Here is a 70,100-nt window from a genome sequence, read left to right on the forward strand (position 1 = left end):
CCCAAGCCCTCCGCTGTCTCATTCCCTCATGCCCTCGCCATCCTCACCTCCGATGTATGTTCCCTTGCATCAGTGTCATTATCTGAATTAGAGTCTCTCTCTCTCTTTTTTCCCCTCTTTGTCCTCACTTCTAGAAAGTACCCGTGTAGCTTGAGAAGGGAGAACTGCTAGTTCTCCTCTTGTAAGACGTCTGCTTTTCTCCAGCTGAGTGCACATTTATGTCATTGCCCCAGATATTGTCTTAGAAGATTGCCCACTTTCTGAAATTCTTAAAGTTGATGATAGGGATTTATTCCACACATAGCGGTAATTTATCTCCAGCACGCCTGACGTTGTGTCATTAATCTTTATGAATTCCTTGCCCTCCCATAGCTTAGCATCATCTGTAATAACAGCTTGACCTTTTGGGATGTAACCAGCAGAATATGCAAAGAATCCCCACTACTTGGTTTTTGTAGATACTTCCTGGGTAATGTGATCTGACCGCTGGTGCTTGCACCTACCGCTCTCCCACTGTTTCTGTCTGAGTTGATGTATGGATACCAACAAGACATGTGCTTGTTCTTTTATCTATCCTTAACAAAAATTTGCATTACAAAGCTGTCTCCTCATATTGTTTTTACACCGGATGACAAAAGCACAGTGTACTGAACAAAGTCTGATTTGCATTCTCCAGAGTTCAAGACGTGGCTTCCGGAAGACGAAGCAACAGATGGAGACGTTCGTGAATCACCTGAAGGGGATTAAAATGAATGCTTCATGTGTGAGTTAGGGGTCTTGTGCGCCATTACAACCTTGGTGATGATGTCAGAATAACAAAGAGATTCAGTCAGCGTTCCGGGGGACTGTCTGCGTCTCAATCTCTACCTACGTCTGTCTGCTGCCGGGGTTTGCATTCATTCCATTTCATTTACTTCATTTGTTTGAAATTGCTGTTTACAGCTGTTTCCCTGCCTGACGGTTCCTCCGAGTTCGTCCTCCGCCGGATCAATTTACATGTTTTATTGTTTGTGGGTTCAGTTTGATTTTTGCCTGTTACCAAACGTCAATCTTCTGTGGATGTTTATGCATTTGAGGTTGCTTTTGGTATTTTTGGCGACTTCTCAGGTCCATTTAGCGTCGGACCGGATCGCTCAAACTAAACAATGGAAGCATTGTACTTCTGGCTGCTTGATTACAGTCGTCATCCAGCTTGAAAGTGAAAATCAGCCAAATCTAAAGACTTTTGCAGCGTCTAATTCATCTTCATTCACTATTATCTTGGTTTTAGCTTCATTAATATTTTATCTAATTTGATAACAAGATTTCCTAAAGTCTTGTTATCATCTTTTTAGGGTGGAGATGGTGTGTAGATGATGGGCAGTTGTATTTTTGAAAAAAATAAAAATAAAACTTTTTTTTTTTCACTGTTACCTTTTTGTCTTCATTGATTGTTTGGTGCTTTTTTTTAGGCATTTGTACAGAATACCAGTTTCACATTCTCTGCTGGAACTACATCAAAATAAACCAGAAATGTTAAAAATCTTTTACATTGTATTTTATATAAGCAATTTATTTTTATGTGTTTTGCTCAATTTTATATGTGGTTTAATACAACAGGAATAGCTTGCAGCAAATGTATGTTTTATCTTCTGCAGGGTCATTTTTTGCACCAAAAATAAATAACATATTTCAGACATAAACTGCTTGTTGCACAAAGACCATGATCATAGTTGCTGCCGTTTTTTGGAATTTATCCGTCCTCTTGTGTTTTATGAATTCAAGTGAATTTGGAGACGTCAGTATAAGAACATGTAGCATTAAACATAATTTGAAAATGAGCTAAATAATGGCATGTGTGTGTGTGTTTGATTAATTTGATCTTTAATACACTGGTATTCATCTTTTACCTCCGTCTGGTGCAAACAATCCACATCTTTTATTTTCCTCCACTAAAACGGGGAGCTCATGTTTTTCTGCAAGAAGAGAATCAACAAAATGATGTGAAACAAATCAAAGGTAGCCTCCGCTCTGTGGCTCTGTGATGAACAATCAGTGGCAGACAAAATAAATCAATGGAGCGCTGCAGCACAGGACCATGAGCAGACCACGTTTGCTCTGGGTAAAATGAAGAGTTCTGATTTTATAAACCACTGAATTAACTATGCGTTTGATCAATTATTCATGACTTTATTAATTAAAAATGAACAGGAACAATTAAGCAATGTGTCGATTCATTAGAATTTGTAACTCTGGGCTCTTTATTGTCAAATAAATAGCTGTGGTACAGTAAATTGGTCTCCTGTTCATTGTTGATCAATGCCGACGGTTCAGCTTCACTAATCACAGATCCATTTACTTTATGTAACAGCTGGGACCAACAATAAAAGGTAGTATTAATTCCTTGTTTTGCTTTTTATGTTCATGTATATTAAATATCATCCCCAGAGTTTTCTGATGCCATGCTTTAGATAAATGGGTTGAATTTATTTTGTTTTCTAGCCACATTTGACAAACGGAACATGAAGTCGAACCTGCGACTTTCACGTCTAAAGACCCCTGCTCTTCCCACTAAACTTCTGTCTCTTCAAAAGCTTCACTTTTCCTAAGTGAAGGTAAAACCCTTTCACTTAGGAAAGCAAATGCTTTCATGTGACGAATGAAAATGTCACAGGATTGCCCATGAGAGGGGCAGGAATGTATCTGCCATAACTGACTGTGATGGCTGCCATGTCTAGAAGGAACATATGAATTAATACGGCGAAGGATGCTTCCTCTCCTGAGCCGTCTACCGTCCCTCCCTGTGACCGCTCTGTCTTCTTGTGGGGCAGGTAAAGTGTTTTCTGCTCTCTCGCATCAGATCCTAACGGGTAGAAAGCTTTGACTTGAAACTCTTGATGGATTTTGTTAGTCACTTTGGTTGCTGTATGAATTTTATGTTTGGACATTAAGAAAATGGCACTGTGCATTTATGATACTGGTTCATATTAGAGTATCAACTATATGTGCTCTGCTTAGGAGTAAAATCAGTACCTTTATGAAGGCACTAATGATATATATCACATTTCTGTATTGTTTTTTTGTTGTTGTTGTGATGTGATAATATTACCTTAAGTTTTGTGCGTTGGCTGTTAGTAATTAACAACCATCAGTTTGTACTTAATCTATATTATAGATAATATTTGTGAATTGATTTAGTAAAATACATTCATTTTCAATATTCTCAGTGTACAGTTTTCTTAAAAAGCTTAAGCTGATCTTAAACACATCCCTCTGAAGCTTTGCCTACCTGTTGAAGCTTTTGAAGATGTTTGTCACTCGCTGTGTTACTTGGTACTTGTGTTAGGATAGTTTTTGAGTCTCCAAAGAACATTAAATTCACAAAAGTATAATTAAAATCCATCTCATAGAGCATGAGACAACATTCTGTTTGGGACCAGAGCGGAAACTGACTTTAAGATAAACTAACCATGACAATGGTGCATCAGGGATGCAAACATTCTTGCTAAAAGAAACTCTCAGGAATAAAACCACAGTGGAAAACCAAAAGTAGTGACTCCAACAGCCCCAAAAGCATTGTTGATTCATTAAAGTTCATATTGTTCATCTTTAATTGTTAAAAAGTTTTGCTTGATTGTTTTTAAATATATTGCAAACAACTTAGTAATATTTCTTCAGGTTTCTATTCAGAGGAAACTCTGTTCTACTCTCTGGTCTACTTTGCATGATTCTTTTTTTCAGATGCACCACTCTGTGTAACTCCAAATAAAAAAAAAAATGGTTTTGTGAATGTGTGTGTACGCACCTCTTATGGATTAATTGCAAACCAAACAAGTGAAACTAAAAGAGCAGCTCCTGATTGAGGGGAAACCCCATTTCAAGCTGTATTATTAACATGTCATATCAAAACAGAGAGCAATAAAACTAGTGACTTGGTGTGGGCACTGTTTGAGGCTTTTGGGAACTGGAATTATGTCCAGATTTGAGATACAAACTATTTTAGTGTGAAATGAGATGGCTTTATAAATTTATTCTTCTGCTTCTTCAGTTTTATGCATCTTGAATAGTTGAACGTTCATGTAAACATCAGAGATGTAGATGTTAAATCTCCGAGACGGTTGGAGTCAAAATGGTAATATTGCAATTATGAAATTATCATATATTATTACAGCCAGTGAAAGTGATATTATTTCTGGGAGAGGTTAACTAACGTGGCAATTTATTGTAAACACAATTTTCTTTTTTTCAAAACTGAGTTTATAGATGCTTTGATCCTCATTGTGCATGACGAGCATTGCTGCCCGCCTGGATCTTCCTCAAATTGACTTCAAGCTTTGACAGTGATGCAACGGTGTGTTGATACATTAATAGTATCGAATTTACCATCTGAGTCCGTGAGTGTTTGTTTGATGAAAACCCACAACTCCTTCTCTCCTGCCCATCCTGCTCTGTCAAAAGGTCACACTGGGGCAGTTATTAAACCTGTCAGTGGGAGGAAAAACCTCAAAGCTCATCTTTATGGGCAGGATGGATCCACAGGGGGTTAGAAGTCTTCCTATCATAGGAATATGTCAAAGTTTATCCTTCCCACACACAGCTGTGGGACTTGACTGTTTTCCCTAAGCCATCAAACAAGCCATCCACCTGGGAGTCTACAGCTCTGGTCTTCAAATCAATCTTTTCCGCTGTTGTGCAAGTCCATCGTAATTTCATTGTGAATAAAAACACTCTAAAGAACAAATCTGAATTGCGACACTTCAGGACAAAGTACAGTGCTAGACTTTCATATACTTTGTAAGAATCTGGGGTACCATAGCATTTGATGGGGATTTTATGTAACTGGACATTTTGTGTGAATTGGAAACAAATTTATAGATAGTTTTCAAAAGCTATCCATGTACATCAGCCTCACAACACTACCCCCACTGTAAATAAGCATCATGCACTTGGAATCTATTTCTTTGAGCAGAGATGGGAAAATTGACTGGGTTTGGTAGGTTAAACTAAAGGATTTATCAAATTGGACAATTAAGGAAGGAAATCTAATTCCTTCCAATATTTAATAATACCTGAGGAGGCTTGAAATCAAACTCGCTTTGTCTTCAAGCTACTTAATTTCTACGTGGCACAGATTCAACAAAGTGTGAGAAAAATTCCCCAACATTTCTGGTCCACGCCAACATGACTGCATCATTCAATTGCTGCAGGTTTGTCTGTTCTGTTGTTCCAGCACAACCCAAAGGTGAAATCTAGTGACCATGGAGGCTACCGGTGAACTCACTGTCATGCTGAAGACAGTGAGTTCAAGCAACTTGACATGATATGAGCATCGTGCGATGGCGCATTATCTTGCTGGAAGTAGCCGTCAGAAGATCAGTACACTGTGACAATAATGGGGTGGACATGCTAATATGCTAAAATGGTTGTAAGGGGTTCAAAGTGTTGCAAGAAGCACTTCCACGACCACAGTCCTAAACTGCTGATAGAAGGCAGGATGCATCTATGCTTCATGTTGCTTAGAACGTATTCCTCAAACATTGATTGAAACAAGCGGACATTTCAGCTATTGCTGCTTTTATGTTGAGCAGTTTAATTTTTTTCAGACCTGTTACATTAATAAAGTATTTTAACTACACCAACTGTAAAGCTGAGAGATGTTGACGTGGAAAATTCCAGTGGATCACAAGCCAGTCGGACAAACACAATAAACTCTCTAAAATATTTTTTCTTCTTCAATCTAAATGCAGTTTGCACTCCAGCAAGTAGTCTTAACCACATCTACTAAATGCACTTAGTTGCGATCATGTGACTGCAAATTACAATTTTGATTGGCAAGCAACTGGTGGGATGTACTTAATAAAAGGGTTGATAAATGTCGTTTAAAAATATATTGATCTACACCCTGTTTTCTAAGTTTTCTGTCAATTTTCTTATTATCTTTGCCATTGTGGCTTAGAAACCATCGTTTTCTTGTTTATTTCAGCAACACTCCTGTGTAGTGGTCTATCTACTGATAACCGTCAGGCGTAATTAAGACTATTGATGTTCTGGGACAAAAATGCTCATTTGCTTTCCTGCTGGAAAAGAATGAGCAGCAAATTGTTCTCTTCAATCCTCTTCAATTAGCCATGCTTCATGCTTCTTTCTCCTTTCAGTCCTCAACAGCAACAGCAAATTTGCTAGATGTTCTCGCAAGATGGAGCAATTTTCTGGTTTGTGTTTTAAACATAGAATTACCAGGTGGGCACATAGAAATGAGAGAGCAAAACCTCATTTTCAACAAATAACCAAAGGCTTTTCCAGCCAATCTCTGAAAAAAAAGAACATGTTCACTGAAGCAAAGGCCAACCATGTCTGGTTTAAATCCATCTATATCTAGCAATCTGTTGCACCTTTCATTTCATCTCCGGTCATTCGAGTGAAACACTTTGGCCTCCTCCACTTCACTCTGAGGACTCTCATCTGTTTTGATCAACTAAGTGAAGTGTGAACCCATCAAGTCGCCCGGTATATCTCTGGGGAGATCTTGTGGATTTGTGACATTTCCTGCATTTTGATGCAAGAAATGACACAAACAGACATGTAAAGACATTAAATACTTTTAATTTGTGCAGTAAAGTATGATCATGACAGCCGTTCCCAGTCACTATAATGCAGCCTCTGTTGATTTCTTCATGTTTTGAACATTCGTAGGTTTTCCTATCTTTAAAGACCTGCTGTGCAGCATCTCTCCAGTGTGGCAATACTGGAATCAGTCTACTGACACGTTTGCTTCCATCCAGTGTCATCAAGCCCTCCCCGGTCCTTTCAGAGCAAACCTTGTCTTCCTTGTGATTCTACTTGAAATTCAGATGAGTAAGACGTCAGAAGCGGTTACCATCTGGACCAGAGCGGCAGCTTATTGAATTCCCATGGAGGGAGAATGAGTGATTCATTTCACTTCCATCACCTTCGTCCAATTGCAGTTTTGAGACACTTTCTCCTTCAGTCCGCTTTAGACTTATCAGTTGTTTGTTGCAAAACTCAACGTGCAACATTAATGTAAAAAGAAAAAAAATGTACGTCTGGCAAACCTTTTAGACCAAACTTGATTTATCTGATCAGCTGTCGAATGAATTGTGACAGTGGTGCATTACTCCAGGACTTCCTATTTGAGTTATTTTGTGGAGGGTCCTTGGGGCGCGTGGGTGAGAACTAAATGTTCTTTTAATGATAAAAATTCATAACAGGACAAAATACATGCTGTGATGTTTCTCAATGGGAATAATTGGTGCTGGCCCTCTTCTTGTGGGGTTACATGAGAGCCAGAAAATGAGCTAACTCAGTCAACTAGAACAGTGAGTTGCTCTCATAAAACTCCCTTTCCACTGATGTTTCCCTTTAACCTCTTTTTCTGAGTTTCAGCATTTTCTGCTTTGCAGCTGTCCTCATCGCTACAAACTGCTTAATTGAGCGCAATGACGGTTGTGCACCACCATTAAGAGGCTACACTTAAGGAGATTAGGGCCGTTGTAGAAGGCTTTCGGTTTTAAATTCATTGGGAGGGATGTTGATGAGAGATCAGTTCACATAACCTCACAAAAAAAACATCACAGCCAAAGCAGCTTTAACTTTCTAGAACTGCATGCAAAGGTGGGGGAGCCACTGCTCTCATTGAGGGTCCCTCCGGTGTGGGTGGGGGGTGTTCTGAAACACCTCCTCCAGCTCCAATTTTAATTTGCATTTGTACACCCACATATATAACTCCAGAGAGGGTTGGATTGCCAGCTTTTGTTCCTGCCGTTGTTCCTACTATCCATTTGTTTGCAATTTAGACATTCCTTATTTAGAAAAGGCAGGACTGTAGGTAGGCCAGTATTTTTTTCAGCAGCAATACTTTTTCTGACTGCATGATGTGCCTTTGTATTAAATTGCTGGAAACTGCATGGATGTGGCCCGAAAAGATGTCACCTCTGAGGAACTTCACGTTGCCCTAAAATCTTGATGTAATTTTCTGTATTATGCCTGCCAAAAGTCATGAGTCAAGCGTCGTACTGTAGTTTCCCAAGGCTCCGTGTTTGGACTTGAAGCAAATAAGAACTATTTGTATTGCAAAAAAAGTCTACATTACGGATTTTTCTCACAAGAATAAATACTTTTTATTTTTCACCCCTGGTGCCCGACTCCTAAAAAATGGGTGCCGTTGTACATATTTTTATGCAATTTCTTTTCGCTTCATATGTGTAACTAACCAGTTGAACTCTGCATTTGTGGCGATTCTTACAAAACACTTTTTAAAGTCTCCATGAAAAACATCCTGGGTTGTCCAAAAAAAAGCTTCGTAATTCTGGAAAACGTATTGAAATGTATTCACCTTCATGGGGAGTTTCTGTGTGTGTCTGAGCACACATCAGGAAACAGTGTCCAAATGGATCTACCGCGCTGACATGAGGTCTCCCAGGGAGGATTTACCCAGCAGCAGCGGGATCCAACTCGTCTGCATGGTCCAGTTGGCTCCTCCGCCCACACACGTACACTCACGCTCGCATGCACACGTACGTGGACGCGCACACCTTCCCCTCTTGCCACGGGGATTGAGACACACAAATTTGCATGCACCAGTTGATTTACTCCAGACTAGCCGAGAAGCCCAGTGGGGAAATAAAGGTTCATAAGGCGAGAGCCGCCTGCGTGCAACAAGAATAATTAGGCAATGCAGTACTTTCCTCAGATGTACTCAAAGGAAATATTAGCTAAACAGCCAATTACAGCATAATAGACTTTAAAACTAGAGTTACTTTTTCTTTTAACCAATATGTCTTTTTCTAACTTTATGATTTTAATACTAATTATTCACCTTCTGTGTTATGTGGGTTACGGTCGTCCAGTTCCTCTATTCTGTGGTGAAGATGCAAGTTTTCAGGAACCAGGAGACCAAAGGCAATTGCAGCCTCTTATTCAGCGCTAATCGAAGTTGTTATTGGAGTTCTCAGAGGTCTAACCAGCATTTCCAAAGTTCTTTAATTAGAAACCTGAGAACAATTCAAGGGTCTAAGCAGCAATTATAATCTCATTTACTTTTTGTGCTGTTTTTGTTTTAGAAAACATGGGATCCGAATGCAAAACATTAAGATGAATATTTACTGCACTACTCACTGCTCAGTCAACATATGCAAATATTGTAAAGTTTAGATACTGAAAAAAATATATCTCCAATTTATATGGAATTTTATATATATTGAATGTTCAGTGGAACAAAATTACACTTCTGTTTTCTAGGAAGAATTTGAAAAAGAGGTTTGTTCCTTCAACTATCCGGAGATCAGATAGGACTTGGTGAGCAGGACCTTTCAGGTCTGCAATGCGTCTCATCCAGCCACTGTTTGCCCTTCATGGTAACTTGCAGTGGCTGTCTTTGACCATTTTGTAGAGGCACAGCAAAAGTACTGCAGTTCCTATTTCAAACATCAGATGGCGCAGTAGATAAACTCTGCCTGCGTCCAATAACAGGTTGTAGAAGAAGCGTGAACACAGACAGTGTACAGTATTCCTAACACACCTCCAGTAACTACAGAGTTTTCTTTTCTTCTCAGAAGTGTTTCATACCCTATAAAGTCAAAGAAACATTTTGCAATATTTATCCATTTTGTTTTTATATTCAACCACGTGCTTGTAAAAACATGCTGGTTGCTGTGACTTAATTCTCCTACGACCAAAATTAGACCGAGGTTCGACTGCATGGCTATAGAGTTATCAAAAAGCATTCGGAGATAATAATAACTTACAAGAAAATATATCTGATATTAATGATGTGCTTTTATTTATTTTTATTTATTTTTTTCTTTCTGATAAGGGACTTTCCTTTGTTGTTTTGTGAAACAAACTTTATATTTAGACTGTGAACCTTTTAAATTAGAAATTAGAATTTTGACTTAGCATGCTTGTTTTAGCAACCTTCCGGTTACATAAGTGATAATAATCCGGCAGAAAATATATTTGTTATATGCAGGTCAGCTTCAAGCTGTGGTCTGCCAGTGGTGGGCTTCCCCACTTCACTCAACCACTTCATCGTACTGGGAGCCATGTCCGCCATGCAGTGTTCTCTCCTCAGCCAGCAATTGGCTGGTTTGAACTAAAAATTTCTTTTATAAAATATTCCTGAAAAAATAATTAATGAATATATGTCACCCCGTTTTCATGTAACAGACATTTGGAAATTGTCTGTTATAATTATGGGATTTTAATTATGCTTTGGGGATCTCTTTTGTTGGATGTCAGCATCCTGTCTAAACAACACATTGTTCTTTTGAGCCCTTACTGGATTAATGCCCTGAGAAAATGTATTCTATCTTAACAACACTTCTAGGTGAGTACATTCATTTATTCAACATTTAACAACTACGTGTTTTACCTGGTGTTTTCCCCTGGTAACACTTCAGTGAGTTTTGTGGGTGAATTTAAATGAACCCTTCTCTTCTTTATGTCCTGCTCCAGATTTACTTTCTGCTTTGCATCTCATTATAAATCTTCTACCTCAGGTCCAAATTTGTTCATCTTCAATGCTTAAATTTGCTTCTCATTCGTTGTTTTGTTTTCTTCCTCCTCTGCCGACAAACAACCACAGTCAAGAAGAAGAGTTTCAGGTATTAATCTTTGGGACTCAGCAGGACATCTGAGATGTGTTTTGTTGATCTTCCCAGAGCTACATTTACAGCAGTTGTGAATTCAAAGAAATTGTTATTTAAATTATTATTATTCCATTTTTTTTTGTTTACAATTGGCATTTTATTGTTCCTGTTGCTTTGTATTTTTCATGTATTTATTGCCTTCAGTTTATTTGTTTGTTTAATTTCCTTTTTAAATTACCTCATGCCATAATGTCTTTTTGCAGTTGCCTTGCCTTGAATGACTAATTGTATTGCAGGATTCTGTGCTGCAGTAAAATACATAAAAACGAACAACTGTTCTTTGGTGTTTAAAATGAAAACCTGTGAAAAAACTGACCACTAGAGGGCATCTCTCCATACCAGATGCCTGTTTTCACACCTGTCCTCATTGCTTCACCCTCATGTGGGTTGTCTGTTTAAAAACAGGGTCACTATATTCAGAGGGTGTAATATTTCCTTCTTATAAATGAGCCATGCGTTCTGAGAAACAACAGTTCCGAATACTCATTGGGAGTTTTTTTTTTTCACCCTGCTGGCAGCACCTCAACAGCTCTGTCTGGTTCTGTCTGGGACAATGGTTTCAGATGTTTACCTTTATTTACTTTTTCTTGCATTTTTGTCAGCACCCAAACAGTACAAAACTGCTTTCCTGTCATTCAAATAGTTAAGAGCCGTCGAAGTCACACAGGAGACTCCTTGAAACTCATGGTTTTCTTTGGTTCTTTTTGGCTTTTGTTCTGAACTTTGAAAGAAAGTCGTTCCCTCACAAATACTTCTTGAAAAACAGTCTCTTTTTCAAAAAAATCCATCACTTTCACCTGTCAGTTCTCATGTGGGCCCCTAAAATTCTGTCGATCAGCAAAAAATGATGTGTGCCAATCCTCTGCAAATTTACAGACAGACTTGTATTTAGCATGTAACTTTAGTGAGGAAAGGGTTAGAAAGTTGTGTAACTATTTTAAATGTCGTGTTTCTGACCGGGTCGGAAATATGCTCCGCTAGGAAAGCCCCTAACAACAGTGTCTAACACACACCTTGTTGTTCTTTCTCTGAAGTCATTGAACAGTACATCATACTACAATTATTATGAGGGTTTGAAAGATGTTAACATCTGCTGGGCACACAAGAGCAATTTGAAGAAGTTTCCTGTGTTTCACACTGTAAGAGGTGACGTGTCATCCATCACTGGCAACCTGAAGGCCAATGTCAATGACAAAATGCTTTCACATTTAAAGCTTCACGTTGGCAATTCACAAATATTGTGACTGACCTTTACTCTAAGAAGCTTTGTGGTATAAGAATCCAAGTGCTGAAACAGCGACTCACTGTGTGTGTGCATGTATTTGTATATTTGTCGGTTAAGTCAGGCTCATTTATTATTACTGTGAATTTTTTGATTCCTTGTGATGTGTGCTTGAGTTCTAGACTGCACCATTAAATGTTCATTATATATGAGTCAGAACAGCAGTGACAAAGAAGATATAAAAGATGTAGTCTCCACAAAGAAAAATTGGATTTGAATTAAAAAATTTAATTAATCAGTGTTTACATTAACAAATCTGTGAAATGTGCATCACCAAATTACTATGATGTAGGCACTACTGAGGAAAAATTAAAGTATATCTATGCAAAAATAATAATAAAAACTGCAGCCTCTTCACAGAGGTTATTTGAGTGACAGTTTTTGATTTTCACCCTGCGGAGATATTTTTTTTAATGAAAAATTACTTTCTCTTAGTTTGTTTACACAAAACCTAATGAGTGTAGAAACTCTCCTTATATTTTTCACCTTCTGCTATTACTGAAAGTAAAATAAGAGTTTTAAGACTTACCCAAAGCGTTTTCTGTCTGGATGTATTTAATATATCATCAAAAATAAGTTCAGATGCTCACATGGCTAAAGCTAATTGCTAAGGTTATCAATGTAAGCGACTTTAAACTCAGTGGGGTGTTTTAATGCAGTGCCAGCTTACTGAACAGGTAGAGACCAGTCACTGCATGCTAATGTGAAACTTCTCACAGTTCAAGGATTCAGAAGACATCCTTTAGGATTGTACAAAGCAGTTTTAAGATTTATTCAAACTGAATACAATTAGGTACACTGTCCAATTTACAATGAATAATGTGTAAAAGCAAATCTATTGATTTTATCTTCTAGATTCTAGTTTTTGTTAGGTGTGCCTTCTCGTCTGACCTTGCCCTTTGTTTGGTTGTGTTCCATATCTTGGCTAATTTAATGTCCTATGTGTCAGAGCTAAACAAAGCACATTATTGTGTAGTGGAAAGAAGTACTGAACATAGTTTTCTTCCTTTTTTTTAATGAATGGAAACCTGAAAAATGTACCCCCATTTTCTTGAGTGCTATGAACATGAACATACCAGTCTGAAACACAGGGGTGGCAGCATTATGCTCTTAGGTGCCTTTCTTCAGTGGAAAAATATAAGCTAGTCAACTTTGATTGTAAGACTGCTTGTTGAGAGGCTGGAGAAGAAATGAAACTGGGGAGGAAGGAACAGCTACATCACTGAGAGGACAGTATGACCTCACTTACAGCTATGTTGCAGTGAGGCAACGGCAACTTATCAGATCGGACTTTCCAAAACCAACGTTTCCTGCGAAACATACTAACTTCCAGACATGCGAGATGTCATTCACATACACTTGATTCATCCCCGGGTTCTCTCCCTCCCTCGCTGAAAAGCCCTCTCCATAACTCCATGTTTACTGCATGTTGACATGGAAAATATTTTAGGGTGAAATAGCAATGATTCAAATATACACAGTGTCTCGCAGTGCGCTGTGTTTGTCTTCAAACTTCTCATTTTCCCAAATCGTGTATATAAACCATGTTTAGTAAGGGAAGATCTCATACTGCCTTATTCTTTGGACTTCAACACACTGGGACAAGACTGCACAGGTCCACAGAGAAGGAGCTGCCTCGCTTTTATGGACTACTATCAAACCGGGACTTTATCGTTGGTTTAATGCTGTCGGACGCTGTGCTTCTAAGTATTCTAGATCTTGTGCAGATTTGTATTTCAAGCAGTATCACAATGACCAGAAGTGTAGGGATATTAGTAAGTAAATATTAGTAACTATTACTAATATTAGTAAGAAATATTAGTTCGATATGGTGTTCAGTGCTTGCTAATCCCTTACTTGAACGTTTCTCACATAGAGACAGCACAGAGTCTGGCAGTTTCCTCTGACCTCTGCATAAGGAGGCAAACCGAAAGGTTGTTGAGTGACTTCCAAAACGGTAGAAAACCTCTTTTGCTCCTTTCATCACCTGCATTCGTGTGTCAGGAGTGTGTGTCGGTGTTTACACATAACACCGAGCTGGTGATGCCTTGCTGTGGCGAAGAGGGGGGGAAGGCACGATGACACATCTTCCGAGGCTTGACGTTCTCCCCTACCGTTTACTAAACAGCCTTGATAGGGCTCCAGTGTTTTAGTAGAAACACAGAGCATACGTGCAAGCGTGTCCTTGTGTGTTTTGGGTTAAGTCGGTACCAAGAATATTGGCCTTCAGACCAGGAAACAGTTACTGAAGGTGACACTGTGGACGTCTTCTAACTAAGGGCAGAAAGAACTTGCGCGTTCTTGCAATCCTTTTGTGCAAATTCAGAATCAGGACAGGTCTTACTCAAATCTGACATGCGTATCAGTTGTAGGTTATCATTCTTTGCCTGAGTTTGTATTATAAACATCACACTGCTGCATGCACTTCACACAGAGAATGGTCCAGACATGCATATGCGTGCGTTCCGTTACTTCGACAGGTGTGGGGAAGACTGCCACGAGCCAAGCAGCAGGTGGAGAGGAGGAGGATTTTAATAGATTTAATCGTATCACTGTGTTTAGCAATCATCTTCCTGCCTTAGGCAAGGAGCAAAGCAAACGGGAGTGATGGACTATGAGCTAGGGTATCCGTCAAACACTGAGAGGTCGGTTCATCCTTCATGTGGATTAACCTCAACCACAACTGACTCACATTTCATGATTTGTGCCAGAAGCACTATAATTTTCTGCCACTTAAGTAAAACGTATGTAAACTCTGACAGGTGATGGCAGTTGTAAAGAAGGTAAAGTGCTGCTCGGCTGAGAGACAAGCCCAAAAAAGGGGGGGGGGGAAAATTCCAGGAGATAAAAACGCAAACATGTCAAACGTTACTTTTCAGTCAAAAAAGTGGGAGAGGTGGGACCATTCAGTGCAAACTGAACAACAGGAAAAACGATAAGGGAAGTCCCGAGGTACGGAGGTAAACCGACATGTGGGTTTGAGTAAAAATCAAAGTGACTTTGGTTTCGGGGAGTCAAGTCTCTTCTGTTTTACCGTTTATCTACAAACCCTCATCTACGACATCAGCCCGTCTCTGAACTTTTCATCCTCTTCCAAGATGTGATTAGCAGTTGGAAAATTTGCATCAGTTTTAAACTGCCTGAATAAGACGCCTCCGAGGGATTTCTGCTGTTAATCAGGTCACTGAGACTAAAGCTCTTAAAATGTTTCAGTTGGCACAAAGAGAGAGATCCCACTGGATAGGTAGGGAGCCCAGCTGTTCTTCATGCACCTATTGGCATTTGTCAGCACAAAGTCTGAACGTGATATGGGGAGAAACAGCAAAACATAACAGAAGGTGGTACATGTTCATTTTAAGAAACTGACTGACACACAATATATATGAGAGAGAGCAAGAAAGAGGGAGAGAGAGGGATTTGTTTTCTGAGCAGAAATTTTCTTTTCCATAGTGAATATTTTGCCCGTCTCACTAATCACAGAAAAAAATCTTCATTGGAATTACACAATGAAAACGTTGTTTTTCTTTGTTCCCACTGATAATTATTATTATTATTTTTTTTCTTTCTTTCTGTTTTTTAGCGATGAACTCCATGTTTTTGAGAATGGAAGGTCGGTTCACTTCCCTCAACAGATTCTCTATGAGACTGGTAAAATAATAATTTAAAAAAATCATTTTTATCTAATGCTGCTTGGGGTTAGATCTGCGTTATATCAGCTTTTGATTAAACCCCCTTGCGGATCTGTTTGTATTTGTAATTTGAGAAAAAACCTCTTAAAAACCGACCCCTTTCAAAAAAAAAAGAAAAGAAAAGAAAATCACCCCTAGAGATATCAGAACATTTCTACTGGGCTCTATTACTAAACTGTCATTGGGGCAACATTAGGTCTTTCAGCAGGATCTAAAATATGTGACTCATATTTTCAAAATTGTTAGTGTTGGAATATTTCCTTTAAAATTCCTCCAATAACAGATGATATGTTTATTTTAAGATTTGTTTCTTTTTCTTTCTTTATCCTTTATTACATTTGATCTAGGGGATGTTGTATTTCAACATTCAGATATTTCTTATCTCCCTCCTTTCTATCATTTTGGTATGAACAACTCCACTAGACTGGCTTCCTTATAAGTTTAGACTTGAGAGAAAGATGATCCTTAAACAAAGACCCCCTACCCATCCATCAATCTATTAGCTTTTATACCTGTTGATCCCTGAGGCGTAACTGAGGGGGTATGCCACCTACCTTCAGTTATTGCTCAGTAAAAACAACTGTAAACCCAGGACAGGTCTTATCACAACCCCCTCCAGCCCTACAGACTACATTTAGTTAAAAACACTGGGGGGGAAAAAAGACTTTCTCTTCTCTCTAAACAGAATGTAAATCTGGTTGCAAAGAGAAAGAAAAAAAATACAGAATCACATGGCAAATATTTCCATTTTGCTAAAGGTTGGATAAAGCCAAAAATGCTCGTAGGCTGCTGGTAAAAGTTTTTTTTATTTTAAGTCCCATACGTTTATTAGTGGTACATCAAGTAAAAAGGCTTGACTCATTAGGCTGAGCTACATGAATTCATGATTTTAAATTTCATGTGGATTTTATTATCTGTTTGACTGAAACTTTGCCGGAACATCTCTTTCTGTTTTTGGTGGAAATGTGGGTGTTATCGAGAAATGGATTGATTTTAAATGGTCATCTTTTTTCCTTTTTTTCCCCCATGGCACAGTTTGACTCATGACATTTCATACAGTTAAATCTGATATGGGCAAAAACCCAACACCAGGAGAAAGCAGGAATCTATGATCCATGCAAGCGAAACCTTGTCTCCGTTTTTGTTATTGTTTTGAAATCAGTTATGCAAATTTTAACAGGCTGACCTCTTTCCCCTGAGACGTTTTGTCATTAGTGCCAAGATGGTAAATTCCACTTGCTTCACCTGAAAGACAAAATTTTCTTTTTTTTCTTTCTTCTTCTTCTTCTTCCTTCTCTTCTTTTTGTCCTTCTGTCTATCCTTCTTTTTTTCTTTCTTTCTTCTGCTCTGCCTTTCTTTCATTGTCTCTTCATTTCTTGCGTTTAATGTAAATGTCGGTCTTGCTGCCTGTGTTTCAGGGTAAATAAAGGCCTAAGGGAGACATCAGTAAAATGACTTTTGTTCTTATTTATGTACCACACATAGAGACGAGTCTCTGACCAAAATAAAACCAGATAAGATTATCTGATTTTGTTTTTTCCTCTTCTTCAGCTCAGTGTAATTGCTGTTACAGCTGGCTGTGGCAGACAGGGCTATTTATGACATAATTTTAAACATCGTAATGTGACCCTAGATATTTTATCTGGATTAATTAGGTTTTCTGTTTCTGAAGTCTATAAAGGAGCCATAGCATGTCTCTCAGATTGAAGGCTTAGTCAAGGTTTTCATGATTCATAAATAGGCCTAATTAATAAAGAAGGCACTCTGTCTTTCCTCTTATAAGTCTTTACAATTTGATTAATTTAAATTAATTTTATGAGAAACACTTTACTCATAAAACTCACATATTGGGTTCCTGTTCATTAAAAAATATGCAGACAAATGCAGTCATGGTAAGAAAGAACACTGTCTTTCAAGTCTTGGGTTTGACATATTAGCATATAAAACAGACTCCACACTGGCCTTAATTATCAAATAAATCTGAAGTGAAAATCATAAAACTGCGAAAGAAAACAGTCCGCCCTTGCTGCTTCCATTAGAATCATGAGAGAAAGCAGCAGCCAGCTGCTGTTAACCACATGTTACAGTAGAAAACAAATTACAGTGTATGACTGTTTTCAATAAATTATTTGAAAATTATTTTTATGCACTCAAAGATTCAGGCAATGTAGAATAGAATAGAATAGAATAGAATAGAATAGAATAGAATAGAATAGAATAGAATAGAATAGAATAGAATAGAATAGAATAGAATAGAATAGAAAGTTGGGGCCATTTTTCCATACCTGTGTAAATCTGGCCTATAAAAGCTCAGCATTGCTGTAACACTAATGACTCCGTGAATTGACTGTCAACTGTTGCTGTATTCTTCACTAGAGACGTTTGCTGCGAGGTCAGGGAATTCTTGCACTTGGCTAGACTTTTTTTTTTACTTTTTACCACTTTGAATAATAAACTGAACTTGACTATATTGTTCAAAAGACAGGATGAAATGCAATGGATGTAATTCACTATATAGGTGCCTATGTGGTTGGATTTAATTGACAGCATATTCCTGTATATAAATTGGATTATTTTCATCTCTTTTTTTTGGCAAAGTGCCTGGAAACAACATAAATAAACAAAATTGAAGTATATCAAGATAATAAAGAAGGTATTGTATAATACAGGCAAATGCAAAGTTGGTGTCTGAACTTTGCTGTCTAAATCAGTGTTGAAACACCCGGTAAATAAGTTGTCTGTCCTTGTCACTAAAATGTACACACAGAGAACAGGAGGGCAAATGGTTATAATGATCTTATTCAGAATGTTCTATGTATTGTGTATATACAGTAATAAAATTATATGTTATATACTGTATGTTATATATGTATAAAACTGGGATAAGGTCATTTTATGAACACATTTGCTATTTTTCTTTTATTTTTTGTATTTTGTTTAATCTCCTTAATTTCAAACATCACCTTTATTGCTTATCTCCATTTTAAAGTTTTCATTCAGTCAGCAGTGTCTGCGTATGGGACACCCACAGATTTTACTGTGTCGTGCTGAGGAGGGAAAAAAGCATGGGAATGTAGCTTTTCACCGTTTAGGAGAATCAGTTAACTATCCATCAACAAAGATCAGGTTACACTGACAAGTTGGTTACACGCTACTGGTCATTGCTTTCACTGACGGGGCAGTTTTTTTGTTGTTCTGTCAGTGTTTATGGTCTCACTTTCTCTTTTTATAGCCATTTTCTATGTGTCTAAATAGATGTTAGGTGATAGATTAATAGATATATTTATTTTTCCATAACTGCTTAATCCCCCTAGTTATTTAAAAAAAATATGAAAAGAAAGATGTATGTCAAAAAGATTTTATTAATGGTAAAAACAAAATATACAGCATGATGCCACACCCTATGAACTCCTTCTGTTTGACAAAACTTTTACAAACAAACCAACAATTAGGTAACAAACTAGAACAAGTGAACATATTTACAAAGTACAACTACCACCATTATATTACACTCCCAGACTGTAAATGAATCCATTGTTGCAGAACTAAAAACAATGGCAGTCTCATTATTACTTGTTTATTATTTTTGCGCAGGAACAACACAATCTTGACATCACTGTAATTCCACTACCCCTCTGAAGAAGCTGTCTGTCAGCATTGAATGGAATGGTGTCAGCAGATTAGAGCTTCGTCAGCTAAAGTTGACACAGCTCTCGCAGAGATATATCTGAAATAAAAGCTGACAGGATCTGATACCAAAGCTAGCCCCGTTTTTTATGGTTGGACAACACTATACCTGAATCGGCTTTTTTTGTGGGAATAGGGCACCGTTTAGTATGCTCATGTGTTATAGCACTCTCACCTGTCTAAGTCAGCAAAAAAACATTATGTTTTGCCAAAACGAATACCAGACATTTGAAAGATCCTCCAGCAGTCTTTCCTAAGACATCATTCCCTCCCCTTACGTCTCCTTAAACCTCTGTGCCGTCTCGATGATATATGATTCCAGTGGAGCTCAGAGTAGGATAGAAATGCCCACTGGACCCAGTGTACTGGCTCAGAATGGGGCTAGAGTAACCTAAAGAAGAGTGGGACGGTGAGGATGTGAGCACAGAGGGAGCTGGTACCTGTGGTACCCACTCTGAGACACCTGAGTTGGAGGAATAGTTGCTAAAGTTTCCTGGCTGGGTGGGTCTATGCGGTCCATCTAGAGGAAGGTTAATCTGCAGCGGCCTGGTCAACCCATCTCCCCCAACCTCGTTTGTTGCTCCAGTAGAAACTGTAGACATTTCAGACAAGAAGCTGCTCAGGCATGGCGTGGGACCTGACAGTGAAGGGGAGGGGATTCTGTCCGGTGTCGGCGACATGGTAAGAGCAGGGTGTTTGGGGCTTCCCCTTTCACTGTCTCCTGACTCTGGGGGCCCTGAAGCGCCGTCACCACTGTTGAGGGAGTCAGACTTTCTCTTCCTTTTACGGCGAAAGTTTCCATTGTCAAACATCTTCTCACAGTTCGGGTCAAGTGTCCAGTAGTTGCCTTTACCTATTGGACAAGATGCAGTTTAGATTAGCATGACTCAGTCAAACACTTGCGGTTTAACAAAAGCTATTCAAGTACAACAATAAAGACACAATTTGATCTGAGTGTGTTACCTGGATCGTCCTCGTCTCTTGGCACTTTTTTGAAGCAGTCGTTGAGTGACAGGTTGTGTCTGATGGAATTCTGCCAGCCAGCTTTACTCTTGTTATAAAAAGGAAAGTTATCAGCAACATACTGGTAAATCTGACTCAGTGTCAGTCTCTTGTCTGGTGCTCCATGGATAGCCATTGCAATCAGAGCAGAGTAGGAATAAGGTGGTCTGACCAGCTTCATCAGGTCTTCTTGTGAGGGAAGTGAGAACCAGCTTAGTTCCCCCCCTGGACCACCGGGTCCAGCTGGTCCCAGGTAGGGTCTCTGCATGCCGTAGTGCTGAGGTACAAATGGTGGGCCTGGATTCCCTGGAGGGCCATTGCTGGACAGGTACGAAGAGGAGTTGATCCCGGGGCTGTTGAACCACAGGTACGGATTTGGAGATGAGGTGGTGTAGTCACTCAGTTCATAGGAAGAAGGAGCTGTCCGCTGAGGACTCGGCAGGGATGGAGGAGGGTAGTAGCATTCACCATACATGCTGAGCTCTGGAGGTTCCTGTCCTAAACTTGGAAACTGAGGACCACAACGAGGAGGTGACTGGTTCTGGGTCTCAAATGAAGACATCATCAAGTTTCTTTCCACCTCTTACCCTCTTCTGATCTGTTTGTTGTTCTCCTTCCTCTTCGCCTAAAATTACTGACAGTTGTGCCAGTTCTTGAAAGTCTTTCTTTTTCAGTTCTCACTGAAATATTGGCTTGTCACCAAAATAGGTTTTTCTTAGTTTTAAAGTTAAGGACTGTTCTTCTCCAATCCTTCCTTGTCTGCTTGTCCTTGCTCTATGTCAAGGTGTCACCTGTCACAAGGTCTATATCTTCTTATTTGGCCCGCCCCAGTGTGTCTTGATTGGTGCTTTCTCTAAGGTGAGAAGCCTATGGGTTTCTCTCTTCTTTTTTTTCTGTTGTCAGCTAATTCAGTCCCTTGAGGGGGTTTTGTTCACTCTCACTTAAATAATTTTCCACTCAATTTGATGGTCTGGCATAAACTCATTTCAGATTTATTTTTTCTTTTGTGTGCACAGTAGGCTACAAAACACTAAGAAATGTGCAAGTTGAAAACAACAGTTTATTTTTTAAAAAATTAAAAATTAAAAAGTGTTTATAATAAAACTTCTGTGTTTTTTATTATTCTTTCCATGCAAATATGTTCCCATGTTTTTGATTTTTTTTTATTTTTATAATGTTTTTTCGGCACTTTGATCTAAATTTTCAGAATTACAAAACATGCATAGACATATAATGCAAAGTAAAAAAGAAACAGGGAAGGCAGGTAATATCAGTTAAGCTGAAGGTTTTGTGTTAGTTGGAAGCTGCCTAAATCACATTTTGTGTGGGACCCCAACTCATTTTTTCATCAAAATAAGAAAAGCATGAAAAAGTAAATTGTTTATTATTATTTGTAATGTGATTTTCCCTTTGCCAAAAGGTGAGAGGTAACAAACGCTTGCTTTATACATGAATCAATTTGAAAATAAAAATTTTAGAATTTCTAAAGCGGGACTTTAGTTTACGTTTCATCAACGCATATTTTAGCATTTAATATCTTGCTTTTTAAGGCTGGCAATGTGCTAGGCCGAAAAAATAAGAAGCTGGAAGTGCGCACGCTCATTATTAACTAGCCGAGAACTTTCTTTCTGAGCTCCAAGCCAATTTTCGACGGTGAGTTTGAAACTCTGGATAAATTAATAAATAGTATTAATTTTTAAGTAATGGAATAACCCCCAAAATAAGCTTCAGTCCGAAATTTTCGTGTTTTGTCATGTCGTTAAATTTCCCCGTTTTACCTGTAGCTGCTGCCGTGCTAACTTAAAAAATCTTGCTAACCCAGCTGTCTTAACGGTTTTCTCTTGGAGCGCAATATAAAAAGCACGACTTATTAATTACATTAATTACTGTAACTTTGCTGTGACGTCTTTTTGTGGTTTATTTAAAAGTAACGACATAAGTTATGTTTTTAAATCAGTGCTGCCCGTGCATAATATAGATGGAGGATTCATCATGTCCCATGGTGCCTTCACGGAGCAGCACCGACATGTATGAACTGAATAAGGATTTGGAGAGAGTGATTGAGGATGTTGAGAACATATCAGGTGTGTAGTCGTTGGATTTAATCGCATTGCTCTGCCACTCATATTGTTACAGCTGATTGCGCCAACATGGGTGTGGGGTGGGGGGGTTCCATTAATTTAACGGCTTGTGTTCATACATCTGTGTCCACCCGCAGTGCAGCTGACCTGGATGGCTTATGACATGGTGACGCTGCGAACCGGTTTCGTGGGGGAAGCGTGTATGCGGGAGCTGGAGGAGGCGTACAGCAGATGCAGGGCGGCTGTCTTTGGGGAAACTGGTGCTGAGAAAGCTGACTCATCAGAAAGTCAAACTGTAGATTAAGTCGTATTAAATTATACAATGATTTAATACGATAATGCACTTCCATGTCAAAGTGCAGTGTTGTTTGCTTGCTTTATGTTAGTATTGATAGTTATGACTTAATTTACAGGAGTTTCTCAAGTTTTAAACTGTTCTATTCTGTTTGGATGAATACTTTAAATAAAGAAGCTAATATATTTAACAAGGTGATCTGTCATTTTTTAATCACTGACTTGAATTCTTTTTTTTTCTTTTAGAAAATTAAATCAAAATGTATATTCTGATACTTATAATACATTTACAATTAAGTTTCAATTTGGTCAGAGTTTTTTTTTTTTATATCTTTTTATACATTTGTACAACAATCACAGCATAGTAACATTATTTCTAACATTGGCAGTGGTTATTCTCTTATCCCAGACTGGTGTGTGCACATAGTTTGAATCAAATGTTCTCTTGTAGCATTTTTCAGATGGAAAACACAGAGAAGGAAGAAGAACAAGCTACTACCCCTGTCAGCACTGCTCTGGAAAACATCCTGAGAGGTTTAGACTTGCTGTCCAACAACATGGATCAATTGGCATGTATGTTTTAACTTTTTATCCCCTCAGTTTACATTTTCCCCAAAAAGTCTGAAGACATCCGCTCTTCCAGGTCTCATTTGTTTGTACTCATCTGTTTGTATACAAAAGCATCATCCACTGTAAGTCACTCTGATAAGGAAGTAACAACAAGTGTTCATAAAGATGTCAGCAAGCAAATGAAGTCCAGGAAATCTGAGTCATGCAGACATGACAGACTTATGCAGTTTGTAATTGAAAGAGGGAATAAAAAGATACACTGTGTATACAATTACATTTTTCCCTACGCAGATTGTTTTAGCTGCAATAACAGTTGCCATTGACCCGAGGCTACAGTGACAAATGATACTGGGTTTCTCTCTGCAGTGCGAACCCATCTGAAGCAATGCGATCTGCTCATCTCTGTTAGCCACCCTGACAAAGAGGCATTTCTCCAAAGAAAATCCCAGAGGCGGTGAAGCAGCAGCAGACCGGACTTTGAGCCTAACCTGAGGCGTGAGGAGCAGAGGTAATCTGCGTGGAAAAAAAGTGCATAATTGGAAAAAAATAAATAAAAATCCAGCACGTAAGCCAAATGAAGGGTACTCATTTCTGCTTCTTAAGAGAAACAGAAATGAGGATGTAATGTGAGAATTACATAACAATGACCTTTTGAGAGTTTGAATATTGTGACATTTATTTCAGAGGTTATTAAAACATCTAAGAAAAGCAACACATGGAAGACAGAAGCATATGCGAGCACTCACATTAAGCCTGCTGTTGGCGTGGTCAGAGTCCCGCAGGGTGCAGCAGACAGCACTGCGGTTGCTCCTGAGAGCACTGGTCTGTGGCATCTTTGAGCAGCAGCGGGGTGTTCATGTGATGGATAATCATCTCCTTCACCCTGAGGAAACGCTAAAGCACAACAGCACACACTGAAAATGACGGGGACCTAATGACGCAGCGGGGCACAAGTCGGCATCATGCATTCCCTGATGTGTGCCGCAATATGTGAACTTTTCAGTTAAATAAAAGAGAGCACTTCTTTTTTTTTTTTTTTTTTTTTTTTTTTTTTTTTTAGGTTCCCAGTGCATTTTAGCTCACCTTAGAGTTGTTTGTGCCATTTCCGAGAAAATAGAAGTCATTTTGTCTCTGGATCTTAATGTTGAAAATCTTGCCTTGATTTAGCAGCATCAGAGTGTAGGGATGTGCTGAACCTTGTGAACTGTCTCTCACTAAGAATGATCCATCCTTCAAAAGATGAAACCACACACACTCATGAAATTGCTTGTTTTTTATGTCTCGCTGAAATGTGTGCATCTCCCTGTGTGTCTGAATATTTTATCAACAGAGAAAATGGTGCAGCATCAGACCTTGTTCACCTCCCTGAGAGAAACTTCAGCCTGTTCTCGAGTTATCTTTCCCTTGTACCAGCTGGGATCCAAACCCTGGATTTACAGTGAGAGAAAACCCACAGTAAAGCACAAAACGTTTTTTAGATTTCTGCTTGATATTTTTGCAGTAGTAGAGACAGAATATGTAGCATGTATAATGACAGCAACCTGATTTGTTAATATAAAGGTGTTTGTAAGTTCTGTATCAGACTCGGAAAAGATTTTTAGTGTTGTATTGTACAACATCGCCATCTGCTGTTTTGACACTGAAAATGCTTTTTTTGTGTAAGTAACTTCAATATAAATCACTACCATTTTACCTGTACATTTTGTTTATTAATATGTCCTGTTCTTATTGATTGAATTGACAGAACGTCTGATATTGGTACAGGAACATGTGGAGTTATATTATTTCCCCTGTAAAAGAAGAAGTAAAAACAAATGAACAGAAAAAAAGATGAGGACAGATAATTAACCTTAATAAAGAAACCCCAATAAGTTTTTAGGTTATTTTACCTGTTAGACACATGTAGCTGCGGGACTATTGGTAGTGGGCGCCTTCTGGTAAGTGAGCCAGCATCCAAAGCAACACTGCCCTCTGCTGGTTAATTATAGGTAATGTGAAATATAATGAAATGCTTTAGCAACATGGAAACGTTCTTTTATGAACTGCACATACTTAAGCGCGAAAAGACTCTCTGGGGAACCGGAGGTTTTTCTGGCTTCTTATTTGCGGCCCGTTGAAAATTAGATGAGTGAGCTGAAATGAGGAATGACAAACATTAATTGGCTTTGAAGTGCTCTCATCACATTTCTCCTTATAGAAACTTTTCATTACCTGTGGGAAGGGAGGAAACTTTAGAAACCCTATGGAGTTGAGGCAGTGAAAAGACTGGAGGAAGCCTGTGATCTTCTCTTTCTTTGGCATTATGCAGATTATCTTTTGTGAGTGGCTCAGTAAGAGGAACAATGTAGTTTCCATCTCTTGCTTCCTCATTAAACTTCTCATAGTCACTTTCACTGTCCTAGTAAGAGGAAAGGGATCTGACTTAGCTAATATGCATTTAAAGTTTGATCATACTAATTATATTTCACCTCTTTGTGTCACATGGAAAATTTGGTAACACTTTATTTGACGGGGTGTGCATAAGAGTGACATGGCAGTTTCATAAATGTGATATAAATTTATAAGGAGTCTTTATGAATGTTGTCATGAAGTGTCATTCAGTAAATAATGACACTTTAAATGTAAAGTTGCATTGAAAGTCCATTAAAAGTGCCAACTTTGCATTAAAGTGGCATTATTTACCGAAGGACACTTCATGATAACAGCCATAGACATTCATAAAGACTCCATCATGTTCATGACAGGTGTTATGTCATGTTATGCACGCCCCGTCAAATAAAGTGTTACCGAAATTTTATTGCTTAAATGTAATATTTGTTTTTTTGTAACTAAAACAAACAAAACAAATTGTAAGTGTTTGTAAGTGTTTCACTTACAAGCTCATCCCAGACTTTTTCACCATGCACTGTTTAAAAATGAAAATGAATTTGATTGCTATCAAATTGCAGAAAATACTGTTGATTGATTTTATTTGCAAAGTTTAAGGAATGGGTTTTTACCTTCTGTCAAATGATTCCTTTTCATAGATCTGCACATTAAATGAAAGTGAGTTCTCCTTTTTGTTGCTAGATTTAATTCCAGATTACATAAGTAACATCTCTTTACTTACTTGGAACCAAAACACTTCTTTTTTTCTTGCCTATTGAGATCTCTTTGAATTTTTGTAAGTATTCTGCAAACCATGAGAGCCAAACAAACAGTATGATATCAACAGTTCAAACGTGTTACACTACAGCCAGTTCTGATTCTAGCTAAATAGTATTTATGCCAAACTCACGGGACATAAGTGATTGGGAACACTTGAAGATCACGCTGGATCATTTGCTAAATGAGTTGCATATTTTGGAAATAAGAAAGTCTGTTACTCATTAAGATAATTACTCAGAATATTGAAGACCGTGAGAGCTGAAAACTAACTCACCAGAAATTGTGCTCCAGTTATGCCCCTCTTCAACACTACATTGTCACAGCCGAATAACTTGAGCTGAGAAAACAAAAATGTTTGGTGAAGCACTAAGTAAAGGTATTAACATGTTTCTATGCTAATTTTGGACTGGAAATGAAGCTACCTTTCCCGTATGGGGCATTCTTTTGTTAATAAACTTCAAGTAGGATCAATTCAATGCAATGACAAAGCAACTTCTGCCCTTTGCATTCTAAGGTTTGCCATCATTTCCAGAAAATGAATTGTCTTTAATATCTTAGAATTGCAAAAATGCTGCGTTAAAAACAACATACGACACAATACCATCTGTCATTGCACCCTATAAAAGAATCAAAACCATTACAGCATTCAGTCAAATTGAACATCATGAAGTATGAACACTTTTATTAAAGCAGTGGTGTAGCATTTGCCAAGCCAGTCATACTCAAGCATGTCTTAATACCATGGAGAGAAGACTCACTGAACACACAACTGTTTCTGCCCACGTTACTGCTGAAGTAATTTCTAAAATAACATCAAATGTATCGTTTTAAAGTAAAAGGAAAAAATAAAATATTCAACTGCAAAATATGTTGCTTATTAAAACACAGAAAATTTGCCAATCACATAGGAGTAACTCGTTACTTTTATCTCGATTTTGGTGAAGACAATTTGCTGAAGTTTAAACCAAGCATCAAAATAGGGAATAAAAGTAACTTCAGGTGACCTTGAACATAGACGAGAGAAAGGTAACATTTTGTCAAATAACTCACTGCACATCAATCCTTGAAGGACATTTGCTATCGCAGGAGAAGAGCACTACAGATACCACACCAAAGAAAAACAAACTGAGGATTTAGTTTGCTTAAACTCAGTAAGATTGGATTAAAAACACCTCTGGGTTTGATGTGTCAAGATTTTAGATGTCACAAGCAGCAGAACCATCCTGCCTTGTATCAATAGTTTAGGATTGTGGTGGTAGTATAATAGAGATGAAAATTGTTTCTTGACATACTTTGGGTGCTGTTGTTACCACTGAGCATTGTTTGTCACATCCCACCTGAATATTGTTGGTGACCAAGACCATCCCTTTATGGCCATCTTGTTCCCACCTTTGGGATTTGCAGATTTGTATCTTGGATGTATAGCCAACTAATCAGCTAATGTTGATTTGACTTAAATACAAACCAAAAACTGTGAAGGAATGATACTGACTTCTTCGTCAATCTGTGTTATCAACAATAAGGGTGGTTTTAAAGGTAAAGGGGATTAAACTTGATGCTAGAAAAATGTCCCTAATAAAGTGGCCTATGTAGTTGCCTGTCTTCTCTGGTGGAAAAATGCTAACTACTATTTGCCGAAGTCACACCATCCCATGTTTAAGTTACAGAACCTCAAAGGTCGCAGGTCAGTTGTAGTGAATCAAAATAAGCATTTATCATTGGGGTGGAACAATCTAAATGAGGAAAAGGTGCAAGAGGTAAGAATGATTACTGTTTACAAGAAAATTCAGATTATTTCTGTTAAAGATAGTTTCACAAGCCTTTAAAGTTTGCTGTATCTTTTATAAACACTCATTTTGGCTTACTGTAACTTCTAAATAAACGCCAACATCATATGTAGCTTGTTTGAAACATTCCAGAGATCAGTTAACTCATTCATTGTGATGTCTAAAACCTCTTAAAACACACTGTGACACACTAGCTGATATGCTAAATTCACCTAACTTCAGTAGGTACTTCAAGTAATAGACTGGAAACATATTGTAAAACATTAGAGCATAACTGCTGAATGAAGTGCAAAGGTTTACTTTCTTATGCATGAATCAACTCACCTGTCTCATGTAGTCTGCTAACTTTTTTGGGTCCCACGCCATCACGTCTTCTTTAGTGGCAATATTGGTTAAACTCATCTTTGTTTCTTAATAGCAGATTAGCAACAAATGAAGGTTGCTGGGTTGTCTCCACATTACAAAAGACCTAACCATAAAGACTAAGACTTTATAAGTACTTTCTCTGCCAGGGAGACTTTTAACATCCGGTTTTTACCACTGATCTAATTAAAGAATGTTTCAGTGGTCATAAAGGCCTATCTTTAAAGCAGTTAGTTACTGCAAGGTGTGACTCCTCTAAACGCAAAGCCTGCTGATTTCCTCTTGCATGCTAGTATACCCTGTAATAAGTTTGCTAGTTTTGTTGTTAAAACACTTTAACAACAGGCATTTAATCTACAATTTTTTTAAACAGGTATAGAACTGGTCAGGTTTAAATAAACTGTGAATCGCCAAGCTCTTTGATTATGCTTTTGCTACACAGAGCAAAGTGTGTTTCCTACACACTTGTTCTGTGTAGGAAGCACTGTTAAACTTTGTGTAGGAAAGTGCGTTTCCTACACACTTTGCTCAGACATTTAAAAATAGCATCTTGTCATTTTGTATTACCAGAGCAAAATAGATTTTTAAGCTTAATTTTAAAGGTAATAACCTTTACTGCAAATTTATTTTGCTAAAATAGAGTATCTCAGCATGGACGATTTTCAGATATAGGCATTTTATATTAAAATTTATATCTTTTAATACTTTTTATGGAGTCAGTCATAAAAAGTATTTATGACTTTTTATAATACAGTAATTAAAAAGCAAACAAGGGACCACTTAAAGTAGCATACATTCTTTCTGTTCTAGGGTTCTATGTGTCAAAACATGCTAATGAAATCCTTACCATGTCTTATTTTTTTGTATCTGCAACCCTATACCTTCTTACAACATATATTCTTTAAAAAGCACTGCCAAGTTACCAACAAATGACATCCTGTCACTGAGCAGTTCTATGCATCACCTTTATCTTACTTTGTCACCTTTATTTTGAAACCCATAAACATTCAGTTACCACCAGAAGTAACTAAATTTGTAAACAGAGTGCACTTCTCTATAATTTCATCTCAGTGGAAATCCAGCTGTTCAAGTAAAGAGCCATAGAGAACATTCGTGAACAAACAGTATCACAAATACCAAGAAACACACCAGAAAGGTCAGGAAATGCAGAGACATTAAATCCAGGGATAAGGTTTTATAAAATCAGAAGATGTAAACATCTCACAGAGTACTATTTTGTCCATAACCAAGACTATGAAAGAGTATGGCACATTGCAAGGGCTCTTCATGTTTGAACTTTTTTGCCTATATACAAGTCCTCTGTGTAGGAAAGCTAACACAATGCAACATGGTGGTAGCAGCATCATGCTGTCTTAAACAGGCAAAGTTAGCTACTCAGTGGATGGGAGGAAGAATAAAGTTAAATACGGAGACGTCTTTAGGGAACACATAAGGGTTTTTTCCCAGTAAGACAGCAACTCCAAATATAGAACCAGAACCACAATGGAATGGAATGGAAAGTTGATTATGACAGATTTATGTGTTAGGATTACCCAGACAAGATCTAGACCTAAATTCAGTTGGATATTTGTGGCAGTGTTTGAACACTGATGTTTACAGATGCCCTACATTCAATCTAACTGAGTTTGAACTATTTTGCAAAGATGAACGGACAAAAGTTCAGTCTCTAGATGCGAAAAGCTGGAATACATAACCTACAAATGTTACAACCTGAAGCAGAACTGAACATGCATGCTCACAGGAGTGGACAAGCATGATCACTGTTAACTGTTAAAAGCATGTTTGTGTTAGGAGCTTGTTCAAAGCCCTGTCCAACATGCTTTTAGTTTTTCACAAATACTTATTTATAAGGAAGGTCTAACTGTAGGTTGTCTGGAATACCCAAGAGCAAACTGACATGCGAAATAAAATAAATGTCTTCCTAAGATCATTGTTAAGATTCTTTAATGGCATTGCGTCAAATTGATGTGGCTCATTTTCATACATTAAATTTCATTTTAAACCTGCAGTAGGCATGTCTGTGTTAAATAAAATGACATATGTTGTCAGTTTGAGGCTTTATATTTATTCTTTGACCTGGAAAAGATCTAAATACATTTTAGCCTTGCACAAAGACTTACAAAACCTTCAAGTTTAAATAGTCAATTAGGTCTTTTCTTTCTAAATTGTAACACAATGTGTTCAACGTTGTCTCGCAGCAGCAACTCCGCCCTGCGTCAGCCCCCCTGGTATCTCACACCCAGGTGACAGGGGAGGGCAGCTGGAAGAAGGGGTGATCAATCACTCTTAGATTGTCACAGACCCCCAGGCTTGCCTGGATGAATACATGAGTAGCCCAGGGGGGTCCCAGTGGGAGAGCCCCTGCAACCTCCCTCCCTGTTTTCCTCTTTTGTCCAGATTAGGAAACATACACCCCCACAAAAGCTGGGTCCTGTGGATGAGGCAGGGAATACAGTAATTAAAAAGCAAACAAGGCACCACTTTAAGTAAAGTGTTCGTGAAATTAATTTAGAAAGTCCAAATTGCTTGAGAAGTGGCTTTGCAATGGGGAGTCATTGGTCAACTCTGCAGAAACTAAGCTTTTTCATTAGAATCTTTTTATTTTTTTATCAGAGCACTTGGTGGAGTGCTGGGTTTAGGTGCCCTGGTTTGTATCTTCATTATTGCTCAATAGGGCAGCATGGAAAAATATAAGGCAAATTCCAGAGTTTGATGTTGATTAAGATACAGATTGTGACGGTGTTGTTTGAACACATTTTGCCAAATAAAAAAAAGCTATATTTTGATTAAATGAAAACAGTTTCTTTGCTTTCTTATTTTGTATTACTATATTAACATTGAAACCTAATATCTGTACCTAGATTTTAGCCTGTAAAGAGTATAGAAGCCCTTTAACCAGCCTAACCCTCTAATGCCCTCTAGGCAGACCCCTGAAGACTGCAATATCCTTGCCATCTCTCCTTTGAATAAGAACCTGGCAGATTTATGACACACCCAGCTGTGAGGAAGATTTTTAGAGTTCCAGGGGGTCAAGAAGAGGAAACAAATGAAAGGCTCATTCAGGCCAGTGGGCAGAGAAAACAACCCCCTTGGACCTAATTATCTTCAAATTAAAACATTAGAAATATTTGAAATTCTTTATTTTTCTTCTATTAGGAAGCAAGTGTTGCTAAGTTGCAAATATCTACAGTGCAATAAAGGAACACCAACTAATGAAGCCTGTGTAAAAACATTTTGTTTAACCCACAATGTATTTGACAGACTACTTTTGGTGTTGCCTGTGTGATATCCCTCAAAGCAGCCAGTTTTGAGAGGGATTATAAGGCCGAATACCTCCTACTACTTGCTGGAAAGCATTCCCTAATTTGTCTTTGAATGTAGTCAATACACATTGACATCAAAGTGACAGTGGATCAGCGCTGGATCAACACCTTGGCTAGGTGTTGATCTGCTGCGTGTTGACTGTGTAATCCTCTCTTTAAGTGGATTCAGTCCATTCTTATTGTAATGTGTTAGTTCGATGCAGTAGCGAAGGAATGTACTAAGTAATGCATTTATTTATGAAAGCAACTGGACTTTTTAAGAGAGTTTTATTAATGAAAGAAAATGAAACATAAATATATGCGCAACAGAAACATGGATATTGATTAATAGAAAGTGCAGCTATAAAGACAAATTTAGACAGAAATACAAATATTTACAAACTCATCATTTTCATTTGGGTCCACGGTATCTCCGCCAGACAGCATACCCGTCCCCGGCTTCCCTCTTTGCACACACATGCTTGACTATGATCTGAGAGCAGTCCTCGCAATTCACCCTGCAGCACCAGTGGAACTTGCAGTTGCAGCTGCTCACCACCTCCGTGCGCCTTTCTTCCACTCTCAGGCCGCACTCGTGGCACAGCCGGCGGCAGCTCCGGCGCTCCCACTGGGTCAGCCCGGCTCCGTGTTGCAGACACTCCCTGCCCTCCGTGCCGTGGAGCCCCACGCTGGCGTTTCTCCTACAATAGTCGGGCGAGTCCTCCAGGTAGATGAGCTCCGTCCCGGCCACACCGCCAAACGCGTCCACGATGGCTCCCCGGCTGTCGGCGCTGTTTCCGGCCCTCACCCGCCTCTTGTCGGTGTCCAGCTTTTGCGCCTGGGTGTATTTGATCTTCAAGTAATTGCCGATTTCTCTAAAATCGGACAACTGGGTCCAGCACGTTTGCAGGCTGCAGCTCTCTGACATGCCGTGGCACCTGCAGATGCGTTTCGTCGTTGCCTTCACGGCCTGTGGGAAAATAGTGGTGATCGGCGCATCTACCTTAAATTGGAAATATTCGCTTAAACAGGACGTACTTGCCGTCCTGCCGCGTTGTTGTGCAAATTTACTGCGGCTCTTGAGTCCTGGCCTGTCTCCTGTGCATCCACATACTGTTTGGAAATCTTTTCACCAAAGTCCAAGTTGTCACTGCAGCCACCCCATAACCAACCCCGGCCACCTGCTTGCAGAGAAATCAAGTTAAAATTCAAAGCACTGATTTTACCGCTATTTTAGATCACGGCAAATCGTGACCTCACCAGTTTTCCCATTATTGGAGACATCGCAGCCACAGTTTTCAAGGTCTCCCAAGCTGCAGTTCCTGGTCAGAGTGTACATGACTCCAGCAGCACTGATGGCATGGACGAAAGACGTTTCTCTGGTGGCTAAATAAATAGACATGGTTACATGTATATCGAAATTAGCCAAATATTGTATGATGAGAACAGGCACTGTATAGTTGCACTTTTACATCGTCAAGAATTTTGAAAAGCATCTGGGAAATAACTACACCCTACCTCTTCTCAGAGGTAGGGTGTAGGCTGGGATGGGTTTCGCTGGGATGGGATGGGATGGGTTTCGCTGTCAGGGCAGTTCCATCTGTCCCACGCAAACTGGTGTTTGCACTCCTCAATTCCATTCTGCGTGCCCACCTGCACGCTTTTTGCATAGGTGAGGTAGGCCTGTCAAAGAGACCATTTTGTTCCTGAAGTGTTCCTGAAGTAACAATTAAAGCTGTACATTTTTGTTTACCTTTGGTCCTGTCATTAGGAAGTTACTGGCCACCCTAAGAGAGAAAATAAAGAAATTACTTTGCCCCCTTTTTGCCGTTATCCCTATTCCAAATAAGAATCACACATTATGATGTCTTACCAGGCGTGACCCAGGTCCATTTTTAGATGGAGAAACAAAATCCAAAAAATTAAATGGGTCATTTTCATTTGCAGCACAATGCTGTAGGAGATCTTTGACATTTGGATCCGCGTGCCGCAAATTTTCACTTTATTCCAACAAGGAACACATGGCAGACTTCTTCTTTGTTCCTCTCGGCCCGGGGAAGCTGATTGGGTGTCTGGATTAGGAAACGCCTTTATGCGCACTTCAAAAGGGTGACCCACTCTGGCCTGAGGCTGCAGGACACCAATATACAAAGGGTGAAATCAAAATGTAGTATCTGACAGAAGTGACTGAGGCTTGCATGTTGCAGAAAATATTTATTATACAAAAATGTATAATTTATGACAAAAACTTTAAAACCAAACGTGGGTTCCCAAATTCTGCGTAAAGCTTTTGCAGAATCTGGTTTTTAATAAAACGTTTTATATATACATTTCAATCAAAAATGGAGAAAGTGCAATAACAGGCGTCTGCTTATATCTCATTTCCGAATCCAAATAATATATCCATTATGCAAAAAGTTGCTGAGAAATCCATAATGCTTAAGTAATCACATGTTCATGGGTAAATGGCAGTCACTGTCGGCGCGTCACGGGTTTGCGCTTGGTTTTATTGTGGTGTTTCCTTGCGCCGTCTTTACCCGCGCAGTAATATTTAGTGACAACCTGCGTGCATTTTTCACACTTGACTGTGCAGCACCAGTGAAATTTGCAGTTGCAGCTGCTGACCACCTCAGTGCGTCTCTTCTCCACTCTGAGGCCGCATTCGTAGCACAGCCGGCGGCAGCTCCTCCTCTCCCTCTGGGACACGTTCCTGACACCTTTCAGGCACTCCCGCCCTTCTGTGCCTTGCAGTCCCAGACTGAGGTTCTTGATACAGTAATTTGGGGAATCCTCCAGATATACGAGCTCCGCTTTGGAGATGCTCCTAAAGGCGTGCGCTATGGCTCTCTTGGTGTCCGCGCTGTTGCCCGCTCTCATTGGCTTCTTGTCCATCTCCAGCTTCCTGGCGTGCTGGTGCTTCATCCTCAGGTAGCTCCCCACCTCCCTGAAATCGGCCAGCTGCATCCAGCAGGTTTGGATGCTGCAACTTCCAGACACCCCATGACATTTGCAGGCTCTCTTCATGGTTGCTATGACCGCCTGCCAACAGAAACAGAGTATTGACGTGGATTACGCACAATCTTGAATCTTTGTATATGCATAAACGCCTAATTTCAAACTATCTCAGCAAATCTTACCAGTCTTCCCGCCTCGTTGTTATGGAGGTTGACTGCTGCGCGTGCATCATGCCCATCTTCCAGGGCATCCACAAACTGTCGGGAGATCTTTTCTCCGAACGCAATGTTGTCACTACAACCTCCCCAAATCCATCCTCTGCCTCCTAAAGCCACAGACATAAACAAACAGATTATTATACCATGCCGAGTAATTTTTTTTATTATCACTACTGTTGTTTAGTGATAAACAGATATATTCGGACCTGTCTGGCCAATCCTTGAGTCATCGCAGCCGCAGCTCTCAAAGTCTCCCAAACTGCAGTTCTTGGTGAGCGTGTACATCACTCCAGCTGCGCTGATGGCGTGCACAAACGAGGTCTCTCTTGTGGCTGCAATATGTGATAGACACAGGTCAGTTTGGAGACTTTACTTGGATACGTAATTTGGTTTCATAAATGCGTAGAAGCTCATTACGCACAAGATTGTGTGAGCGCACACCCATCAAATTCAAATATAGACAATTTCATTCCGATATACACATTGTAATTAGTTGTGGTGGATATTATCAGACTTACCAATTCGGAGGCTGTTAAGTGTGGATAGTTTAAGCGTGCTTTCTGGACAGTTCCACTTCTCCCAAGCGAATTGGTGTTTGCACTCTCGTATTCCTCTTTGTGCGCCTGTCTGTACACTGCTGGCGTAGGTAAGAAACGCCTTGAGAGAAAGAGAGAGAAAATGTTTTTGTTTTTCTTTTTTAATCACTCCTAACAAAAAATGTTAAACATTCCTAAAATTACAGTATTTTGTACGAGAGACAGCTGTGTAATTACCTTTGGACCCGTCATAAGAAAATTATTCACTGTCCTGTGGAGGGAAAACAGATATATACATTAATAATGCATGAGATTCGAAAAGCCAATAGAACATAATGTAAAATGAACCAAAAGTAACGGACTTACCAAGTGGAAGCAAGCTGAAACAGACAGAGCGTGGACAAGGCCATGGCTGAGAGGATATCCAGTTGTGCCATGGCAGATCTTTTGCTTGTGTATACGACAGCTAATGGTGCTGCTTCCCTGCTCTGACTATACTTATATGCTCCTACGCGGCTGATTGAAAGATTTGTCCTGCAGGTAACGTCTCGCTGTGAAAATGCGTCAATGACTAGCTGAATTACCGCGTCCCATTGACAAACAGGAGCCGTCGGCGCATGGGTTGCACTTCAAAGAAGTTGCGCAGACTGTTAAACAGCCCCTCATTCACCTGTCGCTCCCAGGCTCCGATCCTTATATGCTTTTCCCACGAATACAAGCTTATGGATGTAATTAAATCACAGCACAGGTTCTTATGAATCGCTAAATACAACTATAAATGCAAGCATGACAATGTTATTTCAGGGCGGTAGAATTCTGAAACTGGAGCGCAGCATAACACTAAATAAAAACATACCATGTTGAGCACCCTCCCCCTCACCCACAAAAAAAAAGAAAAAAAAAAAAGAAATTGCCTATAATATTACATCTGTTCATATTACTAAGGGACAGTACCGAAGTTTGCTGTGTTCATGAAATGTTTGAGAAATGGGACCGGTGTCCCATGGGCGGACACCCTGGTATTGCAAAGCCGTAAAGCTTTTCAGACTGGACGCCATGTAGTCATGTAAATACCGCCTGACACGTTGGCGAAATTGACATGGTCGTGATAATGGGATAATAGATGATTCCCTAGGAAACAACTCGGTGTGAAAAAAGTCTGGAATTTATAGGAGCATAAACATTTGTTTTTAACGTTAAAATGCTCCAGGGTGGTTATTTTTCTGGACTCGATCTAATTCGACCTTTTCTTTTCTTTACAAAAATGTATAACAATAACCAATGAGCATTTTCATTATGAATGGATAATCCATTTAGTCCTACGTCTAATTGTCTTAATTACGCACGATCATTCTCCTCTTCAGCACTCATCCTGACAGTATCTGCCATTCCGCAAACTTTTACTTAATGCGAGAGATGTCTAAGCCAGTGATTAACGTCACACGTCTCCCATTAAATCTCTTCTAAAACACTCAAAATCCCTTAAAACAACAATCCACTCATCGCGCTGGACAATAGGGGAGGCGATTGGGACGGCCGAGGGCGAAGATAATCCTTTCTAATTAGATATCACCCACATTCATTTTCATGGACGACTGAAACCAAGAGTCCTCCGTGATTTGCGCTTAACAAAGAGCGTTGAAGAGTTTGAATTACTCAATAATGACAGCAGATAATAGTTGTTTTTTGCCCCGACTGGACATCTGTCTGTATGAGTGCTGAGTGGTTCAGAAACATTGAAACTATCAAAGAGAAATTAAGTAGCCGTCAAATTTTGTTACCCGTTTTTAGCCTTTTTATCGGGTTGTTCTCGAGGAGATCGACCACAACATTGTTAACATCGACATGCATAACTTAATTAATACAGTAGGGCTATTATGGGTTTTAAAGACATGCCATTGTTTCTTGAATACACGTTAAAGATGGAATATTTTAACACATCTCGAACACATTAAACCATTCGGGCAGCGTTGATTTATGCTTTGGAGAGTGAGGTGAGAGAACTGGAGCAATAAAGGCCCAGCAGGTGACAGTTCTGACAGGCCGAGTTAGGTGACAGGAGTGGAGACGCCATCCCGGAGACGTGGGGGGTGGTGGGTGGTGATGGCAGGTGATCTTTAACTAAATGACCCAATGTAATGGCTAGATTTGCTATCATTGAATTCTGTAGTAGGCTGTTTGCGTCCTGTCAAAAGATAATGTTTGGATTATTAGTTTATAGATTTACTGGTGATTTTATCAACTCTGACCGACTTCAATCAGTGTAATCCCGATGCTTCTTATCGGCTTTTCAGTTCGCTGTTCTCATCCTCATTGCTTTCCATGGGATTATTATTATTATTATTGGCCACCAGTGGTAATTTTATATTGTCCCTTACATCCATTTTTGAACAAGTAGGCCTACTTTTTCTGATGTTAATATTTCAGAAGACCATGAGAATGTTTGTAACTATGTAGAGCTGTAAGGCAATATGGAAGATAATTTGAAAACTGACTTCCTCAACTTGGAAAAATGTTTTACAGTTTGTCTTTCATCTTGGTGACATTTATTGTAATGCAGTACTATATAAATAGAACAGAATTGAATTGAACTTTTTTCATGTCCACATTATTCATAAAGACTTGAAAAGTTGAACTTTTTGAGCAGTTAGACAGTTCCACTTTTAAATCTGTAACCACACCTCTCTGCAAGGACTCAGGAGCATTTTTAAGAACCATTGTTACTGGAAACAATTTGTCATTGCACCTTTATTTTTAGAAATTATTCACGCCTTCTCATCCTTTGTAGGTTGTAGTCTGCTTAGGCTCAACTGAGAAAAAATATAAAAGCAATCTGTTTAGTGAAAGCACATATATATTTAATATTTTTTTGAGAACCAGATGCATTTTGTGTAAAGGAGCAGAAAGAAAGCTTGATGTCTTACCAGCATGTATAGATACCTTGTAGCAGTATTGGATGAACTTGCACCCTGCAAACGTAACAGGTGGATCTATAGGAGTTTGAGAAAGCTCTTGCCTCATTCAGTATGACAACACCAAAAGAGATTCAACTCAATATTTTAAGAGATCGTGACTCACGAGATTTTGAATGGTACACGAATGCCAGTTCATTTCATAGATCTTCAGGCAGCTTCGACTTTGTCAGTTCTGCTCACCATAATTTTCATAATACAAACCCAGAGTGTTTAAAAATGTCAAAGTGAATTGAAATTGGGCCAATCCAGCTATATTTTAGTTTAAAACTATTGCATTTCTTCAGTATTTCAATAGTTCTTTAGGTCGGAATTAATATTACCCACTTGATTTATATACCTTCATGTGAAATATGAAGCATTAAAAAAGTAGCATTTAAAAAAAAAAAAAGCTAATTAAATATTTGCATTAAAAAAATAAAAATCTAATTAAATCATAAACATTTTTTGAAAATTAAACTCTCATTGTTTATGGCAGAGGGATCTTTAGGGTAAACTCATGTTGAGCATTTTGTCCAAGCTTATTGTGTAATATTCACAAAGTGACCCCATCAGATTTCTCACACAGAACCACTTTTTAAAGTATTACAAAAGACATTTTGCAGAACCTTTTAAATTAGCCAAAGCAACCTCTTATCTCAGTGTTGTTCTGTATCTTCAGTGATTAAATGCTTGTTGTGTAAAGCTCAGAATTTTGTCTGAATGCCTGTCAAAATGTGTCAAAGCGTCACTTAAAAAAAGGATTATATTTTTCACAAATTTACCAATTAAGAACAGTTTTCCTTTAAGTAATCCAAAATTAATTCACTGTTAGTAGTACTGTGCAATAAACATCCAATGTGCTAAGCTTTAGGCAAGAACCTCCAATTGGAAGGAACTTCTCTAGCCAAAAGAACTGCTTTTGGGTTGCGATTAAACCTTGTCAGGAGATAACATTAGGGAGTTGCATAAACTAAAGTTTAAATTCTTCTGTTGATTGAGTAAATCCTATCCTGGACCCACAAAATAAGGATAGGTGAAAAACTGATATGTCCAAAAGGTTAGAAACTTTGAAGTACGTGGAATTCATACCCAAACTCCCCCAAACACTTAGCGGCAAAAGAATTATACACTGTAATTCTCGTAAGTCCTGAGAGAGCAGTGAACTTGTGATAAATGTTTGACTCTTACTTAAATAGTGCATCAGACATTTGTTTCTTATTTAGAAAATATTCTCCTTTTCCAATGTAGCAGCAGTGTACAATTAGAATTGGCATCTTTGGTTTTCTTTTAATCTTTTGTGTTTCTGTTACTGAAAGAAATCATTAGAAAATTGGACTTATTGTCATTACTAACACAAATCATGCAAAATTTTAATTTGGTTGATGGAATAAGTCTTAATTATGAAATATAAACAAATATATAGATTTTCCACCAGGGAGGAAAAACATTTATCTCGCAGAACTGATATTTGATAGATTGTAAAATCAATTGTGATTTAAGTAAATTGGATATTCTGTAAAGTAGAATGCACAATCACCACAATCATACAGTATACATATAGACCAACAACATGCACACTGAGACAAATTAGAGATAAAAAAAGCACTAAACACACTGTGTCCATGTCTTCATGTTTATTACATAAAGAAAAGTAAAAAGTTTAAGAAAAAAGCCCACATGAGTTGACTTCAGTTGCCCCTGTGTCCACAGACAAACCCCACCCTCAATGCAACTTTCCAGCCTGAATGCCTGCCTCTCCCCCTGTGCTACATCACTTCACCCCCACTCTAGTTTGGCAATACTGGAGACATGTTAGCTACAAGCTAACAGCACAAGACAAGCACCCAGGCTGACGTTTTTTTTTTTGTTTTTTGTGTGTGTGTGTGTGTGTGTATGCGTGTGTGTGCGTGATTTGTAAGAGAGCCCCACATGTTAGGATGCCAAAATATCCTGTTAGCACCCCAGGGAGCTCAGAGAGCACCCTTTTCTGAAGACAATGTAGGTGATTCAAATACTGGAATAATCAAAAGAAAGTGCTTTTTTTTCTGTGGCATCTCAGCTCCTTTTCTTCATGTGCTCAAGTCAAGGTGTGGCATCGCCTTTCCTCTCCTGCTCAATGGCTGCAAAAAAAGAGAACACAAAAACATGCTGCTGGTTTAGGCTTGCATTGCAGTGAACCTGTGAGTGGGTGCAGCTTTTTGGGTTTGCTGGTACTGCAGCCGTTTGTTTCGCTGCTCTCTTTGCTGAGTACGTGTGAAGGTGATAATGGCAGATTCTGGCAGAGGGGGCGAAAAAAATAAATTGACGCAGAGGATGAAGGACTTGTGCACTCACTCTCTTTGGTGGGAAGAGGGTTCTTCTCTTTTGTCTCCGTCTTCTTCAGCTTTGTCTTGTCGAAGCGAGCGATCTCGGTCATGTCTGGCTTGTCCGACATTTTGGCTGTGAAAGACGAGACGTGAAACTCAGTGCGCCGTTTTGACCTTTCATGTCAGGCATTGTATTGACTGTGCATCGCAGCTCGATGTATGCCATTTAAGACAAATGAAAATCTATAATGAGGCCTGTCAGCTGTTTCGGTCAGTGCATGCACATAAAGGGAGTGGCTACAACATGTGCTGCTCAGACAAGTGGTTGCCTCCCACACATGCTCAGTCTACATACATGTCTGCTTCTCTCAGATGCCTTTGTGGCTAACATGTGCCTCTTTTACCCAGCTGTCTCTTCTCTCTTTTGTGTCTGTTTTTCTTCCCTCTCCGAGGCTTCCCTCTTTGTTCTCATTGCATCCTCCCTCAATTTGTTTGTCTCTTTCTTTTCTTCTGATTTTGGTCTTGTAGCCTCATGGATGCAGCTCATAATCAGCCCACTGACTCCACTGCAGTAGAGACCTTCAGCCTCAGGTCTAACTGACATGGTCTTTTCACTGTTCTGATTCCAATATGTCTGACTGATTCGTCAAATATATACTTTTCAAGCCTATATCTTTGGGGATCTTCAAAAGCAGAATAAGCTTCTGTAAGGTGATTCTTACCATTGTGGATTTCAATGGGGCCTAAAAGGTTCTGCTTGATGTCGTGTTAGGCTTCCTGAGCAAAATGCAACATTTTTAAAAACATAATTTTTATGATCAAAGCAACTTTCAATCTCTCACTTGAACACCTAAGAATCTGTATCAACTTGCGTCACATATCAGTCAAATTTGACCCTATTTAACGACTGTTACAAACCTCAACATACCAGCAATATTGCTTTGTCACCACCACAATTCTCATCAACCTCATCTTTCACATTATTTCCCTGCTGCCGTTAGCAACCATCTTCTACCCATCCAGCCACACCCCAGTCCTTTGTCTGACTCCTGGCAGACCAGAGCCACCGTCAGTCCCAGAAACAAAGGCAAACGTAGGAGAGAAGAAGCAGAGATCAGTCTTTCTTACCGATGATCCACACAGCAGGTGGGCTAAAATCCTAGGCTGAAGGCTGCGGGGAGGGCCAGAGATGCAGAGATGCAGAAGTGAGAGCGGTACGGAAGCTGAGACAAGCTGCCGGTGTGTGCGTGCCTCGCTGCATCCAGGGTCTGGGTATAAGAAGGAGGGGAGGGGGAGGAGAGAGTGACTGAACTTGGTCAGCCTTTTTCTGTCATTAATATTAATGCTCTTAAGGGGAAAGACTTGAGAAAGAAACCACTGACAGAAGACAGCTACTAAATGGAGATTTTCTGAGATCAGCTGCTATTATTATTCCGCATATAATCCATAATCCATGTCATAGGTTTGATATTAAATGTTCTGAAGGGGTTTTATCTACCTCTTCTTGTGAATCATTGTGTTGCAACTATAATTCTATAGAGATATTATGTTAGTAAACGCTCATTATAATGATTATTTTATCTCGTGACTAATATTTTAGTTATTTCATGATTACAAAAGAACATTTACAACAAACTGTATATGACAAAGACAATAGGAGGCCCTAAGCAGAATTACATATGGTGCTATTCAAATAAATATCACTCACCAGAGCTCGGATAATATCTGAACTGTGATCAAGTTAAAATAACTACTGTGATTTGATCTCAAATGATTGCTATTCTCAGAGAACTGTCTTAATTGTCAAATTTTTTTATTGTAGGAATGATCATAGAGCCACAGCTCTTCCTCTGACTCATCGATCAGCTCCTGCCTCATGTGTCAGCGTCTCTCCCAGAACAGCATGATGCTGCTGAGAGGAAACTAGAGTACAGGGGTTAAGTAAGAAAGAACTCATTGATAAGCTTCACCATATCAGAACAGATCAGCCCTGAGATCCGGTTGCCATACATGTTTTTTGTTGACATCATTTGCTTTGGTACATCAGTCTATCTGTATGTAATAGCAGAGGGAAACTTCAGCAAGGTGCTCTTTCTGACTTTGTTGGGTCAGTTCTGGAGCTAAATATTTGTGAGTTCAGGTAGTTCCAAGATTTTCACCTCTTCTTTTTCTCTTTCCTCTCAACATTAAAACTTCAGAGGAACTGAGATACTCTTCATAAATGTCTGATTTTTTTTTCTTGCATTTAATTCCATAATCTTTAACAAAATACCCCCTTTTAGTCTATTCGATTGTCTTGTCTTTTGCTTTAGTTGAAGGAAATCATTAGTAGTTTATTTTAGTGGAATTAATAATAATATTTAATTCTGACTATGCTGACTACCTGCACCTGTTTTTTCTTATAGTGATCAGTCTATCACTAGACTGATCACTAGTCTAGTGATAGACTAGTGATCTAGTCTGTCAGACTAGATCTGATAGACAAGATCACTAGTCTATCAGATCTAGAGTTGATTCTTGGGTTGATTCTGAGAAATCAGAGTTCTTTATAAATATACCAAACTCTCCTTACATTCGTTTTTTTTTAAAAGTTGTAATAAAAAAATCACTCAATGGGATGGGAAAGCAATTAATCTTTCAGTTTGTTATAGTTATGAGACTGACTAATTTGAGTTAATTCAATCACTCTACATGATTTTTATACTTATAGCACTTGAAATAATCAACCTTTTTTTGTTTTAGAGAGATTTGGCTGAAAAGAATAAGCTATTTCTTTAGCCTGGACAGCTAATCCCTTAAGCTGACTTTGGTTGTTGGAAAAACAAAAGGACAAGACATTAAAATACCTAATTCAATATGTAATAGCAGTCTCTCAGAATCAGTTAATCCAAATGTCTGAGGATTGTGTTTATGCATTTTTATCTATATATTAAAATATGAGTTCTTGTAGGTGTGTGTTTTGTAAAATTCAAATAATTTCTAAAACAAACCCATACACTCATAAATGAATTCATCAGATTAATATTTGTCGGTTCATCTGCCTTGTTTTATTGGTTTTGTGGGGTTTTTTGAAGCGTTTCTTGATCACATCATACACTAATAAAACCTTGATGTGAGGAGCACCACTGTGCTCTGCTTACATCACTGAACCTGCTGCTCTTTAGCCTTTAATCTTCCCCGAGGTCTGGTTACAGCATGCTGACCACAGATGCTGAGAAAATGTGGCTTAGAAAAGACTGCTCATCTCACAACAGTATGAGTCAACATGACCTCAGGCACTCAGAAACGACCAAACGGTTAATATAAAACTCCCTCCTTTCACCTCATGCTCCACCCACACTGACTAATAAAGAGTTTTATCCATTTAAAGTATTATCAGAAACAGCTATTCAGTGTTCCATAGGAGGGTTTTACATATATAACTGCATATACTGTACTTATTAAAACAACATAAAAGGTACTTAAGGTGTTGTTTTGTATATTTTTAAAACATAACAAAAGCTTCTTTGAAATTATACTATATGCTGGTTAGATATGTCTTTTTTTTTGTTACAAGCAAGGTCAAGCTCTCTACTCTGTGCGATTTTATATCACCCAATGACTTTGCAGTTTTTTTCAGGGGGGTTACGTCTGCATGATACCTCAAGTGAAGAGCACAAGCGATGTTTTAAGAATACTGCAGCACCACCTACTGGCAAAACAGCATAACAGCTTCGTAAAGGAGTCTGAATTTGAAGCTCACTAATTTAAGCAAACTGGGAAGCAGTAATGATGATGATAAGAATAGCTTGCAGCCTTGTTACATTTTAGGGCAATGTTTACTTGCAGCACTTAGATTATTATTTCTAATGTGATTGGCCTTTGGTGTTCCTTGCTTTTCAGTGCTTTTCATGTTACAAACAGCTCATGCTTCCAGTGAGCTGTTTGTTGCTTTGAGATACGGTGGAGAGGAAAACATCCTTGACCTTCTCTGACTTGGCTAGACCCTCCTAGTAACCTTTGTGTTTGAAATGTTATCATATTTGAAGCTTGGAGATGAGATGCTCCATGACAAAGGTCAGACTCAGAGCCAAATGACCTGTCAGAAAAATCTGACAGAGCGCAGCGTGTCGGCTGGTGGACGATAGGCGAGTGAACCTTTTCATGTGTCAGACTGAACTATGTGCTGTTTGACTTTGTCTAGATGAGTGACATTGGCTAAGATCAACATATTGAAGTTCAGTGAGAATGCAGCAGCTGGGGGAAAACAGCTCTGCATATTTAAAAAGAAGAGTCAAAGTCATGTTCTGCTGTAAACTCATCACAGGAGGGCAGCACAAAACTATTTAAGCTCTGACCTACTGAGGGTCCACCAGAGTAAACGCCTATCTAATTCTAACTAGATAAATCCTGCTGTAACTGATCTGACTTAAAAAAGCGTACTGACATTAGTACATTAGTTGATAAAGTACCATTGATACTTTATCAACGGCACTTCAAACTTGTCTCTAGTTCGAAGAGAACTTCTCGAAGAGAGAAGTCTCCTTAGTTTGAAGAGATCTGTCTCTTCGAATCCTGTGAAAGTAGTAACTTTAGCGCGAATCAAAGAGACGCAAGGAGAGAAGAAACTAAGAGTCTTCAAGAATGTCAGATCAGCAATAAATTCTCACGCACTAAAGCAACGTTCAGTGATGCTCTGGTGAGTCACAGCCTAAATCTGACACAGCATGAATGACATGTAATAAGGATATCATCATTGTTTTCTTTTGTGTCCTGTTGTGGCTTTCAAAAGATCCTCTGAACCATTTAACACAGTCACAATTTTCAACCATAAACTTCTGTTGATTTCATAAGGATACTATCTGGTCTACCAACACAAAGTAGAGCAATATTCTGAAGTGGAAGTAGAAAATATATTTTCTAGCTTTTACAAATGGAAGTCTGAAAGTATTGTGTATATTTGTATTCAGCCACCATGAGCCAAAAGTTTGTATCAAAACTCTTGCTGAAGTTAAACCTGTATGTTTTTGGGGTTATGTTGAGCTACTCAACGCTAGGCTGAACTTTTTTCTGAAACGCAGTTAAATTGGGGACAGACTTTCTCGGAACATTGTTTTTCTAAGTCTTGTCACACATTCTGACGTGAATTTAGGTTTGAATTTTGCTCTGAACTTTGATTGGGTCAGTTTAGTACAACATATTCACTGTTGTATGTGTCGTACTGAACGCCAGACCACATGTGGCTTCTCTGGAAAACAAAACAGAACACACACAAAAAAATAAAAACTTAAGAGAAAACTAACAGTTGGCAGCTGAAATAACAGAAAAAAAAGCAAATTGAAGAACAGTGGGAGAAGACAGTATCAGAGTGAGGATAAGTGGTCATCTTGTTCTCTAGTAGCCTGAATCTATAGCAGCATAACTACCAAGATACCTCAGAATAACTTAAGCTCTTAGACGGAGGCAGAGGCAGGAAGGACCATATTTCCAGATTGAAATCCTTTCCCCTTAATAAAAAAAAGCAAACAAAATAACAACTTAGTGCTCATTTTTTCTCTTATTTGGATATTTTTGGCTTTCACAAACCCTATGCTTTCCGGCTGAATATGTATTCACTGGAACTTGAGTGGAGTGAGTCTTTGAGCTTTGAGTGTGAAGTCAAATCTTGCAATCTTTGTCTGAAATTGCAAAGAAAATGAAATAGAAAAAAGGCTTTTGCCCTTGAAGGCACTTTTGGAGCACTTCTCATTTCTCCTCTGTGGTCGGCTAGGCAAAGAAAAGCTACTGGCACCCTTAAGAAACAGAGGAGATGTGTCACCATCCGAGGAGATGGGAAGTGATGTTAAGTGTTCAAAACAGAGTGGGCAATTTTCTGCCATTTTTACCCACTAATGGGAAAAGCTGGCGTGGTTGTCGATGAGAAGCCCGAATGAAGCGTAATTACCAACTACGTGCACATAAATAAGGCCTTGAAAAATGTGCTTTTTGTAACTTCATCAGCCATAGGAGCGCTGAGCTGTCTTGCGGTTGATTAATCCAAGTGAAGATAGTAAGTTTTGACCAGAAAATCCACTGCTCCAAGGTTTTCCAAGGGAATTTGATGCATGAGCACAATGCAGGCTCAGTAAAACCAGATAAGCAGCCTCTACTCAGGCCCATGAGCTTCACAACTGATGATGCAGAATCTGATTGGAGAACTCTGTTCCATCACACGGCCAATGAGCTACGAGTATCTCCGTCTGGAGGAGTTATCTCACCTAGCCAGCTTGAGGACAGTGACAGAGATGGAAAAAAAAAGAAAAGAGAAGACAAGATAAAGGGATGAGGGAGGAGGAGAAGAGAAATAGAGATTGGATCTTCTGCATGTTAGAGAGTTGATACAGACACCATGTTTTGGATACATCCTGTCAAGTAATGGTGGGGTGAGAAGTGTCAATTTGTTGATTTTTTTTAAAGGACATATTTGTTTTCCTGGTTGTATAGGGGTTGTTTGCGAATGCAACAAAGAAAACATAATTTCTGTCAATATAACCCCCGCCCCACTCCTCAGCCTATTTATGCACTTAACATGACTTGAGTAGATTAAACCAATGACTCGTTCTTCTCTAGAGCCCTCTAATTAGGGGGCGATAGCATTTGTTTCAAGGGACTCTAGGGAGGCAGATGAATACAGTTTCTGATGTAAAATATGACCTGTTGTAAACCTTGTATTTATTTGTATTTATTTGATACTCTTGTATATGTATCCTGCACTTCTCAAATAAGACAGTATGCAAGCTTGGATATTTGTGTCCTACTTCTGATGTCAGACAGGGCTGAAAAGTTCTTCATGCATCCTCCAATGTAGGAGTCACATGAATGGATTGCTTTGAAAATGTAGGTTTTTACTTGCTTAAAGGGCTCATTTACTAGATAAAATGTGTATTGATTTTGCGCTATGTTCATTTCAGAGGAAGGCCCAATTGTGAATATTTGGAGTTAAAATTTGTTTCTGAACTGCCATATTTATTTGTTGTTAATGTGTTAATAAAGTTTGAGTACATGGAAAGTGGAGTGGTCAAAGACTTTTCTTTTGAGAGTAAGTATTGGCCAATGTGCAACAGGTGGTTGTACAAAATATTGAAAGCAGAATTATTTGTGGCCCTGAGGAAAAATGAGGATTTTTTTCCAAACAGAAAAAAATGTACTAAAAAAAAGTTTACATTTTGTGTTAGAAGACGAATTTATACTAAAACAAAAGCTACGACTATACTAAACTAAGACAAAAACATGTCAAGATAAATTCAGTGTTTTGAGCAAGATTATCATCAAATTATACATTTCCTACAAATTGGATCAATACACTTGAAAGTGGTGAATGCTTTTACATTCAGTCTTGAGTTTGTTTTCCTATATGGACTTCATACTCCACATGTTTCTGAAAATGAATGCTTCAATTTGGATCACATGTACTTTTTTATTTACATTTTCCCAAATACCATCTTAAAGCCACATGATTTATTGAGTCTGTATTTAGTTTACATTTAATATACATTTTCACCATTTTTGTCATATATCCAAAACAGAATATTTTGGATATATGACAAGAGGGGAAGTATTTCTGGCATTTACTGCATTCACAAATAAACTGTTAACACGCAAATGAACAGAAGAGGGAGCTAAAATGACATCGTATGCACCTCCAGCTTGAAACTCATTGCATATTATTTATGTACACATGAGTGGAAATGATCAGAATTCATGCCAGTCTTTAAAGAGAAAAAATAAAAATGGAGGATGTGAGTCAAATGGGAGAACAATGATAGACAGTGAATCATGTACTGTGTGCCAGTATCCATGGTTTTTCAGTCGTGTGTATTTAGAATCCATCCATCCATCCATCCATCCATTTTCTGTTCACCCTTTGTCCCTAATGGGGTTAGGAGGGTTGCTGGTTCCAATCTCCAGCTGCGTTCTGGGCGAGAGGCGGGGTTCACCCTGGACAGGTCGCCAGTCTGTCGCAGGGCAACACAGACACACAGGACACACAACCATTCACACACACACTCACACCTAGGGAGAATTTAGAGACCAATTAACCTGACAGTCATGTTTTTGGACTGTGGGAGGAACCCGGAGAACCCGGAGAGAACCCACCATGCACAGGGAGAACATGCAAACTCCATGCAGAAAGACCCCGGGCCGGGATTCGAACCCAGGACCTTCTTGCTGCAAGGCAACAGCTCTACCAACTGCACCACTGTGCAGCCCTATTTAGAATCAGAAGTGTAAATAAATCCAAATAAAAGAGCAGAATACATATTAAAATATGAGTATTTAGTTAGTTTTTTGGGGGGATGAGTTCATCATTTTTACTTTGTTGCTTTCCGTAATTTATTTTAGATTCATGTTAGAGCTATAAACAACAAAGCTTTTGTGTCGTTATCACATTAATACTTTTAATGTCACCTTACTTTAATATGGATTTTAAAAAAATGTAAACTGTTAAGCTAGTTGTGGAAAAAGGTAGCTCTGAATTTTATTTCATGGTATCAGAGTAAAGGGGGCCAAATACCGATGCTCACAACAAACTTCAGACTTTTATTTGTAAAGCAACTTGACAAAAGTTGTTTTTATAAGGCACTGCATTATAGATCAAATTCTGAAGACGGAAAATGGGAAAAACGCCTCTGCTGGCTGCCAGTATTGATACAAGTAAACTCATGGTTCTCGTGGATTAAATCTTTGCATTATTCAGCTCGCATTGTGCTACACTCTTTGAAGCAGAACATTAGATGGTGTCTCTGAGGGTCAACTTTCTGACAACAAAACTAATTCTGGGCTTGAAAAAGAATTCTCCAAAAGACATGATGCGTGCAAACAGCATCGATCGCGTTTCCTGTTCGGTCCGATTCCTTCTGAGATCTGCGGCTGACTTACAAAGTAATTTACTGCCTGGTCAAGAGTTTGAAATTTGTGCCGGAGGCGTAAGAAAGTCAGTTTCAAAGAAATAACTTGCTTTTATAGAAACGAGTTGTCAAATTGTGTTGGTTAAGTCCCACTTCTATTACAACCATGAAAGTGTGAGAAGTATTCAGGGTAAATAGCAGCGGCTATGCGTGCACCATTGCCATGTTAGAGAGCCGTCTTCTCCCAGGAGCCAGATGATGATGATGATGATGATGTTGTCCTTTGTGACCCTTTACAGTAAGAGAGCTTTTAGTGCTCACTGTATTGTTCAGAAGGCTGCTGTGTGGGATGAGTGAGTCAGAGTGGCTTTCAGGGAATTATTTGTTAAACGCTGTCCAGGTTATTTATAGGTTGTTTCTATAAATATAGAGAAAATATATGTTGATAATCAAGAAACTGAAATGCCGTCTTGTTTTTTTGTTTTGTTAGTTTTTTCTACACAGCTCACAGAAGTTCAGTTTATAGGATATCTACAGAAAACCTAGGAACCTTAGTTTAAATAGGTTTAGACAACAAATAATGAATCCTTCTTTCTGAGCTCATGACAGTGTGTGAAGGTGTTCTAGTTTTTTGTAACCATCTAAAATCTTGTTTTTGAATTCCAGAAATATGTCAAAAAGCTATTCTTGGATTACAAATAAATAGCTAAGATTATGCCAATTTTCATAAACCAAGCTGTGTCAGTCAGATCACATAATGCCAAAGCAGATCCCATTTATTATCAGTGTCAATTATAGCTCAGGTAAGCACCATAATTCCACACTGCACAGACAAACATGGTGCATGCATAATGCAGGTGTAAAGAATACAGTTGTTTACCTAAAAACAAATGGATCAGCAGCTAGAAAAGAATGAAATATTTCACCCAAAAGACACAAAGTAGTTGTTGGCATTAAGCTCCATCTGGCAAACAGCTCTGTTGTCAAGTACATTTGTTTAAAATCCCTTCATTTGCTCCTAAATTTGGATAAATAAACTTCCAAGGGCAAGAATCCTCTATCTCTTGCACTGTTTTGAAAGTCGCTTCATTATATTTGCTTACATAAACATGTTGGTACGTTTAAACGATCAAACAGAATTATAATCTGGTCCATCAAAACATAAAGTCACCACAGAAAACGCAAATATCTGTCGAAAATTTTACAAAATTCTGAGGCCAGTTGTTGCTAAGTTGGTGTATTTTATACATGACTGCAAATCTCTGCTGGAGAACTGGACACGTCACTACAGTGTCAACATTCTCATCATTTCAACCTGTCAAAACTCTTTAGTAATCTTCATTTTATTAAATGTTGATGCTGAGCCACGTCTTTATGCTGCCCAATGTACAATTGTAGTTCTGTTCTGATCACTGTGCTGCCCCCTATTGGCCACCTTAGACAAGTGCATGGCGAGGCAAGTGGGACAAAATGCCAAAATGAAGCCTTATAAAATAAGTATTCCTCTGGTTTTATTAAGTTTTATCTAAAATTATCTTCTTGCCTATACTTAAACATTTGTTTTATTGCCGTGCTAAACAAACAATTTTATCAGTAGTTTGGAATAAATTTAGATTTCACTTTTTAAAATTATTGTTAATCTTTGTTTTAATAGACTTATGAAGAGATTAGTCTGCACCTTGTAGAAGTGATTTATCCGTCTCGTGTGCAGTGACATCTTTACTAACAGCTTTAGACCTCACATTTCTTCAAATCTCTTTAGATTTCATTTCTCCGTGATTGTCTTTTCTTTGTTTAGTTATTCTCCATTATTATTATTTTCCTACTTTATCTAAAAAATTGTGCAGCTCTTGCTTTATATGAAATGTGCCTCGTAAATAAAGACTGACAGACTGATTGTTTAATTACAATTACATACTAATTCCATATTCAATAATTTAGGTGTTCAGGAAATTATTTTTTTTCTTTCTTAGTGTTGTAATGCCATGTGCGCAATGTCTCACAACAAACAAACTTGCTCTTTTCATTTTCAGCAAACAATAATTTGTTTCACTAGGCAGGAAAGAGAGTGGGGAGGGATTGTGCTGAATGTAAACAGTCACAGTCAGATGTCCGCAATTTTAATAAAAGATGCAAAATAACTGCAAACCCGAACCTAGAAGTGATTCAAGCAGTACTTCTTTGAGTGTTAAAAAATGAAGCTTAAAATGGGTAAATTGCATTTTCTGAATTTAAATGGGAAAAAAGAACAAGCATTCTCAGAGGAGCACTAAAACTGACATGACTTATTTCTGATCAATCTCTAAGGGTTTTGAAAGACACGATGAGAATGCTTTTCATTCACATTTTTATGTATATTTTCCATATGGCTCTATTGGATGCAGATTATGTGAAGTGAAGATTTTGTAAGACTGATTGACATGAGTAAATACATTTATTGAGTAGTCTGGGTATATTTACAGATTAGACAAGCAAACAAAGAAATAAGCTAAAAATGGTCTATAACAATCAGCCAAGCATTTCGCTGCAGACCTAGCTCTGTTGGATATACTCTTAATGAATTGCCTCTTGTCCTTCAGCTGTGCCAGCTTGAGTTTCAGGGCCTTTGAAACAAGAGATCAAAAAAGAGGCTGGCCTGCCAACATGCTGAAGTGACAAGGTCGGCATTTAGAGATGCTGGTTTAGTAAAGCCAGCCAAGACATCAGCGGAGGAGAGAATAAATCTGTTATTAGGATCAAAGTCAGAAACGTGCACACACTTTTAACCAAGTGGCAAACACTCAAACTCACACGCCGGGTGCTTCAGTTTTCTTACTTTGATTGTTTATGAAGAAAGGAACTACGGACCAATGAGGCGGTGGCTCACAGTCTTGTTATGCTGAACGCAATAAAAGCCATTTGGGTGGATGATGGCACGCGGCTCTAAGAAGAAAAACAAAAGTCTTCCTCCTTCCTTTTCAAAAACGACTAATACAGCTTCTCACATGCCGTCTGCAGACAAAACCGATACATGATGACAAACTGGAAGCAATATGGAAGCAGAGGAGGTTGGGAGTGAGGGATGGGAAACGGGGCCTCGTCTTTGTGCAACCTTCTGCCGCGTTGGCAGCAAAACCGCCAGTTTTGCTGCGTTGCCTCGGCTAATTGTCGAGCGGGTGCTTGGAAATGCACTCGGAGGAATCCCTCGCTTATTCACCTGGAAGGCTTTGTCGCTCTCCTTTTGAAACAGAGAGATTAATAAATGTCCCTCTGAATGCATTAGGATAAAGAGAAGAAAAAAACAAACACCCAAACTCCTGACACAGCGTTGGATGACTGCGCACGTCTGGGCGGGCGCGTGCGCCCCGCACCGTCATCGTCGGGACAAAATGCGGAACGTTATCTCCACACAGCCACCTGTTTATGTGAAGGGAGTCAACAAACATCACATGAATTCTAGTAAGGCTCACCCTCAGAGTACACACACTCCATCATTGTGGGACTATAGCAGTGTTCCCTGTAATCTAAATCCCTTATTTGAAAGCTCTGCATGCGTGCGTGTGTGTATGTGTGTGAGGCGAGAGGACAGTGCTTAGGAGAGAGATTAAAACCGACAGTGTTGAGTCGTCTCTCGGGGAAAGGAGCAGAGGGAGGTTAAGACAGTAGGTGTTAGCGCAGGATTTATGGCATTAATTAACAAAAATAAAGCCCAACCAACCTGTGACGGATAAACACACGTCTTTGAAAAGTGCCTCTTCGAAAGAACACTTTAGTCTTAGATTTGTGGTAAAATGTTCAGTTTCAAAAGCTAACCTTCAACCTTTAATTAACCCTTTTCCTGCGTTGTGTAGAAAAAGTGTTTAAGACATTTAATACCCTTCAACCACATTTTTCTGTATATTTTAATGAGCGTTTATGTGATAAAACAAAAACGATACTTTATGTTTAGAAAAATCAAACAACTTTAGTGTGCATTTGTGATCAACCAGCTTTAATCTGAAAATCCAGTGTAACAAGCTGACTTCAGAAGTCACCTACTTAGTACATAGAGTGAATCTTCTCATCATACAGCTGTTCTTCATGGAAGAGTGGCAAACAGAAAGCCACAGATGAAATATAAAACTTTGTTAGTTTGTTGGGGACACAGTAGTAATTTTCCACCACGATATGGAAGATGTTCCAAGTGAATGGGAACCATGCAGCCTGAGTGAAATGGTATAATTAATGTCACCTAGACCCAAATCTAATTGAGAATCTGTGGCAATGCTTGGGAATGGCTGAAATAAACACACCCTGACAATCCTGAAGCCGACATTGCAATGAAAAGTGGTTTTGTAATTCTGTACGGAAATTTCTCTCAGAGGAGCTGACTGAATATGTGCACCACAGGTTTCAGATTTTTCACTATTCTTTTCATTTTGACAACTTTGTTTTGCTCCGCCACATAAAATCCCAACAAAATACAAAATTTTGTAGTGAAATTACAAAACGTTTGAGATGTTTTACGGAAGGAATACTTCTGCAAATCACTAGAAGTATGAGGAGGTTCGCCTCACGTCCTACTCTCATTTTAGGTGGGGAAATGAGACTTTTCACGCAGGAAACATGTTGAGAATTAAAGCTGTTAATCTTAAGGATTAATACAATTGAGTTTGCTGGATTTTGGTAATGCCTCGTTTCCTAAGCCTTGCCCATTAGGCAACTACAGCTGTCACACTTGGATGGCTTCACAGGAAATTGCCTGGTTTTACAAAGTCGACGGTGTGCCAGGGCATTCAAACTGAAGCACAAAAAAAGACTTGCACACACACCCCTACACACCTACACACACACACCCACCCGCACACACAACACGAAAAGTGTTTTCTTCCTCCCTCTTCTTCCTTTCCTTTCCTTTGGCTTTAGGAGCCCAATTACGAGCTTCGGCATGTGTTTGTCCGTGTGCATGAATGCGTCGGTGCGTGTCTGCAGGCAGGTGCTTCAGCAGGCCCTGGCTGTCAGATTTCATGCACCACGGGGCAGTGCCATAAACACACACACATGCTCTGTCTTGGAGATGATTGGCCCCAGGTTCCTTCAGGAGACTCTTTTTCAGATGCAGCAATCTTTACGAGCCAATTGTGTGTGAGCCGCTGGCCAACAGTTACCATCCCTCCTCACCTGATCACCTTGAACCAGGTGGAAACAAAGGATGGAACGGCTCGTCAGTAAAATAAACTAGAGCCAGATATTCTTGCTGTAGGCTCTGCAAGCTTGTCGGTTTGACTGTTATTCTTTTTTCATGTTACAAAATAGGAAGCAACAAATTATTAATTTTTTTTAAACTTTGTCGTCGATCAGTTATTTGAGATTGTTTCTCTTGCTTCCTCATTTTAAACCGAGTTTGCTGGTTGGAAGTGGACTGGTCAACAATTAACCCATTAATCGAGGGGGCGGTGTTGACAGAATCTGCTTTAATTTAATGGATCATAGAAGACATAGCTGCACTTTAGACAGTGATTTGCGATGTTCATGCCACTTTTGGCATTTTTGTCAGAGTGCAACCTCAAACTGAAGTGCAATAAAATGGGTTTTAATGACAGACAGAAAGAAGTGCATAATGTGAAACAATAAACTGAATTGTTTAATTTAAATCAGAATACATATTCTGATAAACTGCAGCAATTTTTTTTTCTGCTTTAATTTAAGGCAGTTGATGGAGATTGGATTAGAAATAAGGTCGCTACGAACAACTTTGTGACGGATTCCTGCTCTGGAACGGTATGGATTTGTGGATTTAAATTAAGGGACAGTAATGGCGCCTGAAGGTGCGGGACATTAGCTATAGCGAATAATAAGTGCCTGTCCTATCTGAACCTGTAAAATATATCGATGGTGCTCACCACGCTTGCAGGGATTCTCCTTGGGTGTTCCAACCCTGAAGCACCTATGGGAATCGGCGCCTGCGCTCCACAACATGGGTAAACCGTAAAAGGTCATCCATATTGGCTGAGAAACCCAAAGTACTATCAATGTAGGTTCCAAGATATCTAAGATTTGCTAAATATTGTGACAGACTGCAACAAGCTGTTATGTTTTTGTTTTATTTTCTGTGACTTTAAGGCGAGTGGATATGTCTTCCTTGTTTCATTGCTCTGGCTTGTTTTTCTGCTGCCAGAATATTTATTTTTCCTTTTTCTGCAGAAAAAAACAAATGTTATCTCTGTTTGCAAAAAAGAAAAAAGAAAAAAGAGGCTTTGCTGGTGCACAGTTTTTGCAATGATTTATCTCTACAGGTTGTAAAAATCTTTGTTTTACCGTCCAAACACTTTTTTTTTTTTTTAAATCATTCTCACATTTCATAGTTCCATCAGCTGAAACTATGCACATGTATTTATTCTTGAACTTTTTCGTTTTCTTCTTCTTTTTTTTTTTCTCAAACTTCAACATTTTTTTGTGGAGATTTTATGCAATAGATCACCAAAGACTAGAGCATAATTGTTCATTGGAAGAAGAATGATTCATTGTTTCAAACGACTGGGGAGGACATCTCTGGCCTCGGAGCCAGAGACTGGGTTGGTGGAGGGGCTGACAGAAACAAGCTTTAGGATGCAACAAGATGAAGGAAACTTGCATTATTTAGAGTAGAATAGAACAGAAATATCCAGCTTGGAAATTCCAGTGCAACAGCACGTCTATTCACAAAAAGATACAAAAAATACAAATATATATTCAAACAGAATTAAGAATGGTGGCACACAAAGGGCAGAATTACAACATAAACCACTGCGCAGTTTTTAACTATATGAATTATGTCACGCATGTGGAAGATCATGTCAAAATCACACGTCTTTGACAGATTCTTCCACCTGATTATTTACAGTTTCTCTGGAGTTATCATAAATATCCAGATTCTTCTCGGATTAATGCCCCTCTTGGTGTCGCAAATTTTGAAAAGGTTCGATGGTTTTCTTCTTTTAAGAAACATAACATGACCTGTGCCTCAACTGGAAGAAAAGTAATAAAAAGCAAACAGAAACTTGGTTCAGTCCTGCACCAATGAAGCCGGACTCCTCTGTGCTTCTAAGGCGTCTATTGGAGTTCAGCTCACACAGATGGAATATTTTATCCATCCATGCGCTTACTAAGATAAATAGCAGAGTAGGTATGACATGACATCCTGAAATGTTCCTTCTCCTCCTGAATGGCATATGCTTTCACATTTGCCCTTTGCCCATTCCACCACACTCCAATCAATACGCCGCGATGAAAAGAAGAAATAAAAAGGCCAGCGCAAAGCGTTATCTTTCCCTTCTGTTCTGCCACCACGAACGAATTACAGCTCCTTTCATTGCATCCATAGCGATACGCCTGCTGACCCCGACTCCCCTTTCACCTAAAAGCCACAGGCGCCCTCACGGAGGCAACAAAGTAATTAGTATGCTGATGCATGAGTGGTGTTGCCATAACTAGTCGAACAGCTATTCCCCACATCTTCCTTTGCACTGAAGATGCCTCTGTTGTGTGTGCGTGCGTGCGTGTGTGTGTGTTAGCTAGAATGTGGGTTATAATGAGCCTGAAGTAACACAGTGGTACATACTGTTCTTGTCATAGTGAAAGGTAACATTGATGACAGATGCTCTCAATATGTGCTGTAGCACTGACTCATTCCCGTCTGTCTATCTGCCTCTCCGTCTTTCTGTGTGTCTCTCTTATTTGTGCGTGGGGTTGTGTAGTTACATAAGAATCCTCACAGATTCCTGGGATGTGTGCGCCGCTCGTTTGTGCAAACAAAGAAGCGAGGGAGTGTTACCATGACGATGGCATTAGAATCCAACCTTGCATCAAGCCGTGTGTGCATGCATATCTGCGTCGTCTTGAAGTGTTTGCATGCGTGTGCGCGCGTGCATGCGTGAGTGTGTGGGTGAGTTTTTGCATTTGCTTCCGTTAAACACAAACTGGGGGAGAGGGAGTCGTGGGGAGACGTGGCTCTCGCTGCCGTGCGTGAAAAAGAAGAGGATTCTGTGAGGAAACGGTGAGCAGAAAGAGGGCAATCTATTGGAAAGAAAGGCGCAAGATGGAAAAGGACAGGAAGGAGGGTGGAAATGAGGATGCAAGGAAGTTAATTAGAAGGGAGGTGGATGCTGATTGTGGGCCCAGATGTTCCAAAAATGATCCTTTGATAAATTCTCCTCCCCCTCTCTGCAACTCTTCTCCCCCGCCTTTTTATGCCAGTGCATGTCATTTTGCCAAAGCTTGAGAAGCCTGTGCACCTTTGCCAAAGCTATGAGTAAGTTGTGTGTGTGGGCTTGTGTAGTGTAGAACCCATGTGGGTGTATGTGTGTGTGTGTGTGTGTGTGTGTAGGTCCGTGTGGACTGCCTGAATGTGAGCGCATATACTTGACATGACCTACTCTGGTTGGATTAGTGGTGTTTTCTCAAGAAAATGCTAGAGGCTGCAAAGCTGAGCCTCATGATAACATGGGTCACCACTCCCTCCTCATAGGTTTCCCATCTGCTCTCGTCTCAAAGACCTCACTGGCTCTCTCCCAAGAACTCAAATCTGAAAACCACGATATGATCTGATGTTTATTTATTAAGTTCTCTTTCATGTCATCATAATTATGCTGGTCTTTGTATACATAAGGCAAATACTAAAAATACATTGCCATAAAAAAACTGCTTGCTCCCCGCTTAGATTTGTTCTGTATTTGGAGTTTTTTTGTCAGACAAATTCTAATAAAGACAACCAGAAAATATAAAATCCAGTCTCCAAATGTGGTTTGAGTTGTTAATGACAAAGTCATTCAAATCAAACTAGCTCTATGTGAAAACTGGTTTCCCCCAAAATAGCTGTTTGCGCAAAAAAACCCCCCAAAAAACTGGACAGTTTTCACACATAAATGGCAATAACACTGATGTTCCATCAACAGTTTGATTTTTACTATGTTCAGCTGTGTAAGTAGTTTGCTGCTCAGTATCTTATCAACTTTACTGAGCACCACGGGAAATGTCGCACCATAGCCATTAGATTCTTGTGGATGTTAGAGGGAAAGTGTGGGGTATCTTATAATCACCAGGGTGAACATGTCAGAGGTGCAGCTCTGTAGCATCCAGTCACGCTGATGCTACTCATCTTTTGATGTGCTCCGTTTTAGTTCATTTAAACGTCCTCTCAATTACACCCAGAGTTACTGATTAACCAGCGATCTAAGTAGATCAAGTGGAGACATGGGTAGTGTTTTGTCACACGCTTGCAAGTGAAGCAATTCCCCTGTTTGGAGTGTTGAGTGACTCCTATGGAGTTTTGTTTCGATCTCATCAACCCACCGCTGTTTGCTTCGGCTGTCTATGAGTGCGTGTTTATTTTCTGCCTCAGTTCCTGTTGGATCAGGCGTGCTGTTGCTATAGTGAAACATGGGTGCCTTTAAAAAAAAAAAAGCACTTTCTCTAGAACTTGCAGGGGTGGGCCCCAGAATGATTGAACAGCAGGCCAAGAACTGGACAGATGTATTTTTATTTTCAGCAGTTTCCTGGAAGTTACGTGGCTGATATAAGCCTAAGGTATACATGTTAACTTGAGGGAAGTAAAATCAAATTAGGAAGAAACAATAAACAAGAGACATACATGAAACAGAAGGGGATATTACAAATTGAACATTCCGATTCAATTTGCTTCTTTTTAAGCCTTTTTTTTTTATTCCACTGCATCAACACCACATGCAATCATGTTATGATTTCATTGACATTTGAAAAATGTCAATGTGCTTATGTGGATATAAAGAGAGTAAAGATATTTCACAAGTGACAATATCGTCGTAGATCAAGCTTTGTAACATGAATACAAATATGATAAGAAAACCCAAAGCTCATATTTGGAATTTTCTGTTGAAATACAGGGCAAAAGTAAAAAGATTTTGCAAAGTATTTTTAGTCTTGTTTCTTGGGCAAATTTCTCAGTACACTTGAAATAAGACAAAACTAACTTACAAGAAACTGTTTAGCAATATATAAGAGATTGCTTTAAGTCAATAACTTCTTAATGTTGATGACAAAGTACTTGTCATTGGCAGATACTTTCTATACTATACCATTTTACCCATATTATAAGTGAGCATGAAGTTGTTTACTTTTTGGGGATGCTGTGGTGGTGCAGGAGTGGGGCACAACCCACGTATTGAGGAACCTGAGACACACATACTGTTCTGGGTCAAACTGACCCACTGATTATAATCAAGGTAAATGAGTCATGCAGAGAGAATTTATGTTTTCCTCCACTTCTGCGGAGTGTCACTCAGTGTGGGAGGAGTTTATCCACGGGAACAGAAAATGTTCCCGTCAAAACTTGTATGAACACCTGCTTTCTCGCAGTTTCCTAGTTTTGGTAAAGAGAATAGTGAAAACGTGGTTCAATACAGGCGGAGACAACAACCACCTGTTATTTTAGGCTAGCTTAAGCTAACCTGAATATTTACAACTCTCTTGTTGATACACTGACATTACTTACCTACTGTCTTTCAACCACTTTGAAAAGCTTTTCTTCGTCTCTCCAACATCTTTATCCTTCCCCCTCTTCCGTTTTCTGTTTTGTGCCCCGGAGTTTTTTCTGCGCCCCATCTTTAGCTCCCTGTTGTAGAGGCATCACTACAAATTTAAAAGAAATTCTTCGAGAACACCTCAGCGCATTCTCGAAGGGCCGCTGCCCAAGCTCCCTGTACTGGAGGGGAGAGCGGCTGGCAGGAAGGGAGGGGCGCCTAATCAGTGCTGTTGCTCTGTTATTGATCATTTCATACACAAACAGCTGTTAAGTACTGAAAATGCTGACTAGAAAAAAAAAATCCCCCTCATCGTTTTTTGCGCCCCCTCTAGTGCAGCGCCCCTAAATGTTGCATACACTGCATAGCCACCTAGATAATAAAAAAGTTAATCAAGACAAAGACAAAAAGAATATAATACATTTTAGCTTCTTATTGTCAATGCCTTCAATAAAGTATTGTATTTTTTTTTTTTATTATCTGCAAATTCACGTCCTCTTTTTTCCTATTTTTTGTTTGCTTCTCAGCCTATCAACTGTGATTTTTCTCAGCTCTGACCACTGCATCTTCCCATTTCACCATTCCTATCAATCTTGAGTCCTTGGTGAGACGTGCGAGAAGCTTGAAGACTCTTTGATGCTCTTATTGGCATTCATGCCGCTCTGTGTTTCAGGATGCTCTAAAAGCTAACATTTATAAGGAACCACACCGACTAAGAGGTGTAAACAAAAGCCTGACACTATGACATCTGTGTTTTAGCCGCATTATGCGAAGCAAAGTTGACCCTTCTGAACACTGAGAGACAAAATCATAATGGAGAAAAAACACAGAAAATGAGTGTGGGCACATTTATGTGTGGGCGTGTGTGGTCTGAGAGTGCTCAATCTGTCAGTCAAGCTTTAGGGGTTTATCTTTGGGAGCAAGGGCACCAGGCTTAGCTTGCTTTGCTGCAGGTATGGCAGGTTTCTGCGCACACAAAAAGACGTGACAGCAAGTATCCGCTAGTGGGGTGAGATATGTCATTATTTCCAGTGCATAAAACATTCACAGTCATAAGCTCTTCTTTTCATACGAGTCTCTGTTTTGCCGTTTCCGAACGCACGACAAACACACATGAAGGGGAGCGGCGGGAAGACTGAATGGGACCGGGATTCGTGCGCTCGCCTCGCCCTGTTATCTCTGCCCAGTAAATGCACCACACAACATCTCTCTGAGAGGCTTGAAATTTCACTGCGAAGGGAAAATATTTTGGGTGAGAGACACCACTGGCACCAGGCTCCTTTGCATTGGCTTACACTTCACAAGTACACAACGTGGAAAGACGGAGCGAGGAAGGCACAAACCGACTCTCTCTCACACGCACGCACTCACACCCATGTCCACGTTTTTTTTTTGTTTTTTTTTTAGCTGTCTGGATAAATCATTTTGACAGCTGAACACAGATTATGAGCCCCTGAGCACTCTGCTTTAACAGAAAAATGGCAGAAATTCTCATGGGAGTTAAGAGTAAGATGTGACACGGTGAAAAGCAGCAGCGCTGGAGGCTAAATGCTAACCTGCTTTGTTTACTGAAACCACAAAATAGCCAAAACATCACAAATCTTCAACACTTAAAGCATTTGTCAATAAATGATGAAATTGTTTACATTTTTAAAGGCGTCTCAGAAAACAGATTATTATTTCAGATAGCAAAGAAATGCTTGCTACTTTGATAAGGCAGTAATTATGAAGAAGTCAACATTTTTTTAAAATAAGGGTGGAATAAATGTAAAATAGAACCATACAGTTTGCTGTGCCAACTATTTCATGCATGTAACTCAAATTTGTATGATAATTTGAAGTAGACCTCACAGACTGCTAAACTGAAACAAGCGTATACTCAGTCTTATTGCATTTTTATTCTCTCAAGGATCCTATTTGCCGTCAACCACATAGGAAACACAGACAATTTTTATTCTTCAGTCATCTCTATCCCGAACATTTCCGGAAAGCATTAGACAAAAGAAAAGCAATGAAATAGCTACCAGCTAAGGGCAAAGATGGAACTCTGAAGAACATTTCTTACTTCCTCAGTGCAATTTTTCTCCTGAAGCCATAACAATAGTAAAACTCATGGAAAAACGATAATACAGGACTCTACATTACTGGATGCGCTGTGTATGTATATATTTTTGTCAAGACTGCAACTAGAGGCTCAGGGGTTGTTTTTCCCTCTATAGTCAACATTTCTCACCCGACAATCCATTCTGTCCAAATGGGTGCATTGAAGGACATTATTAAGTGCAGGACTGTTTCCAGACTAGACTGTGCAGGTCTATGTAACAGCGAGGGAGTTGACCTTTCAGCAGCAGGGTGAGAGACAAGGTGCTGCCAACATGTGTACGCTGACAATCTGACTGCAGGGAACCATCTGGAGCTCGATGGGAACCGGTTCTGTCTAAAGCGGGCTTTCACCCTTAACATGATGTATGAGGTGGTCACATCAGTCAGGAGACAGGCAGATTTGTTTTAGCATGTGGTGGGGACTGTGCTCAGCTGAGGTTCAGAGGACGGCCGATGAAGCGGGAGACAGAGAATCAGAGAGGTTATAAACTTTTTTTTTACTTTAATCTGTTCCAACTTTGACATTTACTGGCATAGAGCTTCATTTTGAACAACTAAACACTGCGTACTTTTATCAGGAATAAAATGGGTTAAATACATAGATAACAAAAGAAACTATTGTTGTTATATTATATTAGTGAGACTGATCAGATGTTTAAAACACGAATAACATAGGTAAGTATTTTCAAAACTTCATTGTTTACACAAGTCGCGTTAAAATTATTGCACACAACACCTACTTTCATTTGGTTTCACACTGAAGTTATTTACACACAAACAGGTGAATCTCAACACATTGCAATATGATAGAGAAGTTGATTTATTTTAGTAAATCAACTCAAAAGTGTGACTCGTCTATTATTTAGATTCATTCGAGGCAGAGGAACACGTATGTGTTTATTTGATTTAATTTAGGTGACTGCGGATTACATCTAATGAAAATTATGTTTCTCAGAAAACTGGAAGATTGTACAAGATGAATAAAACAGTGTTTTTATTGAATTAATAATTAAAGTTGTTTTTAATACAAATGGTGTACTATAAAGTAAGCCTGTGCATAGAGAAGTACATACACTCATACTTAGTCTGGGCTCCTTTTGCACTAATTTCCTCATTAAGTGCAGAGTGGCATGTCATGGTGTGGAGGAGTCTTGAAATAGTTTCCTTACCTTCATTTGTATTTCTTGGTCTGGGCTGAGGTGAGTTTGGTTGCCAATCGAGTTAAGTGGTCTTTAATGTACTACTACTTTTGGCAGTGTGAACAGGTAACACACCCAGATGAAAAAAAAGAAAACTCATCACCTTTGTGACACTTGTCTAGAGCAGAAAGCAGTAGTATATTTGTATTTATATTGTATTTATATTGGAGTCATCATTGACTATGGCAGTTTCAAAATAAACCTCAAACAATTTTTATTGTACATATTTCCTTTCCCCTCTTCTGGGACTCTCAATAAAATCCTAATTTTATTTCTAACTTCAAACAGGACACTTTGGAATGCTGAACACCAGTAAAGTTCTTTGAACCCAGTTTAACCCAAATAATGTGACAATATGAGTCTATTTGCTGATACATCTGTGTGTGGTGGCTCTTGAATTGACTCGTTTTCATTTGAATCTTCCCCAAACTCTTGAATGGGCTTAGCTTTACAATCTAAGATCTCTAATATCCCAGTGTATTTCTTGCTAACATTTTTCTTCCATTTAACTTTCTATAAATAGGCTCTCATACACTATGTGAACAGCCAGTTTATTTGGCAGTAGCAGTATAAGGTGTTGACATTTGCATTTCCATAAACCAGTAATTTAGAGATCCCAGCTAGAAAACTAAAAAAATCACCATTAGCTGATTGTTAAGCAGAGACGAACTTCCTCTTTTATGTCAAGACCATTCGGATCTCCCATCTGCTCCTGTGTCTTCCTCTTTCCCACTTCCCCGGCCTTCCGCAGCCAAGCCCCCTTTCCTCCTTTGCCCATTACATTTCATCATCTCGGTTATCCTTTCTGTCATAAGTGGCCATTGGCTTTTAACAAGACACGGGAGGCCAGCGAAGGAGGCATGGTTAAATGCTCTCTGCCCCACTACTTCCCTCACTCGAACGCAGTGATGATGGAGTCTCATGTCTGGAAGCTTTATTTCCCCTGTGGGCTCTCTGGCATATTGCGGGTCATTTGTAGCGCTTAGATAGCTGAGCTGCTGAACGTATCTTAGCCCTACACAGAGCTGCAGTGCTCTACGTGTCCAAGCCTACAGTCAACGCGGCCCAGAATTCATTGGGGTTCCGTCACAGCGACACAAGCCGTAAAGAAGTGAGCTCTGTTGGCTACATGTCGCCAGATGACGGAGTGTAATGCAATACTCTGAGCATCATTTCAGACATACGATTTCTTTATGAATGACAACGTTACCAGTTGACTGCTTCGCTTGGCCAACCCCCACTTAATTGCTGCTATTATGCCTTTCCAGCTTTCCTTTCTCACAACGGGCAGATTTAAAATGATAGCCGTGGCAGGTTTACTGCTGGTAATTCTTGGTCATTTTAAATACAACAGCTTGCCATCTGCTGAATAAAAATCCTGTCAACAAACTTTGGCGAAACTGCACTTCCCAAGCAGAACAACGGTTTTGAAACTAACACAATCCATGTCTTATCCCAATAGTTCTTGTTGACTGCTGAACTGCTGTTTTAAACTTTTGAGCTGACATTGTTCATATATGGACTTAATTTTCCTTATATGAACTTATATGAACTTAATGAACTTCATATGAACTTCATTTTACAGCACAATCAAGTAACTACGCTTAGAAGAGTTGTTAAAGATATACTCTAGAGAAGTTTGACTTTGCTATTTAACAGCTTGACATTGGCCTCTGTCTTTTTAAGAAGCTCCTTTTCTTTCTGACACTTTGTCTTCAGCGTGTTATTACAACATTCCTCCATTTAGACTCTCAACAAAGTTTTTAGTGGTGTTGCACTAGGAAGTAGTGTGCATGCTAATCTCAGCAGACATACAGTTCTACCAGATGTTTGCTAAATGCTGCTGCTAGTCTGGAGGAGCTTTAAAATAAAAATAAAACAATATGTTCAATACAGCCTACTCATTTGGTTTTTGATGTACATGAATTTACGTGTGGTTGAGGAATACTTTAGCTACTGTTCCCCTAAACAATATTGATGCTCTTCTCTCTCACACATTTTAATTTTGTTTTGCGCTTCTTCATCACAGTCACTAATCCTTGACAATTACAGTTTTATTAATTTGTAATTTTCCGTAGCATGGGAGAAACTCTTTCACAATGGAGTGGGAAAACACTGGTTTAAGTGCGCCCTTAATACTCTGGTACTAATTAGTTTATGACAACAACAAGGTCCATTCAAACAGTCTCATTAATTATGAGCTGGAATCTATTTTGCATTAGCTCTCCAAAAACATTGCAAAGTTAAGAAATTATGGTAGAAATTACTCATGGTGCATACAAAATGAGGTCACAGTTTGCTTATAAAAACTAAGGAGTATCAATAAAATTAGCAATAGATAAGCGTAGTGTACAAAAATTTATTTATGGGAAGTCAAGAAAAACAGCAAGATATGTTGTTTACACTCACAGTCCTAACCTCATTTAAAATAGTAACTAGTGATGAAAAAATGAATTCACTAAGGACAGTTCATTGTCTCCTTTGCTACTTCATTCATTCTGAAGTTCTTCTCCTTGGCAATTTAGGACATTTCTGAAATTATACTAATAACTTACAGATTCATTCATTTCAGTATGAGAGTAGAAAAAAGATTAAACTTCTGGAAATACAGTTTTACTTTATTTTCTTCTATGACTTTCTAGATATTTCTCAAGCTCATGCTGGGCTTACATGAGAACGACATATTTCTCCATCAGAAATACAATTGTATTCAAAGAAAGTAAAATCTCACTATTTTTTTTCTACTTTAAAAATGAGAGGTTTTCATTACTGAAACAAACTGGATTTTACTATTGTCTGAAAATCTTTCAAAGAACTGTCCAAATTTGGTCAGCAATAGAATCTACATAGAAGGAACTTGATATCACTCAGATTGATTTTTTTTGTTGTTATAATAAAATGTCTAACATTTAGTAAAAATAAATTCTACTCAGTCACCCAGTAGTTACTAAAAAAATATCATTTTGTATTGTTTTTATTTATAAGTCTCTGCTAGTCCTTCTGCAAGACAGTCTGTCAAAATGCATACAATCCAGACATTCTTCTAAAGCTAAGTTAGTAACTTACAAAACCTCATCTGATAGGTGCCTTTGCAGAGAAAAAGAGCATTTGATACAGTTAAAATTTTATCAGCTGGTGGGCACGCACGTTTGTTTAAGTTTATATTAATAGCTGTTAATTATGTGTGTATAATTGCTAGCCATAGCGTTTTTGAGTCTTTTAATGACTATTTGCAACACAGCCCTTCACTTTAAAACAGAGGAGTTAATGTATTAGAATAATTATGTTGCAGTACATATTTGTCCTTTCGTTGATGTCTCCCCCCCTGGATGGCACAGCATTATCAGTTCTAACAAGTATTTATTTATTTTTTTTTTGATCTGCCTCAATAGTTCACTGTCCTTTGAAACTCAAATTAGCTCTTTACTTTCCAAAATCAAAACAAGAAATAATTTCCTGTACCATAGTGTATCATTTTTTTTCCTATTCAGCAAAGCAAACCCCGGTCAAGGGGCATTCCTACAATAATCCTATTCTAGAATACAGTGACATTAAACCATCTGCATTGACTCTCCTCATTCTTGCAGGCTGCTCCATTGGTTATTTTCAAGACAATCATTGGCAAAATTCTTCTTCGCTTTCGCACCGTTCTCGAAATTCTCAATAGCCGCTGCAAGGATTGCTGGTGTTAGTTATTAACTCATACTTTGCGACAACATTAGGAAGGTCACAAGGGTCGTATGAACATCAGGGCTTATTAAAATCCATGAGAAGAACAAGTGTAATGATGTCTAATTTGAGTTAACTCAGTTTTAAACATTATCTGCTGTTGCTTTCTACCCAAGCAAACAATCTCTGTTCAAACCAGATCTGTACACGATTCCAAATAGCTGCTCAAACAGATACGGTCGACTTGACAACAGTTATGAACAAAACAGGAGAACAGTCCGCAGTGTGTAAACAATTTGCTCACAACATTTGAAAATCTCAGAAGGTTAATGGAGCTAAATCTACAATTTGTGGTGTTGGGTAATGTAGCTCCTAGCAGCTTATGGTTTGACAAAAAGCAGATTTGGAGCTGAAACAAAATGTGGCCCATCTGTTGATGTCAGAAAATTGAAACAAGAAGAGTGAGGGGAGCATATAAAACCTGTTTTCTGTCCATTTACAAAGTTCACTGCAGGCATAAAGTAGAAACGAGAGTCATTAAATGTCTCTATCGCTAAAGAATGGTCAGCCACCTCCGGTGGTGCATAAGTAATTATTTCAAAGTATCTTTTGCTGTAGAGGAAGTTAGTCAGATGTGCTGATTTGCAGAAAGAGAATAAAACATCACTTAAGGGATATTTTACTATACCTTGAACAATTCATAGCTTTTTCATATTCTTTTATGTCCCTGCCACAGATTCTAATACGTTTTATTGGTAATTTATATGAAATATTATTTTCGTGCATAATTGTCAAGCTTAGTTATTCATAGTTTTTATGCATTTTATGTATGACTAAAATCTGAGAGGTCTGATATTCATTTACATTCATCACACCAGAATCAAAATTGTTTTGTACCACCTTTGACTGGACATACATGACTGCCATTGTTTGGATGTTCAGTCAAACTGGACAGAGAGCACCCATTTCCAAGTTGTGCCACACATTTTTAATTGAATTTATATCTGGAATTAGACTGGACCACTCATGCTTTGATCTAAACCATTGGTTTGGCTACATGGTTTGGCTCAATGTCTTGTTTGAATAACTTCCTCAAGTCCTTTGCTGCCTCTAAAAGTGTTTCTTTCAGGACTATGACCTGCTGTCTTGTCCCAGTTGATGCTGCCTCTACCATGTTTCATGGTGCGGATGGGCATTCAGGATGATGTGCAGAGGTTTTTCTTTTTTCATCACAAATAGTGTTTTGTCAGAGCAAAGATGTCATGGCCCTCCTCCACAGAGTTTCTTACACTGCAGGCAATTCCCAATACCCTTCATAGCGTAGCTTCCTTCGCGATGGAGCTGCTGTATGGAAGTAAATATGTGCCATCAGAATTTGAATAAAAAATACCTCTGAAATTTGAATGTTGTATATTAGTGCTTGCTTACTTTTTCAGTATTAAAATAAATTCAGAATATATTTTTAACCTAAAAAAAATTCAATGTCATTATTTTTGCAGTAAAAAAAAATTCGGTGTAATTTTTTTTACATGGTTGCAATTTTCAGTTATTAAAAAAATTCACATTCCTATTTCAAAGTGATCAAATTTTCAATATACATATTTTTCACAGTTTAAATTTTCAGTGTTAAAAAATTCAGCATATAAAAAATTCAACTTTTCAAAATTCAAATGCAATATTTTCGTTGTCCTCCAATTCAACTTGCTCAAATTCGCCGTCTCAAATTCAGCGTCTAAAAATTCGCTGTCTCAAATTCAGCGTCTAAAAATTCGCTGTAAAAATGGCCAAGGTTACTTCAGGTCACAGACATTAGCAATGGATGTCCGATTCCAACATCCACCTAATCACGTGACACAACCGTCATATTGAAGAAATACCAGCATCACCCAGGCTGGCGACCATTATGGAGGCAACGCATAAACCCAACGGTGAGTTTAATGCTTTCATATTTCTATAGTATATTTTATTTTGTGCATGAAGTTTGATACATTATCTTAAAGCCTGATTTAAAACACGGGTTGGGCCGTTGTTAATCTTACACCGTGTAGTGCCGGCATATTACATCTACCTCCTAGCACCCCAGCCCCTCCCGCTGTCCCACGTCCAATTTCCCCAGTTTTATTTCAAAAGAAATACCACTTGGGTCAAGTCTAGAATCTTTAAAGAGAACTGATGGGTGGCGACATTCTGGGTTGTTTGTATGTTGTCTTAGGTGAGACTGAGACAGGCAGTCTTAGTAAAGTCGTAATTTTTCAGGAGATGCTACCGCTAATATGGCTGCCTTGTTGCTTCAAAGAGGGGCTGTGAACACTTTCCGACATTAATTATAACCACAACCCCATTCTGATCAGCTACCGTATTGTTCAGGTGACTTCATTACAACATCATCCAAAATACTGCTTCTCTTATCTGACAATTGTTGATATACAATATTAATTTACATTCTTTTTACTTTGCCTAAAACCTCGTTCTGTTACCTAGCCACACTATAAACAACCGCCTTTGTTTTTTCAGTTGATTTAACTCATTTTCAATAAAATATATGCTTGTAAGTACATCTGTTAACTTATTTTAGATTAAATATCATAATTTAATTTAGATTACTGTGACTTCTCAATGCTGACCTACTGATGTCAAAATACTTTTTTATTTTACTGACAATTTTTTAAATGTTTTTTTTCTTTTTTCTCTTTTCAAGGAACTTTTGCTGAATCATATTTTTGATAGACTCCGTGATCGTTTGGAGCAGGAAGAAGCAGTTTTATATCTGGGAAGAGTGTGCACAATCAAAGGTTTGTACAAATGACAAGTTTCAATATGTGATGCTTTTGAATGTCTATAGTAACATTAGCTTTGTGTGGTCTTCAATATGATGAGATTTGAAGGGCAGTTTTTAATCGTTTATTACTCCATAATTGAAGGACTGAGC

General features: G+C 38.8%; 6 protein-coding genes and 1 long non-coding RNA gene across 8 annotated transcripts; 1 reads left to right on the top strand and 6 right to left on the bottom strand.

Annotated features, from left to right (window-relative positions):
• Positions 1-18,959: 18,959 nt before the first annotated feature.
• foxi3b (forkhead box I3b) lies at positions 18,960-21,090 on the bottom strand. Of its 2 annotated transcripts, XM_044128000.1 has the most exons (3): positions 20,894-21,090; positions 20,268-20,817; positions 18,960-20,157 (listed from the first exon to the last, which is right to left on the bottom strand). In XM_044128000.1, exons 2-3 carry the CDS (start codon positions 20,779-20,781, stop codon positions 19,589-19,591), a joined length of 1,083 nt encoding a protein of 360 aa, XP_043983935.1. In that variant the 5' UTR covers positions 20,782-20,817; positions 20,894-21,090; the 3' UTR covers positions 18,960-19,588. The 2 variants fall into 2 exon arrangements, with proteins under 2 accessions (XP_043983935.1, XP_043983934.1); XM_044127999.1 differs by having other exon boundaries at positions 20,268-21,090.
• A 759-nt stretch (positions 21,091-21,849) lies between these two features.
• Positions 21,850-22,895, top strand: syce3 (synaptonemal complex central element protein 3). Its single transcript, XM_044128003.1, has 3 exons — positions 21,850-21,959; positions 22,285-22,390; positions 22,525-22,895. Exons 2-3 carry the CDS (start codon positions 22,285-22,287, stop codon positions 22,689-22,691), a joined length of 273 nt encoding a protein of 90 aa, XP_043983938.1. The 5' UTR covers positions 21,850-21,959; the 3' UTR covers positions 22,692-22,895.
• Positions 22,896-23,619: 724 nt separating this feature from the next.
• LOC122837567 lies at positions 23,620-24,555 on the bottom strand. Its single transcript, XR_006371782.1, has 3 exons — positions 24,335-24,555; positions 23,998-24,145; positions 23,620-23,764 (listed from the first exon to the last, which is right to left on the bottom strand). It is a non-coding gene; the product is annotated as an uncharacterized LOC122837567 (long non-coding RNA).
• Positions 24,556-24,585: 30 nt separating this feature from the next.
• lcp2b (lymphocyte cytosolic protein 2b) lies at positions 24,586-28,630 on the bottom strand. Its single transcript, XM_044128001.1, has 10 exons — positions 28,510-28,630; positions 26,673-26,735; positions 26,529-26,575; positions 26,361-26,423; positions 26,251-26,279; positions 26,128-26,156; positions 25,463-25,649; positions 25,304-25,384; positions 25,141-25,225; positions 24,586-25,041 (listed from the first exon to the last, which is right to left on the bottom strand). The coding sequence occupies exons 1-10, from the start codon at positions 28,585-28,587 to the stop codon at positions 24,933-24,935; spliced, it is 771 nt and encodes a 256-aa protein (XP_043983936.1). The 5' UTR covers positions 28,588-28,630; the 3' UTR covers positions 24,586-24,932.
• A 3,548-nt stretch (positions 28,631-32,178) lies between these two features.
• LOC122837566 (protein Wnt-8c-like) lies at positions 32,179-33,963 on the bottom strand. The gene is made up of 6 exons (XM_044128006.1): positions 33,745-33,963; positions 33,625-33,658; positions 33,427-33,554; positions 33,132-33,259; positions 32,910-33,052; positions 32,179-32,841 (listed from the first exon to the last, which is right to left on the bottom strand). Exons 1-6 carry the CDS (start codon positions 33,843-33,845, stop codon positions 32,284-32,286), a joined length of 1,092 nt encoding a protein of 363 aa, XP_043983941.1. The 5' UTR covers positions 33,846-33,963; the 3' UTR covers positions 32,179-32,283.
• A 380-nt stretch (positions 33,964-34,343) lies between these two features.
• Positions 34,344-36,531, bottom strand: LOC122837565 (protein Wnt-8a-like). The gene is made up of 6 exons (XM_044128005.1): positions 35,947-36,531; positions 35,818-35,851; positions 35,563-35,701; positions 35,251-35,376; positions 35,009-35,151; positions 34,344-34,910 (listed from the first exon to the last, which is right to left on the bottom strand). The coding sequence occupies exons 1-6, from the start codon at positions 36,015-36,017 to the stop codon at positions 34,344-34,346; spliced, it is 1,080 nt and encodes a 359-aa protein (XP_043983940.1). The 5' UTR covers positions 36,018-36,531.
• A 3,889-nt stretch (positions 36,532-40,420) lies between these two features.
• tmsb2 (thymosin beta 2) lies at positions 40,421-42,125 on the bottom strand. The gene is made up of 3 exons (XM_044128004.1): positions 41,969-42,125; positions 40,869-40,973; positions 40,421-40,654 (listed from the first exon to the last, which is right to left on the bottom strand). The coding sequence occupies exons 2-3, from the start codon at positions 40,966-40,968 to the stop codon at positions 40,617-40,619; spliced, it is 138 nt and encodes a 45-aa protein (XP_043983939.1). The 5' UTR covers positions 40,969-40,973; positions 41,969-42,125; the 3' UTR covers positions 40,421-40,616.
• Positions 42,126-70,100: the final 27,975 nt, after the last annotated feature.

The sequence above is a fragment of the Gambusia affinis genome, linkage group LG09, assembly GCF_019740435.1.
Source record: "Gambusia affinis linkage group LG09, SWU_Gaff_1.0, whole genome shotgun sequence".
Taxonomy (NCBI): Eukaryota; Metazoa; Chordata; class Actinopteri; order Cyprinodontiformes; family Poeciliidae; genus Gambusia; species Gambusia affinis.

What these genes read in the sequence shown, in the direction of transcription:
- tmsb2 (XM_044128004.1), bottom strand. Translation starts at nt 40,968, where the DNA reads ATGTCGGACAAGCCAGACATGACCGAGATCGCTCGCTTCGACAAGACA. An exon ending in CCCTCTTCCCACCAAAGAGA is followed by an intron (nt 40,655 to 40,868) that starts GTGAGTGCACAA and finishes CTTTTTTTGCAG; the next exon opens with CCATTGAGCAGGAGAGGAAA.
- LOC122837565 (XM_044128005.1), bottom strand. Translation starts at nt 36,017, where the DNA reads ATGGCACAACTGGATATCCTCTCAGCCATGGCCTTGTCCACGCTCTGT. An exon ending in ACTTAACAGCCTCCGAATTG is followed by an intron (nt 35,377 to 35,562) that starts GTAAGTCTGATA and finishes CACATATTGCAG; the next exon opens with CCACAAGAGAGACCTCGTTT. An exon ending in ACAACGAGGCGGGAAGACTG is followed by an intron (nt 34,911 to 35,008) that starts GTAAGATTTGCT and finishes TTCTGTTGGCAG; the next exon opens with GCGGTCATAGCAACCATGAA.
- foxi3b (XM_044127999.1), bottom strand. Translation starts at nt 20,871, where the DNA reads ATGATGTCTTCATTTGAGACCCAGAACCAGTCACCTCCTCGTTGTGGT. An exon ending in AAGAGACGAGGACGATCCAG is followed by an intron (nt 20,158 to 20,267) that starts GTAACACACTCA and finishes CTTGTCCAATAG; the next exon opens with GTAAAGGCAACTACTGGACA.
- syce3 (XM_044128003.1), top strand. Translation starts at nt 22,285, where the DNA reads ATGGAGGATTCATCATGTCCCATGGTGCCTTCACGGAGCAGCACCGAC. An exon ending in GGATGTTGAGAACATATCAG is followed by an intron (nt 22,391 to 22,524) that starts GTGTGTAGTCGT and finishes GTCCACCCGCAG; the next exon opens with TGCAGCTGACCTGGATGGCT.
- LOC122837566 (XM_044128006.1), bottom strand. Translation starts at nt 33,845, where the DNA reads ATGTCAAAGATCTCCTACAGCATTGTGCTGCAAATGAAAATGACCCAT. An exon ending in CATCCCATCCCATCCCAGCG is followed by an intron (nt 33,260 to 33,426) that starts AAACCCATCCCA and finishes GTCTATTTATTT; the next exon opens with AGCCACCAGAGAAACGTCTT. An exon ending in CTCCAATAATGGGAAAACTG is followed by an intron (nt 33,053 to 33,131) that starts GTGAGGTCACGA and finishes CTCTGCAAGCAG; the next exon opens with GTGGCCGGGGTTGGTTATGG.
- lcp2b (XM_044128001.1), bottom strand. Translation starts at nt 28,587, where the DNA reads ATGAGTTTAACCAATATTGCCACTAAAGAAGACGTGATGGCGTGGGAC. An exon ending in TAGCAGACTACATGAGACAG is followed by an intron (nt 26,736 to 28,509) that starts GTGAGTTGATTC and finishes TTGTTTTCTCAG; the next exon opens with CTCAAGTTATTCGGCTGTGA. An exon ending in CAGCTACATGTGTCTAACAG is followed by an intron (nt 25,042 to 25,140) that starts GTAAAATAACCT and finishes CTTCTTTTACAG; the next exon opens with GGGAAATAATATAACTCCAC.